The sequence below is a fragment of the Cherax quadricarinatus genome, chromosome 27 (genome assembly GCF_038502225.1).
Source record: "Cherax quadricarinatus isolate ZL_2023a chromosome 27, ASM3850222v1, whole genome shotgun sequence".
In the NCBI taxonomy this organism is placed as follows: Eukaryota; Metazoa; Arthropoda; class Malacostraca; order Decapoda; family Parastacidae; genus Cherax; species Cherax quadricarinatus.
Genome location: NC_091318.1, coordinates 16,947,375 through 17,019,463, shown reverse-complemented (window position 1 = coordinate 17,019,463; position 72,089 = coordinate 16,947,375). Strand labels below are relative to the sequence as shown.

Sequence of the window (72,089 nt, the reverse complement as noted above, 5' to 3'; positions counted from 1 at the left end):
CAGGACCTTAAATTCCAATATTAACCTTGACCTAAAACTCTTTCTTGATAGTTGCGACAGAACCCACAGGCACAACACCAGACACAAACATCTCTATGACATTCCCCGTGTCCGACTAAACCTTTACAAAAATTCAATGTATGTCAAAGGCCCTAAAATCTGGAACACCCTACCTGAAAATTCTAAAACTGCAGACACATTCATCACCTTCAAAACTACCATCAGAAAACATCTTATCTCCCTGATACACCCTGTCAACTAATTACAAGAATACCACCTGGTGGTTAACACTTACACTCACTCACCCATTTGACCATAAACAGAAATATCAATCTCAATCTCAAAATAATGAATCTTAACTAATCATAAGTTGGCCTGTGATACTCCAATACTGAAACTATGTATAGTGCCAAAACAAAAGCATTCACATTGCTAAACTCACAAACTAGTATTTAGTCACTTAGCCATAATACCAACTTATCTTATAATTTTGTAATATTTTAAACTTAAGATTTAATTTAAGTCTGCCTGAAATGCCTAGCCATGCTAGGTGTTCTAGTGGTACACTCTGTAATTATTATCTTACTACATGTAAACCACACAATAACCAAATTCTGTAGACTCAGCATTGTAATCCTTATAGAGAATAAACTTTGAATTGAATTTGAATGTAGCCTTACTTGACTGCAGTGGATAGCTCGCTCTCATGTATCAATGTGTCATCAGCTGATACATTGTTGCCACTCATTTTATATTTAATGCAGCTGACTGCTTGTCTAACTCTTTCAGTGTTGACACCCCACCCTAAACTGAATGTGCCTTCTGTGTCATGATTTAAAAAAATAATAATAATTTTATCTTAAAAAATGGTAGAGAATCATTTTCTAAAGGCAATGACACAAAAAATGCAAAATCTGATATACAGTAAAACTTATGGAATTACACAAGCGTGAAGTTAGATGTCAGAGAGAACTTTTCATAACAGCAATTTCACCCAATTTATGGCAGATTTTAGGCCAATTCTAGTGGTCTTTAGCTAGTACACTATGCCTTCTTTACTATCAACTGATAAGAAGCTGACCATTCAACCATAAGACCTACCCTATTAAGTACCTAGCAGTTGGTAGAAATTAAAATAAATAAATAAAGAAGTAAGAATTCTTGAATGTCAATTTGCTACACATGTAATTTAAGAATACAACTTACTTGCCACTCCATCTCAAACTGGTAAGATCCAAGCAATGTAAATCATTCATTCTTGTTTCCTTAAAACGCCCACCGAAAATGTACACTTTGTCACCGGTTATATCAGCTGTGTGTGCTGCTCGAGGAGATGGCTTAGGGCCACGCGTCTCAGGCCATACCCATTTATTATTTTCTGAAAGTGAAGAACAAGAATAACGGCTTCACTTGTGTCATAAGTCTCACTACTGTACATCATACTGCATATACTGATGTGATTATCTCTCAAATTAAATGTAAAATTTCTAAGCTGAGAAAGAAAATTGAAGCACAGCAGTTTAATCAAAATCTTGGCTAACATAATATGAAATGCAAAGACAATACTGATATTAAAATCACTAAACAAGATATGCACCTGCCTCTGCATGATGTATACATGTGTACTATTCCAAACTCATGAAGTGCCCTCTCTATTGTTTATGGTTGGAAGCCCCCACTGAAACATTTTGCCTTGTCACTGCAAGTTTTTCATTAATACGTACTTCTAATTGTATATTATAAAGTTCCTCATTTATTTTGTCAATTTTAATTTCTCAACTTGCAGTGTTTCTTCCACCAATATTGCAAGGTCTCCTCACTTGTTTCCTACTCTGTTTCTCTTCTACAGAACAGTATTTCTTAACCCTTAAACTGTCCAAACGTAGATCTACGTTTGCTCCCGTAGTGCTCCAAACATAGATCTACGTTTTTTTTATTCTTTCTTATGGAGAAAATCAAGGTCGGAGCGCTACACGTGCAAACGTAGATCTACGTTTGGACAGTTTAAGGGTTAAATGCTACATCACTGAAATTTTTTTCCACTTTGGTTTCATACATTCTATACCAGGTTTCCTTTCATTTATTGTCACTTAGCTATAGTCTTCATGTGAGTACTCCTACATTTCTATATATAATCTTTATAAATTTATCCATCACTCTGGTTTGTTGCATTTCATACAATTTTGTTTGGCTTCTCTTTATTCTCTTCTAAATGCTCTGATGAATCAACTGGTTTGTGAGTTTGGCTCTGTTGGCTGGTCTGATGAACTATTTCTTGGTGGGTTTTGTCTTTTTAATTACTCTGATGAAACATCTGCTGGGTGGGTCCAGCTGTTGTTACTCTGATGAATCACCTGATGGGTGGGTCCAGCTGTTGTTACTCTGATGAATCATCTGATGGGTGGGTCCAGCTGTTGTTACTCTGATGAATCATCTGATGGGTGGGTCCAGCTGTTGTTACTCTGATGAATCATCTGATGGGTGGGTCCAGCTGTTGTTGCTCTGATGAACCATCTATTGGGTAGGTTCAACCATACTACTCCATATAAGAAAAGCTAACTTTTTAAAACTTCTACTACACAAGGGTAAAAATTAAAGGATAGAAGGAACAACTAAGGAAACAAGAGAAACTGCAAGAAGAAAACAGACACTAAAAGATGGAAGAGTAAATTATGACATTATATCAGACCCCTAAAAAACAATGGTGTGGGTGTGGCCAAGCATTTTATTTCTCCTAATGATATATTTTCCTAGTAAGAATAAAAAAATAAATAAAACATGTTATATGTGCATCATAATAACTTACCAATATCATAATAAACCAGCTGATCTATCCAACCACTTGGAAAAACACTGTCACGCACAAAATTGACTTTGATACCAGACATTGTGTGCAATTCTCTGGATGGACCAAAACCTCCAAATACATAGAACCTGTGAATGTAATCAATGAAAATTAAATTTAATAATAGATTAATCTCTGGCTAGAAAGAAAAGTTTAACAATAATATTACATTAACTTTAATCTTCTTTTATCACTTCATGCTTTTTAACTTCTTTTGGGTACACAAACTATGTAAGAATTCTGAATGATTAGTCAAAACTGCTACAAATAAATTAGATCAAAAGAGATAATTGTAAATATCAACATCATTCTAAAATGCTTATTCAAAATTGTAAAAGCATATTTTTGTTTTAGTGTTTAGTTTAGAGGAAAAGAGCAGTTCTTAATCAAAATGATATCCAGAGGGAGTAAGTTAAACAAACTATATTCATTTAAGAACAATAACAAGTAAGACTGTTAGGTGCAGATTGTTATTCTATGTTTATACAATATATCCATGTTTAATTTAAGCACATTTCTGTTTTTTAAGCTTTTAAAGATACATTATGTACAAATACAGCAGATATTTTGCAGAATGCCCAGATTGTATTTATTCACTAAAAAGTGCTAAACTAGTTGAGGTCAAATGGTGCTAAAATTCAGATGAATGAGAAAATGTTGCTGCCATTTAACCCTTAAACTGTTCAAACAGATCTACATTCACATGCGTAGATCTACGTTTTTTTACACATTTTCAAGTATAAAAAAAAACATAAATCAAAGTTTTTTTTACACATTTTCAAATGTAAAAAAAAAGAAAAAGAAGCTCTACGTTTTTTTACATACTTTCAAATGTTGAAAAAACGTAGATCTACGTTTGGACAGTTTAAGGGTTAAACCAAACAAAATGCTGGCCACTTCCTTAGGGCACAGTGTGTTTTCGAGTGGGAAGTTTTAACTACATTTTTATGTGGTGTTCTTGAGTGTTCAACATACATTTACAATACACTCTTGTAGAATGCAGTAGTTACTGTACTAAAAGTCAATATTCAAATTATTTGTGATGACAAAATTGAAGAACATAAAAAAATTGGGCTACATTCAGGACTCAGACAAGTGAATTTCTAATACAGTATTATTAAATTTATGAGCATAGCAATATGCCTTACAAATAATGTATAGACCAACTTATTCTTCTCAGAAAATTTAATAGATCAAGAAATACGTATATATGAAAAGGCAGGTAGGGAGGGAAAGTGGCAATATTGTTGTACTAACATCTTACTGTCCTTTATGCATTTCTTTATCCATTTGTCAGCTCACAGCTTCTTCTACCTTGAGAACTTAGTGCTGAGAAACATAGCAGGGAACAAAAGCAGAGCAGAGAATGAGAAAAAAAGAGAGGAGATAATATAATACATGTAATAGAAACTGTGTAGAACATCACACTTTAGCATCTAGAGGCTCAGTATTTATTAATTAAGCAATACAGTGGAACCTCAGTTTTCGTGATTAATCCGTTCGAAAAAGTCTGACGAAAACTGAATCGTATGAAAACTGAAGCAATATTTCCCATAAGAAATAATGTAGATCCAATTATAATCCATTCCAGACACCCAAAAATATTAACAAAAAATACATTTTATAGAGAATAACTATAGTTTTACATACAAAAAACAATGAGAAATAAATATAAATGACTAATGAAATGGATAAATGAACATTTAACATCACTTTTACCTTTATTGAAGACTCTTGCTAGCGTATGGAAGACAGCAAGTTGGGGAGACGGAGGAGGAGGAGGAGAGGTTATTGTTTGGAAGGGGAATCCCTGTCCATAAGGAATTCAGGTACGTATCAAAGTCCTATCCAGGGTTACTTCCCTTCTTTGTCTTTTACTGACATTAGGACCAGCTTGAGAGTCACTGGATCCCTGTCGCACAAATTATCGCCTCCAAAACACTATCTCTCACTAACTGTTTTCCGTTGATCCACACCAACAACAACTTACCAACATCTTCGACTATTTGCGATCTCTGTTTCGTTAGCACATTTACCCCTTTCACAACATCCGCTTCCTTGATTTCTTTTTTCTTCGCCAGGATGGAACTGATCGTTGATGTGGACTTCCCGTACATCCTGGAGAGATCGGCCATGTGTACGCCACTTTCGTACTTTGCTACGAGTTCTTTCTTGAATTCTATCGTGTTTCTTGCCTTCTTTATCAAAGCACTGGCACTCGGAACTTTCTTTGGCCCCATGGTGGCTTATTTAGCAGTCGCACTCAATAAACAAGCACAAAAAACAATGGATTATTATGAAATATTTCGGATAAACACTCAACGAGAAACAAAGGCAGACTGAGTCACAAACACATGGGATGCTTTGTGTGGGTGCTCGATTTTGAGAATGAGTGGCCGAGTCACACAGGCAAGCGGATGAGTTTGGTACAGACCATTTTCAACTGTATGAAAACCGAGCAGATGTATGGAAACTGGGACAAAATTTCAACGAAAAAACTTGTCGAAAACCGAATCATACGAAAACTGGGGCATACAAAAACCAAGGTTTGACTGATCTCTTCTTCATTTTAACAAAAAAAGATGAGAATTAAAACTGAAATGCTGAATATTAGTAGGCCTAAAATGATGCAACGTGGGAGAGAGAGAGAAAGCTAGGAAAAGTAGTGAAAGTAGCTACTCTAGAAGCATACAGTATTATTATTATATTATAATAAAAAAGAAGCGCTAAGCCACAAGGGCTATACAGCAAGCATACAGTAAATCATCGATATAACGGACTTTTAAAATTATGGACAAAATCCACTAAGTAAATTGTACTTTTGTTCCTTCAATTTCAATATTTATTGCAGCATATCTATAAACTGTGTGTACAGTACTATATTAGATATACTGTAGAATACTTCAGTGCATTTTATTGCTTTTTTTAGCTTTCTGATTTAACAGACACTTGGACAATCCCCCTGTTAGTCTGTTATATCAAGGGCTTACTGAATCAGACACAGTCATCAGCCCTGCCAACATTCCCTAATATTCTTGTGTTTTCCTAAAAAGGTTTATCAAACTGGAATAGTTTCCAGCTTCATTTGGGATGGCAAGCAATGCTTCCATGGGTGAGGTGTGGTAGCTGGGCAGAAATTCCTTGTGAGCTGCTGTGGATATAGTCATGACATGTCAGACAACAAGGCTGGCTTAGAGTTATACCATATTTTATCAAGAAATTCCTGAAAGAATCATTTATGTAGTCTATTTTTAACATTCCTGTCAGACCCAAGCGGTTTAATGTGTAGTAAGCTTAACATTGAAGTCAGTGAAGACAATTTTGAATCTGAAATTTGTATGATGGGTATTCTGTAATAATGAAAATTCTAATACAATAACTGCAATCAATAACCATATCACTCCCCACCCTTCCAAGTATAGTATATATGTATTGTGCTTATTATATACAGTACTGTACTGTTTTTACAATTTCAGCTTGTACTGTATGGATTCTATTATGTGGATGATATAATTAAAGTCACACACAAGAATCCTGTACCATTTTATTTCTTGTCTTATTTGTTATTCATTAACTCTAAACAAATGAGCACTTCATAACAGAGTCCTTCAAGTTATCCTGTGGAAACCAAACTGAAAAGGGCAGGGAGGAAAAAAGTTGAATACTTCTGCAATGGTTAATATATATATGTCAGAAAATAATTCCCCAAATCTATTATTACGGTACACAGTGATACCTCGCATATCCGGCCTACCTACCTCGCCAATATCCAAACAGGTCCTAGGAAAAGAGAAAATTCTAAAATTATTACCGAAACATCCGAACAGCCGTTTGGATATGGCAAGAATTTTCAAGGATTGGTTTTTCAACTCTGCAGTGCCTGAGATCACCCATTACCAGACCAAGACTTTGAAAATAAGCCGAGACAGTGTTAAGGCCCTCTTGCTCCTTGACAATGCTCCTGCACATCCCCATGTCTCTAAACTGGTTGCTCATCATGGCCATATCAGAGTTATGTTCTTGCCACCGAATACCACATCACTCATCCAACCCACAGATCAGGGTGTGATTGTGATTTTTAAGAGGCTATACATGTATCGCCAAAGATTATTGGAGGACACGATGGTGATAATTGACAAAAAAGGCTGAGATGTGGGGAGCCTTGACCTTGGCCAACCTTACACAGTACAACTTTTGTGCCATCATTCATAACCTTGCCCGGGCCTGGAATAATGTCCCGCCATCAGCCCTCGCCAATGACTGGAATCGGCTCCTTCACGGGATCTATCTAGTTATTGATTTTGAGGGATTCGAGGTGAAAGATTTTCATCGCCAGTTACTCAAGGCTGGGAAAAAACTACAGAAGACAACGTGCAGAACTGGCTAGTGTGATAAAGACAACCCTGGTGTGCAATCTCTGACAGATGCAGAGATTGCAGAATCAGTGTTGCACCCAGAACATTCCATAAGTGACGACAACGACGACCCAATGCCTCCAAGACCAAAAACTTCAGCAGCAAGGGCAGGTATCAAAACACTTTTGGAGTACTATTTGGAGCATCTACTGTCCACAGCCCATTTGAAAAGTTATGATCCTGTGGTCCGTGAAATCTGGGAGGCTGTTATTAGAGCCCAGTGTGTCTGGTCCCACTGCCAGACAATGCTGACTCATTTTTTAAGCCTACAACGCCATCGCCGATGGCAATATGACAGTACGGATGCACATTTTTCCCCCCTCACGTGTCCAGAAACTCCATGTTTCTGAACTGGTCTTGGCCCATATAGTTCGGATATGAGAGGTATCACTGTACTTAATTGCTTATATTCAATACCTATTTTTGAAGACCCAGCAGGCAGCTTTATCACAGGGAAACGGTGGAATACCCTCTGGAAAGAGGAGCTCCCATGTTAATGTAGGTAGATGAAGTCGCCACAAGGAATTGGAACTATTTTCATATTCATCTGAGGTACTGCTGGTCCAACCTATAAGGACAAAACAAAAAAGTTCTTTGTGCTGAGTTCATAATTAATATTTTACAGTCTTGCAGATAATGGACAGTTAATGTAATTTTTGCACAGTACAGTTTTTTTTTTTTATTTAAAACATTACAATACAAGGTGGAAATTATATTAAAAGGTACACAAAGTAAGTTAAATCACAAATTCCCAATTTACCCTTACAAAAATGATTACACCAGACAACAGTATTTGTGAATTTGCAAACCAACAAAATGTTAAACTAAAGCTGTCTGGGTACAAGGGTTACAGGAGTTTAGAATTCCCTTTCCCCTTGTGTACCATGAAGATACAAAGCTCAATTACAAATGCTGAAAATGTACAATACAGCAGAGCACAGTACAGAGAAGCAGACATTCTTGCTACATATGTAAGCACTTCTTGCATAAATAATAACCTCTCTCCATACATGCCACACCTAAGAGGTATGCATGAAGAGTACAGTATATTGTACTTTACATAAAACCTCAGCATTTGATGTCTGTAAGGATCATCATTGATTAGGAAGGGTGTTGATAAGTGCAGCTCTCAGTCCAACACAGGCAATGTAGCAGTGTGAACATTATACAGAGAATTTGGAGTCTGGAGATGAGGAGGTGTGGAGTTACCAAAAGTATTATTCAGAAGGCTGAGAATGAGTTGGCTAGGTGGTTGGGACATTTAGAGAAGATGGAGAAAAAAATTAGGATGACAAGTAGGGTGTAAAATCTAGGGCTGAGGAAAAAGGGGGTAGGGGTCATCCTAGGGAAGGTTGGAGGGAATAAAGTAGGTTTTGAGTGTTAGGCAATGGATGTCTAACAGGTTTACCTGGAGTTTACCTGGAGAGGGTTTCGGGGGTCAACACTCCTGGGGCCCAGTCTGAGACCAAGCCTCATGGTGGATCAGGGTCTCATCAACCAGGCTGTTACTACTGGCCGCACGCAAGCTGATGTATGAACCACAGCCCAGTTGGTCAGGTACTGACTTACGGTGCCTGTCCAGTGCCTTCTTGAAGACAGCCAGGGGTCTATTGGTAATCCCCCTTATGTATGCTGGGAGGCAACTGAACAGTCTTGGGCCCCGGACACTTATTGTATTGTCTCTCAGTGTACTCGTGGTGCCCCTGCTTTTCATCGGGGTAATGTTGCATCTCCTGCTGAGTCTTTTGCTTTCATATGAAGTAATTTTCAAATGCAGGTTTGGTACCAATCCCTCCAGGACCTTCCAAGTGCATATTATCATGCATCTCTCTCGCCTGCATTCGAGGGAATACAGATCAAGGACCTTCAACCATTCCCAGTAGTTTAGGTGCCTTATCGCACTTGTGTGTGCCATGAAAGTTCTCTGTACACTCTCCAGGTCTGCAATGTCACCAGCCCTGAAGGGGGCCGTTAGTGTACAGCAGTATGCCAACCTAGAGAGCACCAGCAATTTGAAGAGAATCATCATCCTATCATTTTCCTAGCAGATGAGGTAGATACATTGTTGTGGTGTTTGAGGGTGAGATCCTCTGACATTATCACTCTCAGGTCCTTCACCTTACTTTTCCACTCTATTGTATTGTTAGAATTTGTGGTGTAACCTGATACATTTTTAATTTCCTCAGGTTTCCCATATCTGTGTAGTTGAAATTTCTCCTCGTTGAACTTCATATTGTTTTGAGTGGCCCATTCGAAGATTTGGTTGATGTCCGCTTCGAGTCTCACGGTGTCTTCGATGGAGGTCACTGCCATGGTGATCCAGGTGTCATCCGCAAAGGAAGACATGGAGCTATGGCTTACATCTCTGTCTGTCAGAAATGAGGATGAGGAATTACTGTGCCTTGTGGAGCAAAGCTTTTTATCATAGCTGCCTGGGACTTTACTCTGTTTACTATTACTCTTTATGTTCTACTTGTCAAGAAGTTGTAGATCCATCTACCAACCTTTCCCGTTATTACTTTATCCCGCATTTTGTGTGCTATTATACCATGGTCACTCTTGTCGAAAGCTTTTGCAAAGTCTGTGTATACTACAGCTGTATTTTGTTTATCTCTACAACATCCAGGACCTTGTCATAGGGGTCCAGTAGCAGTGACAGGCAGAAGCAACCTGCTCTAAACCTGTGTTGCCCTGGGTTGTGTAACTGATGGGTATCTATGTGGTTGGCTATCTTGCTTCTTAGAACCCTCTCAAAGATTTTTATGATATGGGATGTTAGTGCTATCGGTCTGTAGTTCTTTGCAATTGCTTTACTGCTACCTTTTGGAATAGGGCTATGTCTGTTGTTTTTAGTGTGTGTTGGATGACCCCTGTGTCCGTGCTCCTTCTCCATAAAATGCTGAAGGCACACGATAGGGGCTTCTTGCAATTCTTGATGAACACGGAGTTCCACGAGCAGAGTGCATGGGCATGTCATTAATTGCCTCTTCAAAGTCTTGTGGAGTTAGAATATTATCCAAGATTTTTGAGATGACCAAATTTTGGGTTTCGTTCATAGAATTCATTTGGATTGTCGACCCTTAGAGTGGGAAGTGGCTTGCTGAACACTGAGTCATATCGGGACTTTAGTATCTCACTCATTTCTTGGCTATCATCTGTGTATGTCCCATCCCACCTAAGCAGGGGCCCAATACTAGATGTTTCTCCCTTAGTGCCTCCCTTTGTATTTCAAATATACTGACCCCACTCAGCAGCTCTGTGACTCTTTGCCTTAGTCTGTATAGGGAACATCTCTCTCTTTCTAGTTTACATCTTCTCTTTCTTTTTCTTAATGGAGTGTCTTGAGCATATCTCAAGAACGACAGAATTCATTTTTTCAAGGCAAATGTTCGGATCCGTGGTGTTTAGGATATTTTCCCAGCTTGTTTCATTTAGGACATGGTTTACTTGATCCCATTATATATTTTTGTTATTGAAATTGAATTTCGCAAAGAGACCTTCATGACTGCTCACATTTTGCTGGTCCGGAGCCCTGTGCATACACGTCTGTAGTACCTCTATTATGTTGTGATCTGAGTGAATTGTCTTTGATACAGTTATATTACATATCAGATTGTCACCGTTGGTGAAGGCGAGATCCAGCATATTTTCTAGTCTTGTAGGCTCTACTATTTGCTGGTTTAAGGTGAATTTGTTGCAGAGATTTAATAGTTCGTGTGTGAATTTTCATCTGAGCTGCTTCCCGGGGTGATCTCTGCTAAAACACTGTTTGCTATACTCTTCATTTTAGGTGTATCAGGTTGAAATCTCCTAGTAGTAAGATGTTTGGGGCAGGAGTTGGGAGATTTTCCAGACAGTGGTCAATTTTCTCGAGTTGCTCCTGGAATTGCTGGGAAGTTGCATCTGGAGGCTTGTATACTACCACAATGACAAGGTTTTGGTTTTCAATCTTTACTGCCAAAATTTCAACTACATCATTTGAAGGGTTTAGTAATTCTATGCAAATGAGCGACTGTGACATACATGCCAATCCCCCCCTTGTTGCCTGTTTAGTCTGTCGCATTCCAATAGGATATAACCTGGGATCCACATTTCGTTCGTTGTCATAATGATCCTTTATGTGGGTCTGTGAATGCTGCAAACATTGCATTTGACTCAGTGAGCAGTCCCTTTATGTAAGGAATTTTGTTTTTTGACAGCTTTAGACCCTGTATGTTTGCATAGACAAATGTCATATTGGTGGAATTTAGGGGGGGTTTTATTTGCTGGCTCTAAAATCTGTTGTTCTCAGGTAGAGGCCAATGTCCGTGCCTCTGCTCCATGCTGCTTGTGCGAGTATGTAAGACAAGAGTGAGATATTGCAGTTATGAGGGTCATGTGAACCATGATGTTAGCATGCTTCTTGCAAGACAATGACTGAATGAATGATGAAACGTTTTCATCTTCAGGCCACCCTGCCTCGATGGGAGAAGGCTGGCGTGTTAAAAAATGTGATATACATCTATTTGCCTTGGGTTTTTCTTGCATGCTTCAGTTTTGGCTCTATACTTTAATTCATGAAGGCTGGTCTACGAATATTCTGAGAGGCACTGCTGCCCTCTCATGCAGGTGATCAAATGGACATATGCTTAATGTTTTGCTCTCTGATAACATTACTGGTTTTTGCTTTACTAAATAATATTGTCCATCTAATTTCTGAAAATATTCAAGTTTTGAAGAAATCTGTACCAAATTATCTTAGTGGAAATGAGAGTATCAGCAAACAGAATTTTATTTCTAATGACAATTCATGATGGAAAAAAAAGGAGACACTGATCATAGCTCCCTCCTACAAATATTCAAGCATTATCTTTATTATTACACTGCTTTAATAAATACAATGCCATAAATTTAACAGATAGTAGCCATAAAAATAGCATAATAAAACCATTATTACATTTCCGTAGCTACAACAAGAATAGACACACATCCCTTTATCCGAAATTCTGAAATTTGAAAAGTTTTGAAAACTGAAGTTTTTTCGTGGAGTGTGGAGCATCAGTCATTTCTACATAACTTCAACGCTGCCACGTGGTGGTGTGTTCACACGTGCATCTGCCGTTGGCTGATATTTTGTTTTTGCTTTTTATTTTGTGACTGTTTAATTTCACTGTGAAAATGTCAAAAAGAGCTGCAGATACCCTTATGGGTAAAAGTGAGAAAAAGAAAAGGAAGCATCTGACTTTATCAATAATGCAGAAAATAGAGTTATTGCAGAAGCTTGATCATGGTGTGTCAGTGTGGCGTCTTACTAAAGAATATGGTGTTGGAACTATCACTGTTTATGATTTAAAGAAATAGAAAGACAAGTTACTGAAATATTATAGTGACACTGACGACCAAAAACTAATGAAAAATAGGAAAACACTGCATAGGGCAAAAAACGAAGATCTTGACTGTGTGCTAATGGAGTGGATATGACAATGAAGAAGTGAACTTATGCCACTGACTGGTTTGTTGGTCATGAAACAAGCTAGAATATACCATGAAGAACTGAACACTGAAGGTGAATGTCAATATTCAGATGGTTGGCTGCAGATATTTAAGAAGCATAATGGTGGAAAATGTCTGAAAATCTGTGGTGAAAAAGCTTCTGCTGACCATGAAGCAGCTGAAAATTACATTGACAAATTTGCCAAGATAATATCTGACAAAAACCTTAGTCCTGAACAAATTTACAGTGCTGATGAAACAGCTCTCCATTGGTGCTATGTTCCGAGAAAAACAAACAACGGCTGATGAGAGAGCACCAACAGGCTTAAACCCTTTGACTGTTTTGGTCGTATATATACGTCTTACGAGGCACAGTTTTTTACATATATATACTCATAAATTCTAGCGGCTTCAAATCAAGCAGGAGAAAGCTGGTAGGCCTACATGTGAGAGAATGGGTCTGTGTGGTCAGTGTGCACCATGTAAAAAAAATCCTGCAGCACACAGTGCATAATAATAAAAAAAAAAATTGACCATTTTTTTTTTAATTAAAATGCCAACTTTGTGGTCTATTTTTGTAAAGTATTTATGGTTGTATTCTCGTTTTCTTGGTCTCATTTGATAGAATGGGAAACATATTATAGAAATAGAGGTGATTTTGATTGGTTTTACTATGAAAAGAACCTTGAAATGGACCTCAAAATACGGGAAATGTTTGATTTTTTGCTGATGTTCAAAAGTAAACAAATGATGTCATTTTCCAATAAATGTCCAAGTAGCCATTCTAATATGCAGTCATGAATGAGTTGACATTATTTATACAATTATTACAATATTGCAATAGACTGCATAACAGTAAATCTTCTATTTTTTGTTTGAATAAAAATTCAGAATAGAAAGCAAGAGTAGTATCAGAGGGGCCTGGAGATATGACTGATGAACAAAGAAAATGTTATTTTAGAGCCAGGAATGTCTGCATTGTTCATTCTGGACCCTATTTTGAAATTGTCATATTTTTTAATTTTCGTGAAATTGGCCAAATTGCAAATTTCTGACCACATTATTGGGTAGTTGAAATCGGTAAATAGGCAGTTTCTTGTACTCAATCAATAGAAAAAATGGAGTTCTAAAGAAATAGCTACGAGTTTGGTCGACTGGAACAATGGAATTAGCAGAAAATAGGGCTCAAAGTGGGCGAAATCGCCGATTCGTAAATATCGCCGGGGTTGCTAACTTCACGAGAGTGTAACTCCGTCATTTTCTATCAAATTTCGTTATTCTGGTGTCATTACAATTGGAAAAAGATTCTCTATCATTTCACAAGAAAAAATAATTTTTTTTTTTTTAAATTTTGCGACACCAGGAGACACCTCAGGATTTGGGGTTGCGACAGTCAAGGGGTTAAGGATGCTAAGGACAGGTTAACTATTCTTAGGTTTGCCAATGCTGCAGGCACACACACATGGTGAAGTTGGCAGTGATTGGAAAAGCAAACATCCGAGATGTCTGAAAGGTGTGTATACAATTTACCTGTGCATTATTATGCCAACAAGAAGGCACGGGTAGCCCGAGAAATGTTTTCTGAGTGGTTCAATAACCACTTCATACCAGCTGCACGAGCTCATTGCAGGCAAGTTGGACTAGAAGGAAACTAAAATTTTATTGTTCCTGGATAACTGCTCCGCACATCCCCATGCCGAACTTTTTGCGAAAAGTAATGTTTCGGCATCTACTTGCCCCCTAATGTGACATCTGTATTACAGCCTTGTGACCAAGGAATTTTACGCTCCCTGAAGAGCAAGTGCAGTGGTACCCTGAGTTTCGAACTGCTCCAAACTCAACTAATTATGTAAGTGTATTATTGTAAGTGCTTTTGTAAGTGTATTTTTGGGGGTCTGAAACAGACTAATCTAATTTACATTATTCCTTATGGGAACAAATTTGTTAGGTAACGGCACTCTAACAGCCTCCGGAATGAAGAAAGTTCGAAACTCGGGGTACCACTGTATAAAGACTATTTTTTAAACTGTATGCTTGCTGCAGTCAACAGAGGAGTAGGAATCCAAGACTTCCTGAAAGAGTTCAGTGTTAAGGATGCCATTTATACAGTTGTTAATGTTTGGAAGGATGCTGATATATCAACATTAACAAATGCTTGGCACAGACTTTGGCCTAAAACGAAGTTTGATGTAAATGAACCTACAGATGAAGACTTCGAAGGATTTCGTGTCACTGACGAGATGATGATATCAAACCTTGTAACTTACGCTAAAAGTTTATCAGACAAAAATGTAAATAAATTACAGGAAGCTGACATCGAAGAAATGCTGATCACTGACAATGATGCACCTGTCGTGGATTCCTTGAGTGATGGTGAAATTGCTGAAATGGTGTTAAATACAAATAAGCATGAGAATAGTAGAGCTGAAGATGATGACACTGAACACAGGTGAAAAAGTCCCCATAGACGATATGGTGAAAATGTGTGATCAGTTAATTGATGGCCTTGAATAATGTGCATTTATCAGCGAGCAAGAGATTATGGCCATTTACTCAGTTAAAGAGAGATTGCTTAGACAGAAACCTATGTTAACAAGACAGACGACACTTGAAGAAGTCTTTAAAAATGACATGTCAATCGTCTTGAGAATTATGTTCCTGGTCTATAATGATCCCATTATTTCATTTATAAATATATTACTCTATAAATAAACTGTAGTAGTATTTGTAGTCTTTATTAATCCCACTTAGTGTGAGTATTCGTACATTTTTGCTGGAGCGTTAATGTTTGATTATGGGGTGCTGCCCTAGACCCCACCTTCATTATGAAATTCGAAAATTTCTTAAGTTCGAAACTCTACTGGCCCCAAGGGTTTCGGATAAAGCGATGTAGACCTGTACTATGATCTGTTTCTATCTTTAATGTTAATGTAAATAACTGAATTTACTTTACCCCTAATATATCTCCCTTTATTATACATAGTTAAATTACTTACCTGCTTTAACTTTTAAATATAAATAATGCTTACCACAAGGACACCAATGGAAATAAGTCACTTGTCTGATTTTTGTGGGTTATCCTAGGTAATCTACACATATGGTGCTATGTATGATAATCTATGCAACTGTATTTGTGTGTACCTGAACTTGAATAAATTTACTTACTTAAACAAAGCACTAGGAGAGTAAAATATATTTATAATTATTTTAAAAATTATTAAATGTTTAAAAAATTTGGCTACTGTGTGGATTTTTTCTCTCTCAATACTGTCCACTGAGAATTTATTAAAATTAAAAAATTAAATGTAATTTGAAAATACATTATGACAAACATAACAGTACCCCCAAAGAGATACATGTGTTGCTTATGAACAGCTGCACAAGATCCTGAAAGCTGTAGAGGAATGTGCCCATTGCTCATCCGACGAGTCCTGAAAATAAAATATATATATGGTTATAAACAGAATACAATATACAGTGGACCCCCGGTTAACGATATTTTTTCACTCCAGAAGTATGTTCAGGTGCCAGTACTGACCGAATTTGTTCCCATAAGAAATATTGTGAAGTAGATTAGTCCATTTCAGACCCCCAAACATACACGTACAAACGCACTTACATAAATACACTTACATAATTGGTCACATTCGGAGGTAATCGTTATGCGGGGGTCCACTGTATTTAAAATCTTATTTTTTTAAGATTAAGCAATATATATTAACCTTAATCTGCTAAGAAGGCAATCTCCAAAAATTAACAATGGAAACCTTATTAGCATAGAAAATCCTAAGATCTAATCCACTATCATAGATATTTAATTATGAAACAATATGCTCCATAGGTATGTGTGGCATATAATATGTGAGAGTAGTATAAGTATGACTAAAGCTAATTTTTAATCATAATTTTTTTTCATAACTGTGTACATCCAAGATCAAAGATATTTTGTATGGAAATTTTTAGTGAAGAGTCACAGAGCTGCTGAGTGGGGCCAATATATCTGAAATACAAAGAGAGGCACTAGTCAATGAAATTGCAAATATCGAACTCAAGTTGAAGGAATATTACAGGAGACAAGAATCACAGGAAGAACTAAGTCATAAAGGAAATTAAAAAAAAAAAAAATACTTCTTCTCTCATGCCAAATCTAAGGGAAAAACAACATCCAGTGTTGGGCCCCTGCTTAGGCGGGATGGAACATACAAAGATGACAGCCAAGAAATGAGCGAGATACTAAAGTCGCAATATGACTCAGTGGGCCACTGCCCAGACTAAGGGTTGACAATCCAAATGAATTCTTTATGAACGAAACCCAAAATTTGGTCATCTGAAAAATCTCGGATATTATCCTAACTCCACAAGACTTTGAAGAGGCAATAAATGACTTGCCCATGTACTCTGCCCAGGCCCAGACTCATGGAACTCCGTGTTTATCAAGAATTGCAAGAAGCCCCTACCGCGTGCCTTCAGTATTTTATGGAGAGGGAGCATGGACACAGGGGTCATCCCACACACTAAAAACAATAAAGCCCCACTCTACAAAGGTGGCAGTAAAGCAATTGCAAAGAACTACAGACTGATAGCACTAACATCCCATATCATAAAAATCTTTGAGAGGGTTCTAAAAACAAGATCGCCAACCACCTAGATACCAATCAATTACACAACCCAGGGCAATAGGGGTTTAGAGCAGGTCGTTCCTGCCTGTCCCAGCCACTGGACCACTATGACAAGGTCCTCGATGCTGTAGAGGATAAACAAAATACAGATGTAGTATACACAGACTTGGGAAAGCTTTTGACAAGCGTGACCATGGTGTAATAGCACACAAAATGTGTGATAAAAAAATAACAGGAAAAGTTGGTAGATGGATCTATAACTTCCTAACAAATAGAACACAAAGAGTAATAGTAAACAGAGTAAAGTTCCAGGCAGCCACGGTAAAAAGCTCTGTTCCACAAGGCACAGTGCTCGCTCCCATTCTATTCCTCATCCTCATTTCTGACACAGATGTAAGCCATAGCTCCGTGTCTTCCTTTGCAGATGACACCCTGATTACCATGGCAGTAACCTGCATCGAAGACACTGCGAGACTCCAAGCAGACATCAAACAAATCTTTGAATGGGCCACTCAAAACAATATGAAGTTCAACGAGGAGAAATTTCAACTACTCAGATATGGGAAACTTGAGGAAATTAACCCTTAAACTGTCCAAACGTAGATCTATGTCCACGTGCGGGGGGCTCCTAACGTAGATCTATGTTATTTTTACATGCTTTCAAATGGGGAAAATCAAGGTCGGAGCACTGCGCACATGAACGTAGATCTACGTTTGGACAGTTTAAGGGTTAAAAATGTATCAGGGTATATGACAAATTCTAACCATACAATAGAGCGGAAAAGTAATGTGAAGGACCTGGGAGTGATAATGTCAAAGGATCTTGCCTTCAAAGACCACAAAAATGTATCTACCTCATTTGTAGGAAAATGATAATGGATAATGAGAACCTTCAAAAGTAGGGACGCCAAGCCCATGATGATTCTCTTCAAATCGCTTGTGTTCTCTAGGTTGGAATACTGCTGTACACTAACAGCCCTCTTCAAGGCTGGTGACATTGCAGACCTGGAAAGTGTACAAAGAACCTTCACGGCACACAAGTATGATAAGACACCTAAATTACTGGGAACGGTTGAAGGTCCTTGTTCTGTATTCCCTGGAATGCAGGCGAGAGAGATACTGTACATGATAATATACACTTGGAAGGTCCTGGAGGGATTGGTACCAAACCTGCACACAAAAATCACTCCCTATGAAAGCAAAAGACTCGGGAGGAGATGTAACATTACCCCGACGAAACGCTGGGGTAACTAACAAAAAAGGCACAATATCGTGACTGGAACGATACACAAATAACCTGCACATAAAAGAGAGAAGCTTACGACGACGTTTCGTCGTCATCGACGTCGTCGTAAGCTTCTCTCTTTTATGTGCGGGTTATTTGTGTAAAAGCTGGGGTGCCATGAGTACACTGAGAGACTAACACAATAAGTGTCCGGGGCCCAAGACTGTTCAACTGCCTCCCAGCATACATAAGGGGGATTACCAACAGACCCCTGGCTGTCTTTAAGAAGGTACTGGAGTTTACTCCAGGTAAACACCAGGCACCTAAAGCCAGTACCTGACCAACTGGGCTGTGGTTCGAATGTGAGCTTGCGTGCAACCAGCAGTAATAGCCTGGTTGACGAGACCCTGATCCACCATGAGGCCTTGTCTCAAACCGAGCTGCAGGGGCATTGACCCCAGAAACCCTCTCCAGGTAAACTCCAGGTAAACTATTACAAAATTATTTTTCACAATTCCAAGTTCATTCTTCAATAATAATGAAAGTTTAACTGAACAATATGCATGGGAAATGCTGAATTTAAGCAATTATAGTCTACTATATAAATTAACAGTTTCAAAAAATAATTATTAGTATTAGATTTACATACCATGTATCAAGAAGAGGATCATACATAAAAACATCTATGGCACTATGGTATAAGCACTTGCTTGGTGTCATAAGCGTGTAGGATTCCGAATGAGGCAGCTCCTGAAAAAAATAATAGAAAACCAAAATTTTCTCCAAGTATAAAATTCTTAGTATGTCTTGATTCTAATCTCGCAGTTACTACTTCAAAGATATTTATGAAAAAATTACTGTAAGTACCAGTACTTAAAAAGTACTTTCAATACTAATATTAAGAAAGCTAACATATAATGTATTTACCATAGTCGAAGGTAGCACATTATGACGACTTAACCTAGGATATCCTAACTTTTATCCAAGCTGCTAATATTGTACATGTCTGATGCCTTAACCTTAAATATCCTTACAATTCCTCCAATGTATTTAAATCCATGGTGTACTGTACTCCTTAGCTTCTGTCTTGAATTTGTTGATGCAACTATTGATTTTTTAGCTAGTTAGCTGCTTTATATTCGTTCTTTATTGCTTTTTTTTTTTTTCAAATAACTAATGATGCCTGGCTGCAGACACTGACTATTAAAAATTGTTTTTATATCTCAGTTTTTTATGCCTGACCTATAAAGTGGTAAATATTTTCTTAATACAAGGAAAAAAACGATCAATTCGTATGGGTCATTCAGCGCTGCCGAACTTACATAAATCTGAGGTATTGGATAATCAGAAATAAAGTGTAAATATGGAAAGTAATGATGGATTAAGTGTAGTGTGTCATTCTCAGCCTAAAGCTATAATTAGTATAACTACGTATTAAAACTCTTTACCATATAGCCACCCCACACGAATAATCTCTTGTCAAAGGCCACCATCACATGTCCAGCTCTCCGGTGAATAAACTGATACTCTACTGGCTCTGCACGTGGCATTGTTTTAATATGTTTCACTCTAGATATAATTCTATGGCCTGGACACACAATAATAATAATAATAACAATAATGAAGGGAGGAGAAACTGTGAGAGAGCAGAGCCACACTGGTGTCGTCATCTACTATCAACACTCACAATTATACTCTCAACAACAGAAAATGGTTATCCTTCTGACCTCTTGTAATAGATAACTAATTAGTATTATATATCTTGCTGCTAAATGGTAAAAGGATTTAGTCTATCGACTACAGTAGGGCCATTAAGGCTGCATGTTGCTGGTTTACAGCCAGACAAGTATAGTTTAATCACTAAGGTTGTAAATGGTCTGGTGGTACCGACAAACTGTGGGAAGGGATACTTAGGTATATTTCAGGACATTTATTAAAGGACACATTCCCCCACGATCGTCTTCATCAGTCCTAATAAAGAGTAAGCTATGTAAGGTTCGTCAGGAAACAGGACAAGTGTTGCCTGACACGGGTCTTAGTCATACGATGACCCGCAGCTGGAGTTTTTGGTCATCTGACCGAGGCCTTCCACTGGCTTACTCCTCCACCCTTTTAAAAATTAGGGTTAAAACTTCTATCGATAGAACTCTCCAAGACGTACAGGGTAAGCTAAAATAGATTTACAGTAGACAGTGCAAGTGACCTGAAGCAAAAGTAAGGCGAGGAGGAATTAGATTTTTAGATTTTACCACCGAAGTGGCTAGTTTATTGTGCACCCCATATCCATCCTGTGGACGGTAGCGCAAGAGCATATGGATACACAAAAGGCCTAGGAACTAGGCCCCAAAAAGGGTTAACAGGTGTACATATGAGTTTATATCTACATATCTATAGTTCACTTATCTGTTACAAGCAAATTTAGGAAATTTGCTTAGTATATCTGGTATCTCATTTTCATTAATGAGATATCTATTATTTAATAAGATATCTATTATTTAACTGCATTATCAACTTATGCCGCACTCTGCGACCGAAACACATCTAGTTATTATATTCTAGAAGAACGCTAAACTCGTAAGGGTCATACAGCGCCTAGGGGAATGAGGGACAGAGAGGATAAGATAAGATAAGATTTCGTTCGGATTTTTAACCCCGGAGGGTTAGCCACCCAGGATAACCCAAGAAAGTCAGTGCGTCATCGAGGACTGTCTAACTTATTTCCATTGGGGTCCTTAATCTTGTCCCCCAGGATGCGACCCACACCAGTCGACTAACACCCAGGTACCTATTTGCTGCTAGGTGAACAGGACAATAGGTGTAAGGAAACGTGTCGAAATGTTTCCACCCGCCGGGAATCGAACCCGGGCCCTCCGTGTGTGAAGCGGGAGCTTTAGCCACCAGGCCACCGGGCCTGGTGCAATTCCTGTATCAAGAGCCTCTAACTGGCATCAAGGTATCTCCTTGGAGGAGTCATTAAACATATATACCCTGACAGAGATAAGTAGGCGAGTTTATTCTGATGTATAACTCTGGGAAAATAAGCTGCTGTTGTTACTATTGGCTGTTTATCTGAGTCATTTAGAGGTCAGTTAAGCTCCCCCAGAACATTAATACCAGTGGTTGTATTTTCAATAACACGGTCGTGATGCAAAGGAATATTCCAGCACCGTGTCTTCCTTTGCAGATGACACCCGAATCTGCATGACAGTGTCTTCCATTGCAGACACTGCAAGGCTCCAGGCGGACAGCAACCAAATCTTTCAGTGGGCTGCAGAAAACAATATGAAGTTCAACGATGAAAAATTTCAATTACTCAGATATGGTAAACCCGAGGAAATTAAATCTTCATCAGAGTACATAACAAATTCTGGCCACAAAATAGAGCGAAACACCAACGTCAAAGACCTGGGAGTGATCATGTCGGAGGATCTCACCTTCAAGGACCATAACATTGTATCAATCGCATCTGCTAGAAAAATGACAGGATGGATAATGAGAACCTTCAAAACTAGGGAGGCCAAGCCCATGATGACACTCTTCAGGTCACTTGTTCTATCTAGGCTGGAATATTGCTGCACACTAACAGCACCTTTCAAGGCAGGTGAAATTGCTGACCTAGAAAATGTACAGAGAACCTTCACGGCACGCATAACGGAGATAAAACACCTCAATTACTGGGAGCACTTGAGGTTCCTAAACCTGTATTCCCCGGAATGCAGGCGGGAGAGATACATGATTATATACACCTGGAAAATCCTAGAGGGACTAGTACCGAACTTGCACACGAAAATCACTCACTACGAAAGCAAAAGACTTGGCAGACGATGCACCATCCCCCCAATGAAAAGCAGGGGTGTCACTAGCACGTTAAGAGACCATACAATAAGTGTCAGGGGCCCGAGACTGTTCAACTGCCTCCCAGCATACATAAGGGGGATTCCAACAGACCCCTGGCATTCTTCAAGCTGGCACTGGACAAGCACCTAAAGTCGGTTCCTGATCAGCTGGGCTGTGGCTCGTACGTTGGTTTGCATGCAGCCAGCAGCAACAGCCTGGTTGATCAGGCTCTGATCCACCAGGAGGCCTGGTCACAGACCGGGCCGCGGGGGCATTGACCCCCGGAACTCTCTCCAGGTAAACTCCAGGTAAAACCACTGCAGCATTATGTCAGGCACCCGAGTAGTAGTAGCACGTTCATGAGGGAGGCGCTAAACCCATAGGAGTCACACATTTTATATATATATATATATATATATATATATATATATATATATATATATATATATATATATATATATATATATATATATATATGCAAAACAACCACTGTGAAAGAACAGAGAAATTTCAAGCGCTTTCGTGACTACTCACATTATCAAGGAACTATGAAAGTAAAGAATCCAAGGAAGGTATATAAGGGGTCTGGACAACACCTCACTATGAGATCCCACAACAGTTAAACACCTGACGTGCGCTGGTCCAACTGGACAGGTCCTTCGCACAACCCACCAACAAACTATTCTACCCAAGAAAATTTTAAAAATTATTATTTGTCCAGTGTATTATTAAATTCTTCCCAAATTCTATTAAATATAAATGGATCTAATTTATATAAACCAAAGGAAATATTCATATTATTGTCAAAACTGCTTTTTATGAAACAAGATTCAATTATATTCCTGTCGACCATGGACTTGCTTGATACTACTTTCTCAACTTTTTGAAAATCATTTGGATTCAAATTCAAATTCAAAGTTTATTCTCTATAAAGATTACAATGTTGAATTTACAGAATTTGGTTGTTGTGTGGTTTACATGTAGTTAAATAATGATTACAGAGTGTACCACTAGAACGCCTAGCATGGCTAGGCATTTCGGGCAGACTTAGTTTAATTCTTTATTTTAAAATATTACAAATTATGAGGTAAGTTGGTATTATGGCTAAGTGACTAAATACTAGTTTGTGAGTTTAGCAATGTGAATGCTTTTGTTTTGGCACAGTACATAGTTTCAGTATTGGAGTATCATAGGATTCATTATTTTAAGATTGAGATTAATATTTCTGTTTATGGTCAAATAGGTGAGTGAGTGTAAGTGTGAACCACCAGGTGGTATTCGTGTAGTTAGTTGATGGGGTTTATCAGGGAGATAAGATGTTTTCTAATGGTAGTTTTAAAGGTGATGAATGTGTCTGCAGTTCTAGAGTTCTCAGGTAGGGTGTTCCAGATTTTAGGGCCTTTGACATACATTGAATTTTTGTAAAGGTTTAGTCGGACACGGGGAATGTCGTAGAGATGTTTGTGTCTGGTGTTATGCCTGTGGGTTCTGTCACAACTATCAAGAAAGCGTTTTAGGTCAAGGTTGATATTGGAGTTTAAGGTCCTGTAGATGTAGATTGCACAGTAGTAAGTGTGGATGTACTGAACAGGGAGTAAGTTTAGATCTATGAAGAGTGGGGGGGAGGGTGTTGCCAGGGATGGGATTTAGTGATTATTCTTACTGCAGCTTTTTGTTGGGTTATTATTGGCTTTAGGTGTGTTGCTGCAGTTGATCCCCAAGCACAAATAGCATAGGAGAGGTATGGATAAATGAGTGGTATAGTGTGAGAAGGGCATTTTGCGGCACGTAGTATCGTATCTTGGAGAGGATCCCAACTGTTTTGGATACTTTTTTGGTTATGTGTTGGATATGGGTGCAGAAATTCAGGTTGTTGTCAAGGTATAGGCCTAGGAATTTGCCCTCATTATGTCTGGTAATTAGAGTGTTGTCGATCTTAATGTTAATTTGTGCATGTCCTGCTCTGCTACCAAACATAATATAGTAGGTTTTGTCAGTGTTAAGCGCAAGTTTATTGGCTGTCATCCAAGTCGATATTTTGATCAGCTCCTCGTTAACAATGGTGTTGGATGGTTAAAATCTCTTACATGAATAAATAGAGCATTGGAATCTTGTCCAGTTCTAATGCTATATTTATGTTGTTTTAATCTTAGTTCGAGATTTTTACCAGTTTGACCGTAATAAACTTTATCGCAAATTTTACAAGGAATCTTATAGACACATCCATCAGCATTTTGGGGGGAATTCTTTATCAAAAGTTTTTTTACTGTATCAAGATTTTTGAATACAACTTTAATATTAAAAGTCTTAAGAAGAGAAGACATATCAACCAAGTTTTCATGGTAAGGGAGAACCAACATATTTTTAGTTGAATAAGGCTGGTTGTCCCTTTTTGGATTGTAAAAAGTGTTTCTAGCAACTTTAAAAGATTTATCAATTACATTTCTTTGGTATTTTAAATCATTACCTATTTCATAAATTTTGGATATTTCCTCATCTATTAACTCAGGACTACAAATTCGTAAAGCTCTCAAAAACGTTGATGAGAAAACAGACAGTTTGACTCTATTTTGATGCGAAGAATAATAGTGGACATAGGAACAGTTATTTGTAGGTTTTCCGTAAATTTTAAATTTGAGTTCATTATTACCCTTAATAATTAAAACATCTAGAAAAGGCAATGAGTTATTTTCTTCATACTCAACAGTAAAGTTTATAGAATGGACTAAGCTATTTAATTTTCCAAGGAAATGGTGTATATCTACATTTTTGGGCATAAGACACAAAATATCATCAACATATCTGAACCATTTAGCTCTATTAGGCAGGATTGTGTTAAGCAACCTTGTTTCAAAAAATTCCATGTATAGGGTACTAAGAACAGGTGAAAGAGGATTTCCCATTGCCATACCAAACTTCTGAGTGTAAAACTTATCATTAAATACAAATTTTGCATCAACAATGCAAAGTTTAATAAGTTTAATGATAATAGGAACTGGCAAATCATAGATAAGAAACTTAATAAATCATCAACAGGAACTTTCGTAAACAAGGAAGTAACATCAAAACTAACCATGTTAAAAATCATTTAAGTCAGTCAAGGAGCTTAATTTATCAACTAAGTCTATGTTGTTTTTAACATTAAAGTTAGAAATTTTGCCAACAATAGAAAGGACTTAATTTTAAATGAGTTCTTGCTAATTGGCCAGTTTTACATATTCGGCACGACATATATATATATATATATATATATATATATATATATATATATATATATATATATATATATATATATATAATATATATATATATATATATATATATATATGTATATATATATATATATATATATATATATATATATATATATATATATATATATATATATATATATATATATATATATATATATATATATATATATATGTGTATGTATGTATGTATGTATGTATGTATGCAAGACAAGTCACGGGGGAAAGATCTCCCCCTTCCCCCGTGGCTTGTCTGACATTGTTATGATGACAGTGCTCTGTTAGTGTCAGGTAAAGACCCACAAGATATTGCTAATGTTTTAACACTGGAACTGGAGTCCTGCAGCAAATGGTTAGTAGACAACAAACTATCATTACACCTAGGGAAAACTGAAGCCATTCTCTTTGGCACGAAACATAAACTGAGAAGGGTAAATAATTTTAATGTTCAATGTAATGGGGAGCCCATCACTTTGGTTTCATCAGTAAAATATTTGGGAATCCCCTTTGACCCATGCATGTCAGGAGAATTGATAGGGAACAGTGTAGTAAAGAAAGCGAATGCCAGACTGAAGTTCCTGTATAGACAAGCACAGTGTCTACCTACTGAGGCTCGCAGGACCCTATGTCTAGCCCTTATACAATGCCATATGGATTACGCTTGCTCTTCTTGGTACTCTGCCTTGACAAAAAAACTGAAAGATAGACTGCAAATCACCCAGAACAAAATCGTAAGATTCATCCTGGGGCTGGGACCAAGAGAACATGTAGGCCAGGATGAATTACAGCAGTTGGATATGCTGAATGTTGAAGACAGAGTAAAACAACTGAAGCTAAATCATGTTTATAAAATTGCTCACAAACAATGTCCAGAATATCTTGCTGTCAATTTTGTCAAGGTTGGGAACCAAAGCAATCATAGTACTAGGGGGAGAGAGCACAACTTTGTAGTACCCACAGTCAGTGGCCAGGCTTCAAACACCTTTTATTGTACAGCAATAAAGGAATGGAACAGACTACCCGCACATGTCAAAGCCAGTCATAGCGTGAACCAGTTCAAGAAGAGTGCCAAAAGGTGTGTGATGAATGTAGCTACAGAAAGGGAGGGGAATGATTTTCTATTTTTTAGCTAACATACGTGTAAATTTTACCTTATTCCTTGTAATGACCCTCGTATTGTAGATAGTCTTAATGACCTTGGTGTAGCAGATAGTCTTTTTAGTATGATAATAAGATGTTATCTTCATTGTAGAATAATAAGAAAATATTATAACCTTTATACTATAATAATAAGGTAAAAGGACCCCAATGGAAATAAGTCACTCTGTCTGACTTTTTTGGGTTATCCTAGGTTCTCTACACATATGCTGCTATGTATGATAATTCTATGTAACTGTATTTGTGTATACCTGAATAAACTTACTTACTTACTTACTTACTTACTTATGATCGCCTGTCTGCAACTGTTTCGCATATACAGTAGACCCTTGAATTTCGTGAAAAATCCGTTCCAGAGAGTCCGCCGAAATTCAGAATTCACGATTTTCAAAACCATTTTCCCCATAAGAAATAATGTAAATCAAATTAATCCGTTCCAGACATCCAAAAGTATTAAAAAAATATTTTTTTTACATTAAATGTACATTTATCTACACAGAAATCAATGAGACATGAAGAATAAAACAATAATAACTTGACTTATATTTATTGAAGAGTTTTTGATGTGTGGAAGACGAGAGGAGGGAGAGGATGGAAGAGTTAATATTGTTTGGAAGGGGAATCCCCTTCCATAAAGACTTCATGTACCAAGTACTTTACTGTGGTTACTTACCTTCTTTGTTTTTTAATGCCACTAGGACCAGCTTGAGAGTCACTGGACCCGTCGCTCAAAAAATTGTCCCGGAAAGGTCTGTTTCTGGCGTTTCTTTAAAATTTGCCTAAAATGAGACAAGACATTGTCATTGAACATGCCGCATACACGGCCTGCAACAGCTTTGTCAGGGTGATGTTCCTCCACAAATCTTTCCATCCTAGTCCACATTGCACACATCTCTTTAATCTCTGAAGAAAGCAACTTCTTCCCTCTCTTCCTCCTCCTCTGAAGCAATTTCCTGAGCTGTGGTCTGCTGCTGTTGCAGATTAAGGTCTAGCAGCATCTTCAGTGATTAGCTATTCATTGTGGTCCTCCACCAACTCTTCCACGTCCTCGCCACTAACCTCCAACCCAATGAGTTCCCCAATGCCACAATAGATTCCACAACTGGCATAGGGTTGTCAGGGTCAGCCTCAAACTCTTCAAAATCTTTGTCGAGGACACATTTTGGCCACAATTTTCTCCATGCAGAGTTCATCGTCCTGGAAGTCACTCCCTGCCAAGCCTTACCTATAAGGTTTATGCAATGGAGGATACTGAAGCGATTTTTCCAGAACTCTTTTAGGGTCAATTCAGTGTCCGATGTTATGTTAAAGCACCTTTGAAACATTGCTTTAGTGTAGAGTTTTTTGAAGTTTGAAATGATCTGCTGGTCCATGGGCTGGAGGAGAGGAATGGTATTAGGGGGCAAGAACTTCACTGTGATGAAAACTCCTTCACCATTTGCTCTTCCAAGTCTGGAGGATGAGCAGGAGCAATGTCCATTACCCAGTGATTACCCCGGTGGGTAATCACCCACCGGGGTGGGATGCTGCCCAGATATATTACCAAACAGTTGTCATGGAAAGAAGCATAACTGAATCTTCCCTCTTGAAACATGAAAGGAATACAGTATACAACTCAAATTATGGGTTATACAATTCGATAATTATTTAGTAGAGTCCATTGTACACGATCTTAAACAATAGTTCTATACAAAATCACAGGATTGTTCATTATGCCAGGTGGGTTGATGGATTGGTGACGCCCGACCAGTGTCTACATACCAAAACTTCAAACCACGTCAGTTATGATGGTTATATAGCGCCTGTAGCTGTTAATGTACCATACAGTGACAAGCACACGAGATAACGTAAGGAGAGGTTAAAGGGTATTAGTAGAGTTTAGATCATAGAAATATTATAGGATAGGCATAGAAGATCCCCCATGTATGGCATATTAACCGACACTGAAAAAAACAGTAGACAATATTTAGGAAGAGATACTTCTAAGTACATCGGTAGAACATTCGAGTACCTCAGAGCAGGTCATTTAAACGGACAAAGAGCACATTGTATTCCTTTCATTATTTGAAAAGGTCACACAGAATAATAGCTATCCATGTCTACAGTATCAGACGAGAAACTTATTTTCTCAAACCACATGACCTGTTATAAACGATTAAGAAAAGCTTGGGGCTGGCTTTTTATATCTTGTAATTTCCTACTTGACATCTCAGAAACCCTCCTACCGCATATGGGTAGTGGGGGGGATGATGGTAGGTGGGGTTGGAACCGACCAGTAACCCAGTCTAAGGGTAACCATGGCCGGTGATACCTACGCTACTCTGAGACCTCTCTCCCTACTTTGGTTGCTCCTTTGCAACATTGCACAGCTTCGTGGTAACAATAATATAAGATATTGCTCGTTGTACTAGTACAGCAAACAGGGATTAGAATGAAATTAGCTTAGAGTCATCCACACCATCGTGTGTCGTTGGGTAGCGAGTACAACATCCAGTTCCGCTGGATGCGCTACTCTTAAGGATCGTATGGTCCTGTGGATTAGATTATTATTATTATTATAATCAAGGGGGAAGCGCTAAACCCGGAGGATTATACAGCGCCTGGGGGGGGGGATGTGGAAGGCATTCAGGCTTAATACTGGGAACTGGAGCACAGATCCAATTCCCTAAATCAAGAGCCCCTCACCAACATCAAGGAACCTTCCTTGAGGGGCCAGTGGATTAGAGCGTCATGTGTTTTCGCCCACCATGAGGCAGGCCAAAGCAGCATGGGTTCAAGTCCTTGGCTAGTGCAGTGTTGTTATTGATATGTATACGTACATAAGTCTGACATTTGTCACTACACTCTACATACTTCTATATTCCCTAACTCTCGACAACTTGCTATTACACTCAATAATCACTCACAAAAATGTTAATATATTCTACAACCCTCTACAACATGCTACTATATTTCATAAATCTCTACATGCCACAGCACTCTACAACCATCAACAACATGCCACCGCACTGTACAACCATCAAGAACATGCTACAGCACTCTACAACCATCTACAACATCAACAACATGCTACCGCACTGTACATCAACAACATACCACCGCACTGTACAACCATCAACAACATGCTACCGCACTGTACATCAACAACATACCACCGCACTGTACAACCATCAACAACATGCTACCGCACTGTACATCAACAACATACCACCGCACTGTACAACCATCAACAACATGCTACCGCACTGTACATCAACAACATACCACCGCACTGTACAACCATCAACAACATGCTACCGCACTGTACATCAACAACATACCACCGCACTGTACAACCATCAACAACATACCACCGCACTGTACAACCATCAACAACATGCTACCGCACTGTACATCAACAACATACCACCGCACTGTACAACCATCAACAACATGCTACCGCACTGTACATCAACAACATACCACCGCACTGTACAACCATCAACAACATGCTACCGCACTGTACAACATCAACAACATGCTACCGCACTGTACAACCATCAACAACATACCACCGCACTGTACAGCCATCAACAACATACCACCGCACTGTACAACCATCAACAACATACCACCGCACTGTACAACCATCAACAACATGCTACCGCACTGTATAACCATCAACAACATGCTACCGCACTGTACAACCATCAACAACATGCTACCGCACTGTACAACATCAACAACATGCTACCGCACTGTACAACCATCAACAACATACCACCGCACTGTACAGCCATCAACAACATACCACCGCACTGTACAACCATCAACAACATACCACCGCACTGTACAACCATCAACAACATACCACCGCACTGTACAACCATCAACAACATACCACCACACTGTACAACCATCAACAACATACCACCGCACTGTATAACCATCAACAACATGCTACCGCACTCAACATCAACAACATGCTACCGCACTCTACAACATCAACAACATGCTACCGCACTCTACAACCATCAACAACATGCTACCGCACTCTACAACGTCAACAACATGCTAACGCACTGTACAACATCAACAACATGCTACCGCACTCTACAACCATCAACAACATGCTAACGCACTGTACAACATCAACAACATGCTACTGCACTCTACAACCATCAACAACATGCTACCGCACTCTACAACATCAACAACATGCTACCGCACTCTACAACATCAACAACAGGCTACCGCACTGTACAACCATCAACAACATGCTACCGCACTGTACAACAACAACATGCTACCACACTCTACAACCATCAACAACATGCTACCGCACTGTACAACATCAACAACATGCTACCACACTCTACAACATCAACAAGCTACCGCACTGTACAACATCAACAACATGCTACCACACTCTACAACATCAACAAGCTACCGCACTGTACAACATCAACAACATGCTACCGCACTCTACAACATCAACAACATGCTACTGCACTGTACAACCATCAACAACATGCTACTGCACTCTACAATATCAACAGTTAGTTTAATATGTTTATTATGCACCCCATACCCATCCTGTGGGCGGTAGTCAAAAGATTACAGAGGTACATAATTGGTCCAGGGACTGGACTCCAAAGTTTTGATAGCTGAGCAAGTTACAGAGGTAATGAACTCACAATTTACAAAGGTAATGAACTCACAATTTACAAAGGTAATGAACTCCAGGTAGGTCTGGTCACAATCATGACAAGTTACAAAGGTATTTACAGATTACAGAGGTACGTAATGGGTCCAGGGACTGGGCCCCCAAAATTTTGATAGCTGAACTAGGTACAAAGGTAATGAGCTCACAAGTTACAAAGGTAATGAATTCTGTAGAATGGTTACTTACGTTTATACATGGCTACAATCATGAACAAATTATAGAGTAATGAGCAATTCACACTTCCACACCCGGTCACAACTGTAGTGAGTTATTGGTGCAAATATTGATTGTTGAGTCACACACACCACACACACACACACACACACACACACACACACACACACACACACACACACACACACACACACACACACACACACGGGCATCCAAGAGTCTGCTTATCTTGTTGGATGCACCATATTATTATTATTATAATCAAGGGGGAAGCGCTAAACCCGGAGGATTATACAGCGTCTGGGGGGGGGGATGTGGAAGGCATTCAGGCTTAATTCGGGGAACTGGAGCACAGATCCAATTCCCTAAATCAAGAGCCCCTCACCAACATCAAGGAACCTTCCTTGAGGGGGGATGCACCATAGACATGTGGCTCCTCCTGCATGATGGAATGATGATAGATGGACTGACTTGTGTCAATCTCCTTAAGTCTTAAGTCAATAAAGTTCATTTGAAGTTCTTTTCGTATTATTGTTCTCAAACTGCTAACTGACAACCCAAGATTGTAATCTACTCCCTCTTTGAAAGCATACAGCTTAGCCAATTTATCAGTTCTATCATGCATCTGAAGACCAATGTGAGATGGAATCCACAGCATGTGCACTCTGACTCCACTGTCCACAATCTTACCATATCTATGTCTGGCTTCTGACACAAGCATGCCACAATTTATACTTAATGAGTTGAGAGCATTTATGGATGACAGAGAATCAGTTACAATTAAAGTGTCAACCTTAGATACATGGACACATTTGAGTGCAAGGAGTATGGCAAACAGTTCTGTTTGAAGGGTAGAGGCCCAGTTATTGATGCGTGCTCCAATTTCTTTATGAGAGCCATCACTCTGTGTGACAACAGCAGCACTACCAGCTGCACCAGTGGACTGGTGAACAGAACCATCGACGTAAATAATTTGTGAAAGAGTGTTCTGTGTGACTAAGTTATCAATACAGCTTAAGGCATCATGTTTGGCTTCAAGACGAAGCTTTGGTTGTGATTTAAGAAGAGTTTTGGGGGGAAATGGAGGAATGGTAGTTTGAAATGGGGTAATATCACATGGAGCAGGGAAATGTCTCTGTTGTCTAACTTGATATAGATCATGTAGCTGGTTCATGCGGAGGTCGGTTCCAGTTTTTTCGATCCATCTGGAAGGATGTTCACCAGTGCTGAGGAAAGTTTGGAGGGCTTCTGTGCAGGGGTTTGAATGGGCTAGCCTAAGCATATTGACCCCAATAAGGATATTTCTTTCAGTAACACGATCTCTAATGCTTGGAATATTAAGTTCTTTCCGCATATTTAAAATTTTGGCAGTACGAGGGCATCCTAGGATGATCCTCATTGCTTCGTTTTGCAGTTTTTCCAGCCCTCCAAGCTTCCAGTCAGACACGAGTGCAAGTAGTGGCGCCGCATAATCAACCAATGATCTAATATAAGCAAGATACATCATTTTCACAATTTTAACATTAGCACCATACCTGGGATGAAAACCTGCCACAACTCTAAGTGCTCTCAGCCTTTCTTTGTATTGGCGACAAAGTCTCGTTACAACAGGTCCAAGTAGTGGAACCTCAAAGCCTTACATATTCTAGAAGAGACCCATCATGCAACTGGATCTGACGAACTGTGCCTCTCTGCCGAGGAGGACGCCTGTTGAGTATCTTTGTTTTATCCCCTGAGATTATTAACCCCAGGTCCTGACACGAGGCTAGTACATGATTAAGAATGTTTTGGGTGTTGGAGAATCCGGTAGTGTGAATCATTATGTCATCAGCAAAACTAACCATATAATGATGGGGCTGGCTAGGCATGGCATTAAGTAAGGCATTAATCAAAATGTTGAAAAGGGTGGGACTAAGCACACCTCCCTGTGGGGTTCCTAATTCAAAATCTTTAGTTACACTTCTATGTCCCTGGAACAACACAGACGACTTTCTGTTGGACAGGTAACCTTTAATCCAGCGGAGAAGCCATCCTCCAACATCCATTCTGGCAAGTTCACTAATGATTACATGTCGGTTGGCTACATCAAAAGCGGATTTAAGGTCAAGGAACGTAGTGTATGAGCTGTCAGTGTGCAGAGTGAGAAAGGTGGTAATGCAATGATGCACACTCCTTCCATGCATGAAGCCATGCAACCGGGGTGACAAGAATTCCTTAATTCTGTGCATAAGACGATTAAGAATCATCCTTTCGAATGTTTTACACAAGCAGCTAGTAAGGGATATTGGGCGAAATGAGTTTTGTTGATTGGGCTTCGGAATGGGAATAATGAGGCTATTGGTCCATGATTTAGGGAGCTCCCCAGTGACATAACTCATGTTATATAATTCAAGTAAAGGATTACCTGGTACTAGACACAGCAATCTGAGTATGTTGTAAGTAATACCATCCTCACCAGGCGACGTGGAGTTGCCCTTAGTTAGTGCTGCATCAAGTTCATAATTAGTGAAAGGAATGTTGCAGTCATCTGCCTTGCTAAGCATAAAGCAAACAAGTCTCTCCCTTGCATCATATTTGTCCATTAATTTCGCCTGTGTGGTACTGGGAAGACTGTCATAGCTAGATGTAGCAGCCCAAGCACTGACTAATTCATTCGCCCTATGTAAGGGATGAGGGTGCGCGATCTGTCCAGTTCTGTTACCCTTAATTCTATTTATGTCCCTCCATGCCCGGCTAAGTGGGGTGTGAGCATTGAGACCGTTGACAAATTGTTCCCAGTCTGTTTGCCGCAGCTCTGTCATACGCTCTCTGGCAGCAGCAAGGGCAGTTTGGAAGAGGCTCAGCATTTCAGGGGTACGATGGTTTCTATAGGCTAGGCCTAGTCTGCGAGCAGTACGTTTCAATGTTCGAAGTTTAGAATCATTGTAATAGGTATGATTTTTATAAGACTTATGATTATTATGGAAGTCATTTGGATTTAGAGTAGTAGGAGGTTTCAGAGGCGGCTCTAAGAAGTTCTGAATACTGCTCACAAGGTCATTGTTAAAAGTCTCGACAGAGGTACACTCATAGGAATTATACCAGTCAGTCACATGTGCAACAAAGTCATCATGTTGATCATGGGAAACATTAAGACGTTTCCGTTTGAATATCCCACCAGGAAGGATAGTATTACCAATATCTAGAGAGGTTAGCCTTGGGAAATGATCAGACGCTATATCTGTTACAATGGAAGACTCACAGCTGGCAGAAGTAATGTTGAAGCCCAGGCACAGATCAAGGACGCCTCCATAGATATGTGTGGGTTCAAGATCACCTACAATTTGCACATTATCATGACTGTTTAAGAGTGACAACAGTTGATTGCCATTACGATTACCAAACTGTGAGTTTCCAATGCTTTTGTGTCTCGCATTGTAATCGCCAATAATAAGAGTAGGCTCAGAATGAGCACAAGTTGGGAGCTCCAAGTAATTAAAATTATCAGCAGGAGCATACAAGTTAAATATGTTGAGAGCAGAGTTCCCTATATAAATCCTAACACCGTGATATTGTAGCCCCTCTGTTTTCTTGTGTGCAAGAAGTTGATGGGGAAGTGATTTTTTACAATATGCTACCGCACTCTACAACCATCAACAACATGCTACCGCACTGTACAACCATCAACAACATGCTACCGCACTGTACAACCATCAACAACATGCTACCGCACTCTACAACCATCAACAACATGCTACCGCACTGTACAACCATCAACAACATGCTACCGCACTCTACAACCATCAACAACATGCTACCGCACTGTACAACCATTAACAACATGCTACCGCACTCTACAACCATCAACAACATGCTACCGCACTGTACAACCATCAACAACATGCTACCGCACTGTACAACCATCAACAACATGCTACCGCACTGTACAACCATCAACAACATGCTACCGCACTCTAAAACCATCAACAACATGCTACTGCACTGTACAACCATCAACAACATGCTACCGCACTGTACAACCATCAACAACATGCTACTGCACTGTACAACCATCAACAACATGCTACCGCACTGTACAACCATCAACAACATGCTACCGCACTGTACAACCATCAACAACATGCTACCGCACTCTAAAACCATCAACAACATGCTACTGCACTGTACAACCATCAACAACATGCTACCGCACTGTACAACCATCAACAAGCTACAGCACTCTACAACCATCAATAACATGCTACCGCACTGTACAACCATCAACAACATGCTACCGCACTGTACAACCATCAACAAGCTACCGCACTCTACAACCATCAACAACATGCTACCGCACTCTACAACCATCAACAACATGCTACCGCACTCTACAACCATCAACAACATGCTACCGCACTGTACAACCATCAACAACATGCTACCGCACTCTACAACCATCAACAACATGCTACCGCACTCTACAACCATCAACAACATGCTACCGCACTCTACAACCATCAACAATATGCTACCGCACTGTACAACCATCAACAACATGCTACCGCACTGTACAACCATCAACAACATGCTACCGCACTGTACAACCATCAACAACATGCTACCGCACTCTACAACCATCAACAACATGCTACCGCACTGTACAACCATCAACAACATGCTACAGCACTCTACAACCATCAACAATATGCTACCGCACTGTACAACCATCAACAACATGCTACCGCACTGTACAACCATCAACAACATGCTACCGCACTCTACAACCATCAACAACATGCTACCGCACTGTACAACCATCAACAACATGCTACCGCACTCTACAACCATCAACAACATGCTACCGCACTGTACAACCATCAACAACATGCTACCGCACTGTACAACCATCAACAACATGCTACCGCACTGTACAACCATCAACAACATGCTACCGCACTGTACAACCATCAACAACATGCTACCGCACTGTACAACCATCAACAACATGCTACCGCACTGTACAACCATCAACAACATGCTACCGCACTCTACAACCATCAACAACATGCTACCGCACTGTACAACCATCAACAACATGCTACCGCACTCTACAACCATCAACAATATGCTACCGCACTGTACAACCATCAACAACATGCTACCGCACTGTACAACCATCAACAACATGCTACCGCACTGTACAACCATCAACAACATGCTACCGCACTGTACAACCATCAACAACATGCTACCACACTCTACAACCATCAACAACATGCTACCGCACTGTACAACCATCAACAACATGCTACCGCACTCTACAACCATCAACAATATGCTACCGCACTGTACAACCATCAACAACATGCTACCGCACTGTACAACCATCAACAACATGCTACCGCACTCTACAACCATCAACAACATGCTACCGCACTCTACAACCATCAACAACATGCTACCGCACTCTACAACCATCAACAACATGCTACCGCACTGTACAACCATCAACAACATGCTACCGCACTGTACAACCATCAACAACATGCTACCGCACTCTACAACCATCAACAACATGCTACCGCACTGTACAACCATCAACAACATGCTACCGCACTCTACAACCATCAACAACATGCTACCGCACTCTACAACCATCAACAACATGCTACCGCACTCTACAACCATCAACAACATGCTACCGCACTCTACAACCATCAACAACATGCTACCGCACTGTACAACCATCAACAACATGCTACCGCACTCTACAACCATCAACAACATGCTACCGCACTCTACAACCATCAACAACATGCTACCGCACTCTACAACCATCAACAACATGCTACCGCACTGTACAACCATCAACAACATGCTACCGCACTGTACAACCATCAACAACATGCTACCGCACTCTACAACCATCAACAACATGCTACCGCACTGTACAACCATCAACAACATGCTACCGCACTGTACAACCATCAACAACATACCACCACACTGTACAACCATCAACAACATACCACCGCACTGTACAACCATCAACAACATACCACCCCACTGTACAACCATCAACAACATGCTACCGCACTCTACAACCATCAACAACATGCTACCGCACTGTACAACCATCAACAACATGCTACCGCACTGTACAACCATGAACAACATACCACCGCACTGTACAACCATCAACAACATACCACCGCACTGTACAACCATCAACAACATACCACCGCACTGTACAACCATCAACAACATGCTACCGCACTGAACAACCATCAACAACATGCTACCACACTCTACAACCATCAACAACATGCTACCGCACTCTACAACCATCAACAACATGCTACCGCACTCTACAACCATCAACAACATGCTACCGCACTCTACAACCATCAACAACATGCTACCGCACTGTACAACCATCAACAACAGGCTACCGCACTGTACAACCATCAACAACAGGCTACCACACTGTACAACCATCAACAACAGGCTACCGCACTGTACAACCATCAACAACAGGCTACCGCACTGTACAACCATCAACAACAGGCTACCGCACTGTACAACCATCAACAACATGCTACCGCACTGTACAACCATCAACAACAGGCTACCGCACTGTACAACCATCAACAACAGGCTACCGCACTGTACAAGCATCAACAACAGGCTACCGCACTGTACAACCATCAACAACATGCTACCGCACTCTAAAACCATCAACAACATGCTAACGCACTGTACAACCATCAACAACATGCTACTGCACTGTACAACCATCAACAACATACCACAGCACTGTACAACCATCAACAACATACCACCGCACTGTACAACCATCAACAACATACCACCGCACTGTACAACCATCAACAACATACCACCGCACTGTACAACCATCAACAACATACCACCGCACTGTACAACCATCAACAACAGGCTACCGCACTGTACAACCATCAACAACAGGCTACTGCACTGTACAACCATCAACAACATACCACCGCACTGTACAACCATCAACAACATGCTACCGCACTGTACAACCATCAACAACATACCACCGCACTGTACAACCATCATCAACATGCTACTGCACTGTACAACCATCAACAACTTGCTACCGCACTGTACAACCATGAACAACATGCTACCGCACTGTACAACCATCAACAACATGCTACCGCACTGTACAACCATCAACAACATACCACCGCACTGTACAACCATCAACAACATACCACCGCACTGTACAACCATCAACAACATACCACCGCACTGTACAACCATCAACAACATACCACCGCACTGTACAACCATCAACAACATACCACCCTACTCTACAACCATCAACAACATACCACCGCACTGTACAACCATCAACAACATACCACCGCACTGTACAACCATCAACAACATACCACCCTACTCTACAACCATCAACAACATACCACCGCACTGTACAACCATCAACAACAGGCTACCGCACTGTACAACCATCAACAACATACCACCGCACTGTACAATCATCAACAACATACCACCGCACTGTACAACCATCAACAACATACCACCGCACTGTACAACCATCAACAACAGGCTACCGCACTGTACAACCATCAACAACAGGCTACCGCACAGTACAACCATCAACAACATACCACCACACTGTACAACATCAACAACATACCACCGCCCTGTACAACCATCAACAACATGCTACCGCACTGTACAACCATCAACATGCTACCACACTGTACAACCATCAACAACATACCACCGCACTGTACAACCATCAACAACATACCACCGCACTGTACAACCATCAACAACATACCACCGCACTGTACAACCATCAACAACAGGCTACCGCACTGTACAACCGTCAACAACATACCACCGCACTGTACAACCATCAACAACATACCACCGCACTGTACAACCATCAACAACATACCACCGCACTGTACAACCATCAACAACATGCTACCGCACTGTACAACCATCAACATGCTACCGCACTGTAGAACCATCAACAACATGCTACCGCACTGTACAACCATCAACATACCACCGCACTGTACAACCATCAACATGCTACCGCACTGTACAACCATCAACAACATGCTACCGCACTCTACAACCATCAACAGCATACCACCGCACTGTACAACCATCAACAACATACCACCACACTGTACAACCATCAAGAACAGGCTACCGCACTGTACAACCATCAACAACATACCACTGCACTGTACAACCATCAACAACATACCACCGCACTGTACAACCATCAACAACATACCACCGCACTGTACAACCATCAACAACATACCACCGCACTGTACAACCATCAACAACATACCACCGCATTGTACAACCATCAACAACATACCACCACACTGTACAACCATAAACAACATACCACTGCACTGTACAACCATCAACAACAGGCTACCGCACTGTACAACCATCAACAACATACCACCTCACTGTACAACCATCAACAACATACCACCGCATTGTACAACCATAAACAACATACCACCGCACTGTACAACCATCAACAACATACCACCGCACTGTACAACCATCAACAACATACCACCGCACTGTACAACCATCAACAACATGCCACCGCACTGTACAACCATCAACAACATACCACCGCACTGTACAACCATCAACAACATACCACCGCACTGTACAACCATCAACAACATGCCACCGCACTGTACAACCATCAACAACATACCACCGCACTGTACAACCATCAACAACATACCACCGCACTGTACAACCATCAACAACATGCCACCGCACTGTACAACCATCAACAACATACCACCGCACTGTACAACCATCAACAACATACCACCGCACTGTACAACCATCAACAACAGGCTACCGCACTGTACAACCATCAACAACATACCACCACACTGTACAACCATCAACAACAGGCTACCGCACTGTACAACCATCAACAACAGGCTACCGCACTGTACAACCATCAACAACATACCACCGCACTGTACAACCATCAACAACATACCACCGCACTGTACAACCATCAACAACATGCCACCGCACTGTACAACCATCAACAACATACCACCGCACTGTACAACCATCAACAACATACCACCGCACTGTACAACCATCAACAACAGGCTACCGCACTGTACAACCATCAACAACATACCACCGCACTGTACAACCATCAACAACATGCCACCGCACTGTACAACCATCAACAACATACCACCGCACTGTACAACCATCAACAACATACCACCGCACTGTACAACCATCAACAACAGGCTACTGCACTGTACAACCATCAACAACATACCACCACACTGTACAACCATCAACAACAGGCTACCGCACTGTACAACCATCAACAACAGGCTACCGCACTGTACAACCATCAACAACATACCACCCTACTCTACAACCATCAACAACATACCACCGCACTGTACAACCATCAACAACATACCACCGCACTGTACAACCATCAACAACATACCACCCTACTCTACAACCATCAACAACATACCACCGCACTGTACAACCATCAACAACAGGCTACCGCACTGTACAACCATCAACAACATACCACCGCACTGTACAATCAACAACATACCACCGCACTGTACAACCATCAACAACATACCACCGCACTGTACAACCATCAACAACAGGCTACCGCACTGTACAACCATCAACAACAGGCTACCGCACAGTACAACCATCAACAACATACCACCACACTGTACAACATCAACAACATACCACCGCACTGTACAACCATCAACAACATGCTACCGCACTGTACAACCATCAACATGCTACCACACTGTACAACCATCAACAACATACCACCGCACTGTACAACCATCAACAACATACCACCGCACTGTACAACCATCAACAACATACCACCGCACTGTACAACCATCAACAACATGCTACCGCACTGTAAAACCATCAACATGCTACCACACTGTACAACCATCAACAACATACCACCGCACTGTACAACCATCAACAACAGGCTACCGCACTGTACAACCGTCAACAACATACCACCGCACTGTACAACCATCAACAACATACCACCGCACTGTACAACCATCAACAACATACCACCGCACTGTACAACCATCAACAACATGCTACCGCACTGTACAACCATCAACATGCTACCGCACTGTAGAACCATCAACAACATGCTACCGCACTGTACAACCATCAACATACCACCGCACTGTACAACCATCAACATGCTACCGCACTGTACAACCATCAACAACATGCTACCGCACTCTACAACCATCAACAGCATACCACCGCACTGTACAACCATCAACAACATACCACCACACTGTACAACCATCAAGAACAGGCTACCGCATTGTACAACCATCAACAACATACCACTGCACTGTACAACCATCAACAACATACCACCGCACTGTACAACCATCAACAGCATACCACCGCACTGTACAACCATCAACAACATACCACCGCACTGTACAACCATCAACAACAGGCTACCGCACTGTACAACCATCAACAACATACCACCGCACTGTACAACCATCAACAACATGCCACCGCACTGTACAACCATCAACAACATACCACCGCACTGTACAACCATCAACAACATACCACCGCACTGTACAACCATCAACAACAGGCTACTGCACTGTACAACCATCAACAACATACCACCACACTGTACAACCATCAACAACAGGCTACCGCACTGTACAACCATCAACAACAGGCTACCGCACTGTACAACCATCAACAACATACCACCCTACTCTACAACCATCAACAACATACCACCGCACTGTACAACCATCAACAACATACCACCGCACTGTACAACCATCAACAACATACCACCCTACTCTACAACCATCAACAACATACCACCGCACTGTACAACCATCAACAACAGGCTACCGCACTGTACAACCATCAACAACATACCACCGCACTGTACAATCATCAACAACATACCACCGCACTGTACAACCATCAACAACATACCACCGCACTGTACAACCATCAACAACAGGCTACCGCACTGTACAACCATCAACAACAGGCTACCGCACAGTACAACCATCAACAACATACCACCACACTGTACAACATCAACAACATACCACCGCACTGTACAACCATCAACAACATGCTACCGCACTGTACAACCATCAACATGCTACCACACTGTACAACCATCAACAACATACCACCGCACTGTACAACCATCAACAACATACCACCGCACTGTACAACCATCAACAACATACCACCGCACTGTACAACCATCAACAACATGCTACCGCACTGTAAAACCATCAACATGCTACCACACTGTACAACCATCAACAACATACCACCGCACTGTACAACCATCAACAACAGGCTACCGCACTGTACAACCGTCAACAACATACCACCGCACTGTACAACCATCAACAACATACCACCGCACTGTACAACCATCAACAACATACCACCGCACTGTACAACCATCAACAACATGCTACCGCACTGTACAACCATCAACATGCTACCGCACTGTAGAACCATCAACAACATGCTACCGCACTGTACAACCATCAACATACCACCGCACTGTACAACCATCAACATGCTACCGCACTGTACAACCATCAACAACATGCTACCGCACTCTACAACCATCAACAGCATACCACCGCACTGTACAACCATCAACAACATACCACCACACTGTACAACCATCAAGAACAGGCTACCGCATTGTACAACCATCAACAACATACCACTGCACTGTACAACCATCAACAACATACCACCGCACTGTACAACCATCAACAGCATACCACCGCACTGTACAACCATCAACAACATACCACCGCACTGTACAACCATCAACAACATACCACCGCACTGTACAACCATCAACAACATACCACCACACTGTACAACCATAAACAACATACCACTGCACTGTACAACCATCAACAACAGGCTACCGCACTGTACAACCATCAACAACATACCACCTCACTGTACAACCATCAACAACATACCACCGCATTGTACAACCATAAACAACATACCACCGCACTGTACAACCATCAACAACATACCACCGCACTGTACAACCATCAACAACATACCACCGCACTGTACAACCATCAACAACATGCCACCGCACTGTACAACCATCAACAACATACCACCGCACTGTACAACCATCAACAACATACCACCGCACTGTACAACCATCAACAACATGCCACCGCACTGTACAACCATCAACAACATACCACCTTACTGTACAACCATCAACAACATACCACCGCACTGTACAACCATCAACAACATGCCACCGCACTGTACAACCATCAACAACATACCACCGCACTGTACAACCATCAACAACATACCACCGCACTGTACAACCATCAACAACAGGCTACCGCACTGTACAACCATCAACAACATACCACCACACTGTACAACCATCAACAACAGGCTACCGCACTGTACAACCATCAACAACAGGCTACCGCACTGTACAACCATCAACAACATACCACCGCACTGTACAACCATCAACAACATACCACCGCACTGTACAACCATCAACAACATGCCACCGCACTGTACAACCATCAACAACATACCACCGCACTGTACAACCATCAACAACATACCACCGCACTGTACAACCATCAACAACAGGCTACCGCACTGTACAACCATCAACAACATACCACCGCACTGTACAACCATCAACAACATGCCACCGCACTGTACAACCATCAACAACATACCACCGCACTGTACAACCATCAACAACATACCACCGCACTGTACAACCATCAACAACAGGCTACCGCACTGTACAACCATCAACAACATACCACCACACTGTACAACCATCAACAACAGGCTACCGCACTGTACAACCATCAACAACAGGCTACCGCACTGTACAACCATCAACAACATACCACAGCCCGGTAGCCTGGTGGCTAAAGCTCCCGCTTCACACACGGAGGGCCCGGGTTCAATTCCCGGCGGGTGGAAATATTTCGACACGTTTCCTTACACCTGTTGTCCTGTTCACCTAGCAGCAAATAGGTACCTGGGTGTTAGTCGACTGGTGTGGGTCGCATCCTGGGGGACAAGATTAAGGACCCCAATGGAAATAAGTTAAGAGATAAGATAAGATTTCGTTCGGATTTTTAACCCCGGAGGGTTAGCCACCCAGGATAACCCAAGAAAGTCAGTGCGTCATCGAGGACTGTAACTTATTTCCATTGGGGTCCTTAATCTTGTCCCCCAGGATGCGACCCACACCAGTCGAATAACACCCAGGTACCTATTTGCTGCTAGGTGAACAGGACAACAGGTGTAAGGAAACGTGTCGAATGTTTCCACCCGCCGGGAATCGAACCCGGGCCCTCCGTGTGTGAAGCGGGAGCTTTAGCCACCAGGCCACCGGGCCTGGCACTGACTTTCTTGGGTTATCCTGGGTGGCTAACCCTCCGGGGTTAAAAATCCGAACGAAATCTTATCTTATCTTATCTTACAACCATCAACAACATACCACCGCACTGTACAACCATCAACAACAGGCTACCACACTGTACAACCATCAACAACAGGCTACCGCACTGTACAACCATCAACAACAGGCCACCGCACTGTACAACCATCAACAACAGGCTACCGCACTGTACAACCATCAACAACAGGCTACCGCACTGTACAACCATCAACAACAGGCCACCGCACTGTACAACCATCAACAACAGGCCACCGCACTGTACAACCATCAACAACAGGCTACCGCACTGTACAACCATCAACAACAGGCTACCGCACTGTACAACCATCAACAACAGGCTACCGCACTGTACAACCATCAACAACATACCACCGCACTGTACAACCATCAACAACATACCACCGCACTGTACAACCATCAACAACATACCACCGCACTGTACAACCATCAACAACAGGCTACCGCACTGTACAACCATCAACAACATACCACCACACTGTACAACCATCAACAACATGCTACCGCACTGTACAACCATCAACAACATACCACCGCACTGTACAACCATCAACAACATACCACCGCACTGTACAACCATCAACAACATACCACCGCACTGTACAACCATCAACAACAGGCTACCGCACTGTACAACCATCAACAACATACCACCGCACTGTACAACCATCAACAACAGGCTACCGCACTGTACAACCATCAACAACATACCACCACACTGTACAACCATCAACAACAGGCTACCGCACTGTACAACCATCAACAACATACCACCGCACTGTACAACCATCAACAACATACCACTGCACTGTAGAACCATCAACAACATACCACCGCACTGTACAACCATCAACAACAGGCCACCGCACTGTAGAACCATCAACAACAGGCTACCGCACTGTACAACCATCAACAACAGGCTACCGCACTGTACAACCATCAACAACATGCTACCGCACTGTACAACCATCAACAACATGCTACCGCACTGTACAACCATCAACAACAGGCTACCGCACTGTACAACCATCAACAACATACCACCGCACTGTACAACCATCAACAACATACCACCGCACTGTACAACCATCAACAACATACCACCGCACTGTACAACCATCAACAACATACCACCGCACTGTACAACCATCAACAACATACCACCGCACTGTACAACCATCAACAACATACCACCGCACTGTACAACCATCAACAATATGTCACCGCACTGTACAACCATCAACAACATGCTACCGCACTGTACAACCATCAACAACAGGCTACCGCACTGTACAACCATCAACAACATACCACCGCACTGTACAACCATCAACAACATACCACCGCACTGTACAACCATCAACAACATGTCACCGCACTGTACAACCATCAACAACATGCTACCGCACTGTACAACCATCAACAACATGCTACTGCACTGTACAACCATCAACAACATGTCACCGCACTGTACAACCATCAACAACATGCTACCGCACTGTACAACCATCAACAACATACCACCGCACTGTACAACCATCAACAACATACCACCGCACTGTACAACCATCAACAACATGTCACCGCACTGTACAACCATCAACAACATGCTACCGCACTGTACAACCATCAACAACATGCTACTGCACTGTACAACCATCAACAACATGTCACCGCACTGTACAACCATCAACAACATGCTACCGCACTGTACAACCATCAACAACATACCACCGCACTGTACAACCATCAACAACATGCTACCGCACTGTACAACCATCAACAACATGCTACTGCACTGTACAACCATCAACAACATGCTACCGCACTGTACAACCATCAACAACATGCTACCGCACTGTACAACCATCAACAACATGCTACTGCACTGTACAACCATCAACAACATACCACCGCACTGTACAACCATCAACAACATGCTACCGCACTGTACAACCATCAACAACATACCACCGCACTGTACAACCATCAACAACATACCACCGCACTGTACAACCATCAACAACATACCACCGCACTGTACAACCATCAACAACATGCTGCCGCACTGTACAACCATCAACAACATACCACCGCACTGTACAACCATCAACAACAGGCTACCGCACTGTACAATCATCAACAACATGCTACCGCACTGTACAACCATCAACAACATACCACCGCACTGTACAACCATCAACAACATGCTACCGCACTGTACAACCATCAACAACATACCACCGCACTGTACATCCATCAACAACATACCACCGCACTGTACAACCATCAACAACATACCACCGCACTGTACAACCATCAACAACATACCACCGCACTGTACAACCATCAACAACATACCACCGCACTGTACAACCATCAACAACATACCACCGCACTGTACAACCATCAACAACATGCTACTGCACTGTACAACCATCAACAACATGCTACCGAACTCAACAACCATCAACATGCTACCATATTCTAGAACATGCTGCCATTACCTCTACCACTCTTCACAACACACTACCACACTCTACAGCACACTACTAGAATTTACAACACAGTACCACATTCTACAACACTACTACACTTTACAACCAGCCACAACTTACCATCACTACAGCCCTTCACAACACCAGTAGGTCAGTTTCAGACATCTGAAGGAAATTCTTAAAGATTAACACGATCAGATTTATTTGATCATTATACATCGTACGGTTTAGTATTGAGATAAGTGCACAAATCAGTGTAGTAGCAAAAACTATATGCATATAATCTGCTTCTGTATTTTCTCTACCAGTATGCATGCATTATTGGTAATTACGCTAATCACATATAATAGTGAAGAGAGTGCAGTTTAACTGAGCTAGTTTTGTCACGTTCTATTAGAGAAGCGTGCCATGTGTTTATCAACATAATAAGATTAATAAAGTATATGTAAACCATTAAGTGTAGTAAATAAAACAAGGTTACCTATCTCCCATTTTATGAAAATTCCAGTGTTATAAACCTGTCTACACCAATGACTAGACTACACTACACCATACTACTAGCTTTGTGTGGTGCTACACACTACCAGCAGCTACTGTTAAGATGATCCCAAGTGTGACAGGTGCAGGAAGAGAACGTCAGTTTGGCCTGATCATCATGATGAGGGAGGAGAGGTAGGTGTGGTAACCCTGCCACTTTCTCCATTCCAGCAGGTGGTCCACCTTGGTGTTGTCTGGCAGGTCAGCAGGTGGGTAGATACCAGTGGGGTTGCTGTAGTAGCAGTAGTTGAACCACCAACCGCCGCCTCCTGACCATTCCGAGCAGCTTCCACCTATAATCATAGTTTAAAAACAATTATTTTATGTATCAGCGACTATTACATTTTTACTGTCTCAGGTTTTGTCTTTGGTTAGGTAAGGTTGTCAGGAAACAGGACAAGTGTTTCCTGACGTGGATCTTAGTCATATTGATATCCCGCCACTGGAGCTTTTGGTCATCCGACCGAGGCCTTCCACCCCTTTAAAAATTAGTTATAAGTACTTTTGTTATTTTTGATGCACACAGTTATTATGAGTTTATTTTGAAAACAAATCTTATGTTAGGATCTTCATATGCTGAACATTATTTATAGTCTAAAAATCGTAACATATTCTTATAACATAAGCTTCATCATTTAAGCACTGCTAAACGTTTAATGACTTTGTAACTGGCAAAGGCTTTGTTACATGCGTATGGCACCCACTCACCTGTGGCACTATCATTGTCTCCATCGTATGTGCTGAAGTCCATACCATTGTGGTATTCCATGGCATCACCAGCAGTGCTGGACTCGTTGTAGCCGCCCACATTTAGCTCATAACCATGTTTGTAATAATTGGATGGGCCCACACTGTTGTAGATAAGGTTTTTACTTAATCTGAGTAATTCAGTAAAATTTTTCCTCATCTCATTGATTAAATCAGATTCTGTCACTTGTAAATACACTAAAGTACTTACAGTGGTCAGCACTTTTGGCTACCATCTCAAACAGCCTTCAAGTGGATAAGCCCATGGTTTGCACTGAATCATAATACTGTATAGTCTTGACTTTACCAGCTAGTAAGCTGTTCTGTATTCTCTTGAGGCTAAAAGAATAAATATTATTGTATGTTCTACAAATTTAAAGTTATTGCTTCTTGCATGTTAGGTTAGCAGAAGGTTTCTTGAAGACATAGTCTTTGTTTACATTTTATTTATTTATTTATTTTATGTCTTTGCAAACAGTACATTGAGATTTTATATTTAGAATAGTGGGTTGCAATGCAAAGAGAGCCTCTATTATGCCTAGACATTATGGGCCAACTTAACATTATTGACTTACAGTCTACTTAACACTAAGGAGTATATCATAGTTGTACAGTAGGATAGTAATTATTTCATAGTTGAACAGTAGATTATTAATTATAAGTGAATTAAATTTGTATAAGACAAAGGATATATTCATATAGTCTAAAATGTTTTTGTGAAAACAATGATTCAATTATATTCCTGTCAACAATGGATAGAAGGTTCAAAGTGATTGTTGAAGTTATGATGTGGGAGTACATAGGTGAGTAAATGTGTACTGAGTATTTAGCATTTAGTCTTGGGTGATTAAGTGGCTTTTGAGAAGATTCTTAAATTGATTTTCAGACTGGTTTACTTTAATATCTTCTGGTAATGAATTCCATATTTTAGGGCCCTTTATGTGCATAGTTTTTACACAGTGTGATATGGACACGAGGTATATCAAAAAGAAATCTGTCTTGTGTTGTGGTCATGTGTTCTGTTTAGGTTGGTGAGGAGAAGTTTGAGTGGAGGGTTTATATTTGCGTGTATTGTTCTGTGTATGAAGTAGGCACATGAATAAGTATGGATATTCTTAATGGTGAGCAGATTCAGATTTTTGAAAATTGGTGGAGTATGTTGGCGGGAGTAGGAATTCGTTATCATTCTTACTGCTGCCTTTTGCTAGGTTATGAGGGGTTTTAGGTGATTGGGTGTTGTTGATCCCCATGCACAAATTCCATATGTAAGATAAGGGTATATGAGTGTATGGTACAGTGCCAGGAGAGCTGATTGTGGAACGTAGTACCTTATCTTTGATAGTATGCCTACAGTCTTGGAGATTTTCTTGGTGATTTGTTGTATGTGTGTCCGGAACTTAAGGCTACTGTCAAGGTGGATACCTAGGAATTTTCCCTCTGAGTCTTGTGACTGATGATCCATTTAGCGTTATGTTAATCGAATCATTTGCAGCTTTGTTTCCAAACTGAATGAAATAGATTTTATCAGTATTCAGGGTAAGTTTATTAGTCATATTCCAGGCAGATATTTTCTGTAATTCAGCATTGACTGTGTTTGCTAGTATGACTGCGTTTGGGTGGGAAAAGACAAATGTAGTGTCATCTGCAAATAATATGGGTTTGAGTAGCTGTGATGCATTCGGTAGATCATTGATGTAGATGAGAAAGAGGAGTGGTCCAAGGACGCTTCCTTGTGGGACTCCTACTGTGATTGGTTGAGTGGAAGAGTTTGCATCATTTGCATACACATATTGAGTTGTTACTAAGGTATGATTTTAGGTAGTTGAGGGAGTGGCCTCTGATACCATAGTGCGTTAATTTGGAGTACAGCAGTTCATGGTCGACTGTATCGAAAACTTTACGCAAATCAATGAAAATGCCCAGCGGGACTTCTTTCTTTTCGAGTGGGGTATATATTAGTTCCAGCATGTGTATGATAGCATCATTTGTGCTTTTATTATTCCTGAATCCAAACTGACAAGGGTTTAATATGTTGTCTTTAATATGTTCTGTGTCCTAATGAAATGACTATTGTATTAGCTATGTCAGTTTTCATTTGAAATTTTATTAGTCTTGCAGCCTTCATTTACGTATCCTGGTATGTAATCTAACACATACTGTAGTCCCCAAAATTAGTGTGGAAAATACTGTATATATTTTCCAGAAATTCAGTATTTATATGTATATAGATGGCCATACTGTATTTAATAACATTTATGTCATAGAAAATGGGAAACAGAGCCTGGGGAGAAGGGACAGTCGCCATTTTGTTTGAATTTGGACTAGAAGCGTTAGTGTAATGGGAAGAATTTTTCGTGCTCTAGAGGTTAAAATTGGGTTGACACCTCTCAAATAGGAGACGAAATTGTTGGATGTGCATTCCTGCATAGTTTGAGAATCAGGCGACAGGACAGGACAACTCCAGGAACCTCAGATAAGCTGTCTAATTTATGTTTAAATTCTGGCCAGTAAATTTTTCATAAATGTAGGCAAAAGGGGGGGGTCCTGTACATGACACATTAATCTCCAGTCAAATTAGTGAGTGTTATGATTAAGATATATTCTCCTTCTGCTATATAAATGTGTGTATATACTATAATCCTTTTTTAATTTTAATATACAGTCCACAAATTTTTATATTTACCAGCATTCCTGGTGATGTATATTTCATTTAATTAATAGGTCCAGAGCAACTTGTGGATATGACAGTGGTAGGTATCGAAGGGGGACATTTTTTGCGACCTAGGTGTCCCAAATTCCTACTTGTCTAACTGATAAATAATAATTATCTATGTTCATTTCCTGTTATGTACATAATGATACATTCAGATAAATGCAATTTTCCACATTTAATTTGCCCGTTGGTCCTTCTTGAACCGGAGGTAATTAGTGAAGTCATTAATTAGTTAATTACTTAATAATTATATGTGAAATGACAGAAGGAGGTGGATGTTAAGTTCACAAATTTACTTAATGTGTAGTGAATTATAATTATTACAATATTAATTTGGATAAGCTAAAGTCAAGTGTGGCTAAACATTATATTAATGTGTATAAGTGTATGTGTAATTGATAAGCCAAGTGTAGCTAATTATATTAATGTGTATATTAATTTTGCAAAGCCAAAGTGGCTAGGATTTATATTAATGTATTTGTATAATATTAATTTGATAAGATAATTCTGGCCAAGATTTATATCAGTGTATGTGTAATTGATAAGCCAAGTGTAACTAATATTAATGTGTATAATATTAATTTTGCTATGCCAAATTCTGGCAAGGATTTATTAATTTGTATAATATTAATTTTGATAAGCCAAGGCTGGCTAAAGGTTTGTATTAATGTACATTTAAAATTTATATAATTTTCTTACATGTAATTGCTAAGCTCAAGTAGCTAGGATTTATTCAAAGGTAAGTTGTACTATTTACCTTTATAAAGTGCATAATTTAGTACATAATCAGTGTTATTAAGTTGAATTTAATACATTGCATCATGGCTGAAAATGAGGAAATTAATATAGAAGACAAACATATGGAATATAGAGCAAAGAAAGCATAAATGCAAGCTAGAAAATGTCATGTAACCAAGGCATATAATAAGTGCTTGGAATTAATGAATCAAGAAATTGTGAATACTGATGATTTAAAATTGTATTTAGATGCTTTATGGAATAGATATGATTCATACAAATTATATTACAACAAATATGAAGGAGATTTGTTAGTAAACTGTGTAGATGAGACTGAAGGAGATCTTATACAACAAATTAGATCAGTATTATGAATTGGAGGAAAAGATTCTTTCTTGTAAAAGTCAGGCCTTGAATAAATTAAAATGTGTAAACCAGGCAGTTGGTCAGTCTGCTCCAACAAATAATATGTCTTTGCCAAAACTCCCAGAATTATGTTTACCTGTATTTAATCCTGGAGAAAACTGGGAGGAGTTTTGGTCAATTTTTAAAGCAGCTGTGCATGACAGGAGTGACCTAGCCTGTGTAACTAAATTATTTTACCTCAAAGGACAGGTAAGAGGAGATGCTCACATACTCATACAAGCCTTTCCCAATGTAGATGACTCTTACAAGGAAGCAGTTGACTTGTTGAAAGTCACTTATGGTAATATAGAACAAAGTAGGTTGGATCTAGTGAATATCATTGTTAATTTAAAATCTCCAGATCACACTTACAAAGGTTTACAGCAGTTTAGAGTTAAACTGGAGAGCACTCTCAAAACTTTAAGTAATAAATATAATCTGAAGGAATCAGACTGGTTATTGAGTGTCATGGTACAGAATAAATTAAGCTATAAAACACTTGAATGGTTCTCGAACAAATATCACAAGGGTTATTTTGGTCTGGAGGAAATAAGACTAGGTCTACAAGAATTAATTGTGCAGTTGCAGCCCAGCCAGCTAACTCATTTTAAAGATGCAACACATAATAACTCTGAGGTATCTGTCAAGTTTCACAAAGGGAAAAATTATCCCAATGGTAATAATCAAAATTCATTTCCTAAAAAGAGTTGCATAGGTGCATATCAAGTAGCAGGAATCAGAAATAATGATTCTCCACAAGGTAAGAAGAATAAGTACCCTCCTAAGAGTAGCCCAGTTAATAAGAAACCAGTCAAAGAAAAGAGAGATTGTCTTTTCTGCAAGGGTACTCATTTTTCTAAGAATTGCAATGCATACAATTCATGGAATGATAAAGTTGAAAGATTGGAGGAACTTGACAGATGTATCAGATGTTTAGGTAATCACAATGTAAAGGATTGCTATGCCAAATTAAACAACTGTTATCAATGTCACAAAGGAAGACACCATATAGTCATGTGTAAGGGTCTATATGATAATGTTGATAATAATGATAATGTTGACAATCCTGACACAACAGTAGCTAATGTAAAAATTGCTGCTAATGTTAATAATGATGGTTTTGCTGAAGTAGCCTTACCTGTGTTACAGGTAAAAATTGATGATAAAAGGCATAAATCAAAAAATGTAACTGCATTATTAGACCAGGGATCCCAACGTACTTTCATTAAACGTAAATGTCTTGATGGTATGAAAATACAGATGGGAGATCCCAGAACTTTAAAATTATCTGGTTTTCTCTCAGATAAAAGGGCTCAATTGTATGACACTGTTTATGTAACTGTCAGGTTGGGCAATGAGAAAAAACGTGTTAATGCAGTAATTGTAGATAGACTTCCAGAGAAAATATCTACAGTAGGGCTTAGTAAAGCTACAGAAAGACTTTCACATAATGTAAATTTAGCACCTTCTGGTGTAAGTGATGATTCTGTAGGCCCAATAAATATTTTGATAGGTAGTGACTATTATGCCTCCTTTGTAAAGGGTATGGTAAAGAAATGTGGTGTCACCCTTTTGAAGACTGCAGGAGGCCATGTAATGTATGGTAGGATTCCTCGTAATAATAATTCATGACTAGAGGAAACTACAAATACCATAACTGTGTGTCTTACTCATGAAATCGTACCCCAGTATAATTCTTCCATAGAGGATGGTGTTGAGCCAGTGCATAAATTGTGGGAATTAGACAGCATTGGAATAAATGTAAATGAAGAAAGTCCAGACGATTCTTTTACTCAGGAGCAATACCTGAGAGATGTAAAATTTGAATCTGGACAATACTGGGTACGACTTCCGTGGAGACTGAACCATCCAGAATTGCCCACTAATTACAGAATGGCATATGGACAATTAAAGGCTCAGCTCCGCGAACTGAGTAAGACACCAGAATTGTTAACTGCCTATAATGATATAATTGCTGAGCAGTTAATTAATAAATTTATAGAAGAGGTACCTCCTGAGCAAGCCAAAATTTATGGTCACTATTTGCCACATCACGGAGTGAAGAAGGATTCTAAGACCACTCCTTTGAGGATTGTGTTTAATTGTAGTGCCAGGAGTAACAAAAATGTACCTAGTTTAAATGACTGTTTGATGACAGGTCCGTCGTTGACGGAAAAATTAGGAGATATCTTATTAAATTTCAGAGTGAAGCATTATGCCTTTACGGCTGACATAAGTAAAGCTTTCCTAAGAGTGGGTTTACAAGAGGCTGACCGGGATTGTACCCGCTTCTTATGGCCTGAGAATCCTAGTGACCCACTTAGCCCTCTGAAAACCTTTCGCTTTAGGAGCGTATTATTTGGTGCTACATCCAGTCCGTTCCTACTTCAAGCGACGATAAATGCACACCTTAAACGTATGGAAAGTCCATTGAGTAAAGTAATGAGCAAACAATTTTATGTGGACAATTTCCTGGGTGTGACGTCAACTGAAGAGGAACTGTTAATGACTTATGGAGAGGCTAATAAAATAATGCAAAGTGCAAATATGCCTCTGAGGGAATGGAATAGTAATTCGTCCAAATTAAAGGACAAAATAAGTAAAGATTACCCTGGAGATGAAGTGCCAAAATGTAGTAATGTATTGGGTTTAACTTGGGATACTGAGAGAGATTTGTTAATGTTAAAACCTAATAATTACAGTATGCCCAATAAATTAACTAAGAGAGTTTTGCTTGCTGAAGTTTCCAAATGTTTTGATCCACTAGGTTTAGTGTCACCCCTTACTATAAGAGGGAAATTATTAATACAGGAAGCATGGAAACTTAAATGTGCTTGGGATGAAATTCTACCTGAGGAATTCATTAACAGGTGGGATGAATTAATTGGTGATTATGAGAAAATTCCAATGTTGGAGTTCCCACGCCAGGTGGCCAATCCAAATGGGAAAAATGTACTCCACATTTTTTGTGATGCTTCAAAATTGGCATATGGAGCAGTTGCTTACCTTCAATGTAATAGTGTTATTTCTCTTGTTATGTCTAAGGCTAAAGTGTCTCCAATTAAATCACGTACCTTGCCTCAGTTGGAATTAACAGCCATTTATGTAGGTGTCAAATTAGCTAATTATATAAGAAATAAGTTGCAGGAGATAAATATTAGCGACACTGTAATTTGGTCTGATAATGAGGTATCCTTACAATGGATTCGTAATGGAAACAGTAAAATTGTGTACGTACAAAACAGAGTCGCTGAAATTAATCAGATGCAAGAGAAGTATAATAGTTTGGGTCAGCATATGTTAACATTTAATCATATACCTGGTGAGGAGAATCCAGCTGATTTCTTGTCTCGAGGTTTACCTTATGCTAAATTTGTAAATGCTGTATCATGGTTTAAAGGACCGAGCTGGTTGGTAAATAAAGCTAATTGGCCTGTACAAAAGGCGTATATTGCTCCTGTTGAAATTACTGTGACCACCGCTCCAATAGTTTGTCCTCCCTTAGCCATTGATATAAATAGGTATTCTTCTTTACCCAAACTAATCAATGTAACTAAGTTGGTGTTTAAATTTCTAAACAAGATGAATATATCATATAAGTTTTCACATCCTCTTGAATATTGGATAAAGAGGGTACAGGAGGAAATCTATGGAAATGAGATTAAATTGATGATGGAAAGAAAAATTGTGAAAGGTTCCATAATAGAGAAATTGGGGCTGTATTTAGAGAACAGTGTAATTAGGTGCAGAGGTAGGTTACAAAATGCTGAATTGGGTGATTATGCTAAACACCCTATCTTACTGCCCAAAACTCATCATCTAACAAATTTAATTGTTCTAAATGCCCATAAAAATGTAATGCATGGTGGGGTACAAGATACCTTAAATTGTATTAGGGAAACTTTCTGGATTCCACAAGGACGGCAAAGTGTAAAAAGGGTGATTAAATCTTGTGTAATATGTCGCCGTGTGGATGCCAGATCCTATATGTACCCAGGTCCTCCACCATTGCCAAATGAGCAATTTGAGTCGTTTAGCAACGAACTCCGCCCGGCCGCAGTGTGGAAAATACTGTATATATTTTCCAGAAATTCAGTATTTATATGTATATAGATGGCCATACTGTATTTAATAACATTTATGTCATAGAAAATGGAAAACTGAGCCTGTGGAGAAGGGACAGTCGCCATTTTGTTTGAATTTGGACTAGAAGCGTTAGTGTAATGGGAAGAATTTTTCGTGCTCTAGAGGTTAAAATTGGGTTGACACCTCTCAAATAGGAGACGAAATTGTTGGATGTGCATTCCTGCATAACTTGAGATATCAGGCGACAGGACAGGACAACTCCAGGAACCTCAGATAAGCTGTCTAATTTATGTTTAAATTCTGGCCAGTAAATTTTTCATAAATGTAGGCAAAAGGGGGGGTCCTGTACATGACACATTAATCTCCAGTCAAATTAGTGAGTGTTATGATTAAGATATATTCTCCTTCTGCTATATAAATGTGTGTATATACTATAATCCTTTTTTAATTTTAATATACAGTCCACAAATTTATATATTTACCAGCATTCCTGGTGATGTATATTTCATTTAGTTAATAGGTCCAGAGCAACTTGTGGTTATGACAGTGGTAGGTATCGAAGGGGGACATTTTTTGCGACCTAGGTGTCCCAAATTCCTACTTGTCTAACTGATAAATAATAATTATCTTTGATGGGATATTCATTTCCAGCACTGTTATGTATATAATGATACATTCAGATAAATGTAATTTTCCACAACACACACACACACACACACACACACACACACACACACACACACACACACACACACACACACACACACACACATATATATATATATATATATATATATATATATATATATATATATATATATATATATATATATATTATTTACAAATATTATCTTTCAGTCCACAGCAGAATTCGAAGCTGCAAACCCGGCATCAGAGTACACAGCACTTTATCCATACAGCCAGACTCTGGAGTTTTGGCAAATATTTTTTTTTAACTGGGGAATACATTTTTTATTGAAAAAAGAATATACATACATGGGTTATCGTTATTAATCAGCTCAAAAAATACTGCTTCTATTTTACCACCATGGTAAAGGATGAACAGGAGCCAGAGGAAGACTCACCTATCCAGTACTCTCCATTAGGGTCACCAAAGCCAGTCGAGTAAGACTCCCAGGAGCGCCTGAAGTCCAGTTGTGTAGGTTGGTGCCACCTTCGTAGCATTACCGTCCACCCGCCACCATCTAACTCTTGCTCGCACCACACTTTCTGTCCTCGCCACACAAGAAGTCACCCACATGAAATATTTGTCATAGGAATGCCAAGACAAACATTGTAAACTAATGAATCTGTTAATGGGGCACTCAGTTCACATGCCGAGTGTCCGTGGTTCGATCACCAGCACGGGTTGAAACGTTGGGCATGTTGCCTTACACTTGCTGCCCCTGTTCACCTAGCAGTAAGTACCTGGGTGTGGTAGGTTGCACTCTGGCAGACAAGATTAAGGAACCACAATGGAAATAAGCCAGACAGTCCTCGATAACGCACTGACTTTATTGGGTTATCCTGGGCAGCTAACTCTCCCCTGGGTTAAATTATTATTATAATAAAAAAGAAGCGCTAAACCACAAGGGCTATACAGCGCTGCTCCCCTGGGTTAAAAATCGCAAAAAAATTTTATTCTTTCAGTCAGTTCTCCACGCGGCGCTATATTATTATTATTATTACTATTACAAAGAGCGAAGCTTGATGAAGGGAGAGAGGACTGGTGGATGGTAAGATTATTGGGTTGGAATTTAATTATATGTAGTATATATCACTCTACACCAAAATAATGAGAAAAATACAGTGAGGTGGATGAAACAAGGCTAGAGAAAAGCCTGGACAGACTTCATGGGAAGAAAACACCCAACAATCGTTAAAAAAAGAAAAAAATTGGAATAATCATTACTTTACAGCACATGTAAACAGAACATCAACGACAACACAGGTAAATCTTTTAAACATTCAGTTAGTTTTCAGGAACTTAAAATAGCTCCTTCAAAACACAGTTCATAATCATTTAAACCTGACTAAAATATTGGGTATTATAAATAACTCGCAACCACATATAAAGTATATTATAAATGTTTTGACTAGATTCTTGCCTACATAAACATTTCGTTACAAATGTTACCAGACTCGGACCCAGTCAATGGACTTATTATGTGCCTCTGTAATCATTTAACTACCGACCACTGGATGAGTATGGGGTGCACAGTAAAGTTATTAAACTAAATAACTTCACGTGCAAAACATTCATGAGTACATAGCGTCGATATGAAACCCTCACCTAATAAAATACAAATAAAACTTGAGAGAGTACGAAGGAGCGGGACAAGACTGGCACCTCATATTAGGGAAATGAGGTACAAAAAAAATGAAAGAGTTAAGTCTTATGTCACTTGAGGAACGAAGAACAAGAGGGAATATCATCACCACAAAAATCATTACAAGGAACACACAAGATAAACAGGGTCAGGCTATTTGCCAGGGATGTAACAAGATCAAGAAAGCATTGATGGAAACTGCATATCCAATGAACCACAGGAATATCAGGAAGAAGTTCTTCAAGGTAAATGGCAAAGACATAGTGGACTCCACACGGGGCTGACAGAATACACACGATACAGTAAGTCTCAGTCACGCCACTCAGCTTAAAGACGCGGGACTGCAAGTTGTAAACTCATATATTAGTAATTCCACACTGACACCCACCTTGGGTTCCATGTCAGCTGCTGGTCGTATTCTAGTGACGCCCGACTGCTGGCCGCCCTTAAGCGCATCTTCACAGTCACGGGGAAACACCTTTTCCTGCAGCATCCACTATGATACATTACTTTTATATCAACACATTTCACTATGTCAATACAATACATATTATTTATGTGCGAATAAATGCTTCCGTAAAATTGTGCATTTGTAAAAGTATGTAACCTTTTCCCTCCCAAATGAATTTAGAGACAACTCACTCATAAATGTTCAAGATATGGCGAAGTATTTTATCTACAGTGGTACATTACAGACCATTCTGAAGAAATACCCTGACTGCTACCTGTAAATAAAGCATTACCACGTATGTGTGTGTGTGTGTGTGTGTGTGTGTGTGTGTGTGTGTGTGTGTGTGTGTGTGTGTGTGTGTGTGTGCATTCACCTAGTTGTGGTTGCGAGCGTCGATTCACAGCTCCTGGCCCAGCGCGCGCGTGTGTATGTGACCCAAAAATTAACATTTGCACCAATAATTCATTACAGTTGTGACCGGGTGTGGACGTGTGAATTGCTCATTACTCTATAATTCGTTCATGATTATAGCCATGTATAAACTTAAGTAAATTTACTTACATGATTCATTACCTTTGTAAATTGTGAGTTCATTACCACTGTATCTTGTTCAGCTATCAAAACTTTGGGGCCCAGTCCATGGACCCATTATGTACCTCTGTAATCTGTAAATACCTTTGTAACTTGTCATGATTTTGACCATATCTACCTGGAGTTCGTTACCTTTGTTACTTGCTCAGCTATCAAAACTTTGGTGCCAAGTCCCTGGACCCATTATGTACCTCTGTACTCTTTTGACTACCGCCCACACCATGGGTATGGGGTGACTACCGCCCACACCATGGGTATGGGGTGACTACCGCTCACACCATGGGTATGGAGTGACTACCGCCCACACCATGGGTATGGGGTGACTACCGCCCACACCATGGGTATGGGGTTCATAATAAACATATTAAACCCCCAATTTTCAATAAAAATATATAAAATTAATTAAAACAACGCCAGTTCTTATTATTTTAATACAGCTTACTGACACAGGTTGATATTATTAGTACTTTGTATATAAAAAAAAGTGATAAACTGGTATAGGTCACGCAACGTTCCTTAGAGATGCAGAATTTTATCAATATTTATATATCTGAATTATTATTTAGAAGCGATGAACCAGTAGATCATAGAGCACCTGAGGGAATGGAAGACAATTTAGGTTCGAATCAAGGAAGGGGAGGAGAGATTCAATTCCTTTTATCAAAGAACTGATGTCCGAACATTTTAAGAAAGACAACTATTGAATGAGTAATAATGAATGTATTTCCTCTGGGTTACATAACTCGGTAGGATACAGTCGATGTCATTAAAACAAAAAAACATTCAATTTTATTCCAAAAAGACTTATCTGGAGCGATCGCGTACAGTTGAAATAGACAAAAGGAGAACAAGTCTTTTAGCCAGACGACGTTTAGCTTGTTTAGTAGGATCTTTTAAGTCAATACAAAATACTAAGCAACAACCATATTTACACAAGCATCAAGCCAGACGCGAGCAGGTGACTGGTTCTGGAAATGAGACCATAGCGAGGGTGGTGGACTATCATGGAACTCTGTCACCTACCAAGGCTGACGGACTGAACATATTAATTAAAACTACCACTGCTACCTCCAGTACTGTATTTACCTGTTTTCGACTGAAGAAGCCTATAGTACAGGCGAAACGCTTATGTAATACACACAAGTGTTGCAAATGTGTCTTATCAGTGAACTCTTTAATTTTGCAATATGTGTATTAATATGTGTTGTGCACGGAAAATGTTGTTCTTGCACTCTGGTTGCTAAACTGCGATATGTTTCGCCTACATATTTCTTGTCGTAGTTTCGCCATGGTGTGGCAGGCACCTGTCTTACCGTGGTGCGCGCTGTTGCATTTGTCTGTTGAGGTCATTAATGGCGCCTGAAATCATGGTCATGATGCCTATGCTGCTTTTCCAGACGGTTGTGATATATTCTTCGGTGTGACCTACAGGAAAGCTGAGTCTACGGTCAGTGATATTTCGGGATGCAGATCCTGTAAGCTCTGAGGGGGTGGGATGGGGTGGGGGGAAGCCAACAAGTGTCCCGTTTAATTCCTTGACCATGGTATGATTAGTAATGTACCAGGTCGATTTCCTGGTGGGTTTGCACCCCTCAAGGAAGGTTCCTTGATGTTGGTGAGGGGCTCTTGATTTAGGGAATTGGATCTGTGCTCCAGTTCCCCGAATTAAGCCTGAATGCCTTCCACATCCCCCCCCCCCAGGCGCTGTATAATCCTCCGGGTTTAGCGCTTCCCCCTTGATTATAATAATAATAATAATGGTGGGTTTGCAGTGTATTTTGAATTTGAGGTGGCAGTCTTTTGTAATGAGCAGGACGTCGAGGGAAAGAAAGGCTAGCGTCTGTTTCTTTCTCAAGAGTAAACTGTAAAGATGGTTCAACCCACGATGTTCCGTGGCCTGGTAGTCAACACTCGCCTCACACGCTGAGTGTCCGTGGTTCGATTCCCGGCAAGGGTGAAAACATTGGGTATATTTCCTTACACTTGTTGTCCCGTTCATCTAGCAAGCAAGTAGGTACCTGGGTGTTAGTTGACTGGTGTGGGTCGCATCCTGGGGGACAAGATTTAAAGATCCCGATGAAAATAAGACAGCCTTCGATGACGCACTGACTTTCTTGGCTTATCCTGGGTTGCTAACAGAGCAAGATCTTATTTCTCTTAACTGCGCTGAGGCTAGTTCTGAGGCTATTATAAGAAGGATCATATAACACATGGGGAATGAGAGGCATTCCCCGGGTGCTTGTCCTGGACTCCCACAAGTTGCTTGTCCTGGGCACCCCCAAGTTGCTTGTCCTGGGCCCGCAAAAGCTGCTTGTCCTGGGCCCCCACGTTGCTTATCCTGGGCACCCCCAAATTGCTTGTCCTGGGCCTCACAAGTTGCTTTTCCTGGGATCTTGAGAACTGTAACTGCTACCCTGACTAATGATTCACTGTCTACTTGGCACAAATTACTTGCCTCTCTCTCCAGATATCATTCCCAGGTCTCTAACTTGTTTTTATCAGATTTATGGTGCCCGTAAATGAACTTGCCCATAACTATCATCATATTCACAGGGATGCGTTAGACTTTTATCAGTCACATAGTGCTTATCAGTCGCATAGTGCTTATCAGTCGCATAGTGCTTGAAGAATGGGAGGCAATCAGTTTTGATTATTAGTGTTATAATCAAGTTAAGCGCTAAACCCATAAGGGTCATACAACACTGGGGAGGGATATGTAAAAGTAGGAATGTGCGAAGGTTAAGTGTGAGCGATGGGTATAAGTATGTAAATTTAGGGGTTAATGGAAATGGGGGGTTTAGTGCAAGAGTAAGTTTAAATTAAAGTTAGTACAATAAGTTAGTTCCAGTTGAAAAGTCAAATAGAGAATGTGTGTTAAAGGTGGGACTTTTAGCGAGGAAGTTAGCAAGTGTGTTGCGACGATTTAGATGTTGGAAATGGATACTGCGTGCACTCTGAGGACAATCTATTAAGATATATTGAATTGGCAGGGCGACCTGACAGTTCACACAGTAGTGACTATCGTTTCTCGACGCGAGTCGTGTGTCAGCACGTAAGCAAGAGATGATCTCTCAAACCCGATAACAGTGGAAAGATGATGGCCAGAATCCTAAACGTTGTTTGACAGAAAACAACAACCAACGTTGTTCCCAGCGGTTGCGGAGATGTTGAGAGAGCATCGAAAAAATAGTGGGAGTACAAATATCTTTATGGGGAAATCGGGAGGTCTTGAATAACTGAACGATCGGCTGAATCTGCATGTTCACTGTCTTGAACATCGGCATGTCCAGGGACCCAGCAAATTACTTCTTTGCGTTTATATGAAATGTGACATAACAAGAGCTGTATATGAAGGATGATGGGAGACAAATTTCTAGATTACCTGTAACGCACTTTGTAAGTCGGAAACAACTACCAATAACGAAGGTTTTCCTACAGTCCAAGAATATATAACCAACCCACAACTTTTTTCCCCTTGCTTGATATCCGCGATTCTCCTAAATCCAACAGCCTGATTGAGACCAGGCCGCAGTTAACGGATAGAGGATAGAGACTCCAATATGTCTTGCGGTGGAGGGTAATGGGTTTGTGAGGCAGGATTTGTCTTCCCTGAATCCATTGTAATGTCCTTCTGTTGTGGAACCTTTTTCTTCTGATGATCCTCAACCGGTACGTCTCTGCTAATCTTTTACAACACATGGACGCGCAACTGGATACACGTAAGAGCAAGAGTCCAGAACAAAGATGAGAGACTTCGAAAATGGAAGAGAATGGCAAATTTTGACCACATGGATTTAAACCTTCAGTATTCTCATATTTTCTTTTCTTATGACAAAACAAATCTAATGAATATTTCGCTTACCTCAGTTGATGTGGATGTGGCAGTGCTAGTGGTAGGTGGGATGGTAGATGTGGTTAGAATTGGTGTTTCTGTGGTGGTTCGGGTTTGTGCAGTGGTGGGGGTTTGTGTCATAGTAGGGGACTGCGTAGTTGTGGTCTGTGTAGAGACTGGCATCTCTGTGGAAGTAGAGGTCTGTGTGGTGGTGACAGTGGGGGCCTGTGTGGTGGTGGCAGTGGGGGCCTGTGTGGTGGAGAACTGTGGGGTGGTAATGGTGGGGATTTGTGTGGTGGAGGTCTGCGTGGTGGTGACAGTGGGGGTCTGTGTGATGGTAGGGGTCTGTACGGTGGTGGTGGTGGTAGTATCTATTATAGTGTGAGTGAATGACTCTGCTTCAGCCTTGGTCCGTTCTGGTTCTTCTTGAAGAGCTGTAGTAATGTTGCCTAGTTGAGACTGAATCATCGCCATCTGGTTCCGCGTGAGGAAGAACACCTTCTTCAGCATAGTTGTGCTCTCGTCTGCTTTTGCAGTAAACTCCTCTTGAAGGCGTTCAGCCATATTTTCTGTAGAATTTTGAACTTGTTGCTTGAGGTGGTCAAGGTTGGAGCGAAGTTCTTCCCTTAATTTGCTTACTTGTTCATTTAGGGTACGAGTAAGGTCGGCACTCAGACGCCGTAGCTCCGCCATTGCAAGGTTATGGCGGATGGAAGCGGCGTTCGTATGGGAAGAGCTGAAGCGAGCCTCGCTCACCTCGCCTAAGCTGCTGGTGTCCTCATATCCAATGCTGCTCGGAGCGTCTCTCTGCATTCTGTCAAGTTTGTTGTCCATGTAATGCTTAAGTGAGTCGAAATGATGAGTTATATCATTTCTCATGACGTTCAACTCCGCCCGCAGATTGTTACTCAAGGCTGGAACATGGCGACTAAATTCACTGGCGATAACTTCACCTATAATATGGGAGGGATCTTGGCTTTGTGGTTCAGATTCATCATAGATGTGAAATGGCAACATCACAGGGGTCATGGCTCCTGCGATGCTGACGGAAGCCTGAGCCAGCAGGAGTATAATGAAAGAGGTTCCAACCCTCATAGTGGCGACGAGACACTGACTGCTAGTGCAGTTAGGAGCCATCACTCTCGCTTCTCCCTGCGACCTTGGGAGGGACACCATGATAATAGACCATGTCATCATTACTAATGGTTGTGAAAAGTCAATGGTTAATAATCAATAACACTTCACATAGTTCCATAAACAAAAATACACAGGCAGATAACCTTCTCGTCAATAAGTTGGTTCACTTACTAGGTACATGGGTCTCAGTATTATCATACTGACACTCGGGTACCAAATACACATATTCTGGACATTCTTTAATTTAAAAAATGCATTAAATACTGTAAATAAGGAAGTAATTTTTACGAACTGGCTACATGGGACATAAGTGGCTGTTTCACTGGCTGCTTCTTCAATTCAGGCGCCTCGATGCTGGTGAAGTGCTCTTGATCCAAAGAACTGGTGTTACCCTACCTTTCCATGGATCAAACCTAATTATCTCCCATTTCCTAGGCACTGTATAACCTTGTCATGTACAGAGTTTCCACATGAATACAAAAATGCAATGGCTCTCTGGGTGAGTATTTCTAGTCTGTTTCATTGTTTCAGTGAAACGATAATAAAATTCAAGAATTGTAACTTGGTACCCACTGTGATACAAGAGTTATAACTTGGTACTCACTGTGATACAAGAATTGTAACTTGGTACCCACTTTGATACAAGAGCTATAACTTGGTACTCAATGAAAGTTAAGACACATATGCAACATCTGAATATTTTTATTGTAGACGTTTCGCCATCCAGTAGCTTTATCATTACAGATTCTAGGACATAATTGGAAGACAGTAGAACCATATACAAAAGATGAGGTAATCAGTCCCTCAGCCTTGGAGTTAGTGTTCACAGCATCGTGGTGGAGGAGAATCTGGAGCAAAGGCAAGAAGACTGGCGGTTATATTGGCGTCAGTGGATAAGGACGTGTAGCAGACGAGGGCATAGTCACTGGTAGGCGGGATTCCTCAGTGGTAGTAGGTCCTTCCCAAAGAGATGGGTTAGTTGTAGCAGCCGTGAAGAAGGTCTTGTAGATGTCCTCCGAACCAAGATTCCATGATGTTGCAGTGTCTGACAAGTTGTGCAAGAAAGGTATAAAATACCGACAATATGAAAGTTAAGACACATGTGCAACATCTTAACTTTCATATTGTCGGTATTTTATACCGACAATTGTTCTCCGTTGCCCATTGGAAACTTGGTTTATATCTTCTTGGAGATTTGCCGTGTCCTCAATGGATGACACTCTCATGCAGATCCTAGTATCGTCTGCAAAGGACCTCCCCTAACCCACGATGTCAGCGATGGCACTGCAGGGAGTGCCGGGCTCACAGGAACTTCCACTACAGGGACAGCATCGTGGAGTTCGACCGCGAGGCAGCTGTCAGGTGTGCCACAGGCAGTGTGTACTCAGTTCCTCAAGCTTCAACATCCGTGCACACGAGGGCCTGGGATCTTCAGTCAACTTGGCGTCCACCAGGACGTTGCCATGTCCCTAGGACAGCTCTCCATCGGGCTGCTAACGGAGCCACTGGCTTCTTTGACCTCTTGGGGAGGGTCGATGGTGCTCGTGCAAGCAGCAGATCCCGGGGCAACTTGCTGCTGTTTGCAATGGCTGTCTGCCGAGGAGAGACAGGCACCTAGCAACATCTGTTGTTGGGGCAATGGATGAATTCCCTGCTATGTTTGTTAACTGCTCATTACTCTGTAATTTGTCTATGATTGTAATCATGTGATAACGTGTTTATCATTCATTACCTTTGAAACTTGTCATGATTTTGACCAGCTCTACCTGGAGCTCATTACCTTTGTAAATTCTCATGATTAATGTGTTTATGATTCATTACCTTTGCAATTATTCACGAGTGTGACCAGCTCTACCTGGAGCTCATTACCTTTGTAACTTGGTCATGATTATGACCAGATCTAGTTCATTACCTTTGTAACTTGCTCAGCTATCAAAACTTTGGAGTCCAGTCCCTGGACCAATTATGTACCTCTGTAATCTTTTGACTACCGCCCACAGGATGGGTATGGGGTGCATAATAAACATATTAAACTGAAACTGTCTGCAAAGGATGATATGGTACTATGGTTTACATCTCTATGTCTAATATGGGGATGAGGAACAAGATAGGGGCGAGTACTGTGCCTTGTGGAACAGAGCTCTTCACTATGGCAGCTTCCGATTTAACTCTGTTTACCACTACTCTTTGTGTTCGATTGCTTAGAAAGTTGAAGATCCATCTACCTACTTTGCCGGTTATCCTTTTAGCACCCATTTTGTGTGCTATTACACCATGATCACACTTTGTCAAAAGCTTTTGCAAAATCTGTGTACACTACACCTGCATTCTGTTTGTTTCCCAGTGCATCCAAGACCATATCATAGTGGTCCAGTAGTTGCGAGAGGCAGGAGCGACCTGCTCTGAACCGTGTTGCCCTGGGTTGTGCAACTTTTGGGAGTCCAAGTGGTTTACAATTCTGCTTCTTAGAACTCTTTCAAAGGTTTTTATGATGTGGGACGTTAAAGCTATTGGTCTATAGTTCTTAGCTATTGCTTTGTTGACACCTTTATGGAGTGGGGCTATATCCATTGTTTATAGTGACTGTGAAATCTCACCTGTGTCTATGCTCCTTCTCCATAGCATACTTAGGGCACGCGAGAGGGGTTTCTTGAACTTCTTAATGAACACAGAGTTCCACGAGTCTGGGCCTGGGGTTGAGTGCATGGGCATGTTGTCAATGGCTTTCTCAAAGTCTAGTGGAGTTAGGGTTATGTCAGAAATCTGGCATACATTGGCAGGGTTTTGAGGCTCATTCATGAAAAAATTATTTGGACTGTATCTTTAGACTGATTAGTGGTTCACTGAACAGAGTTATATTGAAATTTCAGTATCTCACTGATTTCTTTATTGTCATCTGTGTAGGATCCGTCTTGTTTGAGCAGGGGCCCTATACTAGATGTGGTTTTTGCCTTGTTTTTGGCATATGAAAAGAAATATTTCTAATTTCTTTCAATTCCACTAATCGCTTTTAGCTCTTCTTGTCTTTCCTGGATCCTGTATGACTCCTTTAACTTTAGCTCAATATTTTCCACTTCCCTCGTTAGCGGCTTCCTTTTGTGTTTCAGATAACCTAGCTTTCTTCAGGAGCTCAGTGATTCTACGTCTTCTCCTGTAGAGGGAGCGTCTCTCTCCAGTTTACTTCTTCTCTTTTTTCTTAGGGGAATATGCCTTGACCTTTTTACGCCCGCAACTTATCCTGGGCAACTATGGGCCATGGAGCAACAAAAGAAGAGCGATAAGCAGGAAACACAGAAACAAAGGTCAAAGTTAAAGCTGCTGTGGTCATGATGTCTGCTTCTTGCTGCTGCTGTGGTCATGATGGCTGCTTCTTGCTGCTGCTGTTACTGCTTCCGAGGGTAACAAGAATGGTGAATAGACGAGGGGAGGGAGATTGAGAGAGAGAGAGAGAGAGAGAGAGAGAGAGAGAGAGAGAGAGAGAGAGAGAGAGAGAGAGAGAGAGAGAGAGAGAGAGAGAGAGAGAGAGAGGCTGTAGGCCCAGATAAGTTGTGTCCAAGATTGCTGAGTAAATGTGCAGACCAGCTAGCAGCACCTCTAACTCGCATGTATCACCACTGCCTAGCAGTGTAAAGGACCTTCTCTGTTTAAAGAGGCAAATGTAGTCCCTGTTCACAAATAGAAGAGCAGAACGGAAATCAGCAACTAAAGACCAGTATCACTCCTGTCAATCACTGGCAAAATTCTTAAACAATAATCTCAAGGCAGATAACAGCTCTTTTCGACTACCACTCTGTGACCTTCAATATGGCTTCATTTAAGGTCACTCTGCTTCTGATCTGCTGTTGAACCTCTCCACTAGGTGGTACTAGTCACTGGATGAATCCAAAAACAGCTGTGTAGTAGCACTGTACATTGCCTGTACTTTCGACCGAGTATGGCACTGGAGACTCTTGGCAAAACTACAAGCAATAGGAGTCGCCGGCTCTGCACTACGTCTCCTCAGTGATTACCTTCAAGGTAGATCTCTAAAGTAGTTTTTAATGGGACAGGGTCAACAAGACACACTATTGGTACAAGTGCTCCACAAGGAAGTGTGCTTAAGCCATTGTTATGGAATGTCTACTTCAATTACCTTTTTCAACTCATCCCAGAATCTCATGCATATGCAGACGACTGTATTCGGACATTTACTTACCCAAGAGAGGAAATGCTGATCTAAGTTACACCAATTACCAGCTTACAGCTGTGATAGCCTGGGGAAAACGATGGCAGGTCACATTTGCTCCTGAGAAAACACAATTGATGACGGTCTCTAGGCACTATGATGGTAATGCTGGAACAGTGGTAAGAATGAATGGAAGTGTGTTGGTACCCGGGGATGAAGTTGATATCTTTGGGGTGAAATTTAACTCCATATTGACTATGAGGAACCACGTTGTAAATCTTGCGAACAAAGCAGCCAGGAAGCTTACAGCACTTAGACGTATCTCGCATCTGCTTGACAGCAGAGGTTGCAAGATTCTGTAGGAGACAAAAGTATGCTCACACCTTAACTAAGCTCCACTTTCTTGGTTTGCCTGCCCCCCATCTCATCTGCGACTTCTTGGCAGAATAGGGAACAGAGCAAGACGACTCGTCTCTCACCTGGACGAATCTGTCATTCCAGCAGAGTCTTCAACACAGGAGGCATGGGTTGGCCTTACTGTTATGTACAAGACCAACATTGTCAAGGTACCACTACACTTTACTCCAATCCGAGGACAGGGAAAAGTGAGCTATACAAGTCGGGCAACGAAACAACATCCACACTCCAAAACATCGCTTCATCTGAGATCATCTATTCCTAGGATGACTCGTGTCTGGAACATGTTCGTATAGCATAACGACATCAATCCGAATAGCTATTATATGTTTCACTGCAGCAATTAATTCAAGTTTTCTCGACATACAACGCCAACTCATCCCTCTTCCCGTTATTTATATATATGTGAAACAACTTAAACCCTTGAATGTGGTATCTGACAGAGGTACATCCCAACTCTTCAGTATGGCAATGAGGATATCGTCAAGTATTTCAGCCAGGGATCATCAGCTACTGGAGGAAGTGGTGGGAGGGGAAAGTAGTGGCAGTGGAGGGGCGGGGAGTAATGGCGGAGGTAGTGGGGGTATCGAGTGGTGAGTAGTGTTGGAGATAGGGGAGGAGAATAGAGGTAGTAGTGGTGGGAGGGGCAGGGAACAATAGTGGTGATGAGAGAGGCGGGAAATGGTGGAGGGAAGAACAGGAGAGCAGTGATGGCGGGAGGGGGTTAGTGGTTGTGATGGTGGGAGAGGTAAGTAGTAGTGGTGGGAGGGGTACGCAGCGGTGGTGGGAGGGGCGGTTAGTAACCCAGGAAAGCCCAATAAAGTCAGGAAAGCATCAGACTGTCTGGCTTATGTCCATTGCAAATAAGTCAGACTGGTGTAAGTGCGCACCACACCGTTCAGCTAATATCCAGGTACCTACTTACTGCTAGGTGAACAAGGGCTGCAGGTGTAAGGAAACATACCCAATGCTTCCACTCTTCCGAGGTTCGAACCCCGGTCCTTCAGCGTGTGAGCTGAAGCCGCTACGATGTGAGCCACGCAGAGAAAATAGTGATGGTGGGAATAGAAGTGATGGTGGGAATAGAGGTGGTGGTGTGAGGGGCAGGGATAGTGGCTGTGGTGTGAGGAGCAGGGACAGTGGTTGTGGTGTGAGGGACAGGGATAGTGGTTGTGGTGTGAGGGACAGGGATAGTGGTTGTGGTGTGAGGGGGCAGGGACAGTGGTTGTGGTGTGAGGGACAGGGATAGTGGTTGTGGTGTGAGGGACAGGGATAGTGGTTGTGGTGTGAGGGACAGGGATAGTGGTTGTGGTGTGAGGGACAGGGATAGTGGTTGTGGTGTGAGGGGGCAGGGATAGTGGTTGTGGTGTGAGGGGGCAGGGACAGTGGTTGTGGTGTGAGGGACAGGGATAGTGGTTGTGGTGTGAGGGGGCAGGGATAGTGGTTGTGGTGTGAGGGACAGGGATAGTGGTTGTGGTGTGAGGGGGCAGGGATAGTGGTTGTGGTGTGAGGGGGCAGGGACAGTGGTTGTGGTGTGAGGGACAGGGATAGTGGTTGTGGTGTGAGGAGCAGGGATAGTGGTTGTGGTGTGAGGGACAGGGATAGTGGTTGTGGTGTGAGGGACAGGGATAGTGGTTGTGGTGTGAGGGACAGGGATAGTGGTTGTGGTGTGAGGGACAGGGATAGTGGTTGTGGTGTGAGGGACAGGGATAGTGGTTGTGGTGTGAGGGACAGGGATAGTGGTTGTGGTGTGAGGGACAGGGATAGTAGTTGTGGTGTGAGGGACAGGGATAGTGGTTGTGGTGTGAGGGGGCAGGGATAGTGGTTGTGGTGTGAGGGGGCAGGGATAGTAGTTGTGGTGTGAGGGACAGGGATAGTGGTTGTGGTGTGAGGGGGCAGGGATAGTGGTTGTGGTGTGAGGGACAGGGATAGTGGTTGTGGTGTGAGGGACAGGGATAGTGGTTGTGGTGTGAGGGACAGGGATAGTGGTTGTGGTGTGAGGAGCAGGGATAGTGGTTGTGGTGTGAGGAGCAGGGACAGTGGTTGTGGTGTGAGGGGGCAGGGATAGTGGTTGTGGTGTGAGGGACAGGGATAGTGGTTGTGGTGTGAGGGGGCAGGGATAG

The 72,089-nt window shown here is 40.9% G+C and overlaps 2 protein-coding genes across 5 annotated transcripts in view; both read right to left on the bottom strand.

Moving 5' to 3' along the window:
* The window catches only part of LOC128691203 (kelch domain-containing protein 2), an 88,951-nt gene extending 68,677 nt beyond the window's left edge, over positions 1–20,274 (bottom strand). The window contains exons 1-6 of one of the 4 annotated variants that reach the window (XM_070089046.1): positions 20,025–20,274; positions 19,226–19,326; positions 16,075–16,163; positions 7,678–7,828; positions 2,807–2,934; positions 1,207–1,378 (exon numbers count right to left, since the gene is read on the bottom strand). In XM_070089046.1, coding sequence (XP_069945147.1) covers positions 1,207–1,378; positions 2,807–2,934; positions 7,678–7,828; positions 16,075–16,163; positions 19,226–19,326; positions 20,025–20,246 — 863 coding nt within the window. In that variant the 5' untranslated portion in view covers positions 20,247–20,274. Of the gene's footprint in view, positions 1–1,206; positions 1,379–2,806; positions 2,935–7,677; positions 7,829–16,074; positions 16,164–19,225; positions 19,327–19,610; positions 19,817–20,024 lie in introns of those variants that run through there. The other 3 variants (XM_070089048.1, XM_070089047.1, XM_070089049.1) reach the window with 3 other exon arrangements.
* A 27,727-nt stretch (positions 20,275–48,001) lies between these two features.
* LOC128691060 (angiopoietin-2) lies at positions 48,002–65,353 on the bottom strand. The gene is made up of 5 exons (XM_070089257.1): positions 64,278–65,353; positions 59,762–59,857; positions 58,088–58,273; positions 49,063–49,330; positions 48,002–48,647 (listed from the first exon to the last, which is right to left on the bottom strand). The coding sequence occupies exons 1-5, from the start codon at positions 65,340–65,342 to the stop codon at positions 48,454–48,456; spliced, it is 1,809 nt and encodes a 602-aa protein (XP_069945358.1). The 5' UTR covers positions 65,343–65,353; the 3' UTR covers positions 48,002–48,453.
* Positions 65,354–72,089: the final 6,736 nt, after the last annotated feature.

What these genes read in the sequence shown, in the direction of transcription:
- LOC128691060 (XM_070089257.1), bottom strand. Translation starts at nt 65,342, where the DNA reads ATGAGGGTTGGAACCTCTTTCATTATACTCCTGCTGGCTCAGGCTTCC. An exon ending in CAGCTGACATGGAACCCAAG is followed by an intron (nt 58,274 to 59,761) that starts GTGGGTGTCAGT and finishes TGGCGAGGACAG; the next exon opens with AAAGTGTGGTGCGAGCAAGA. An exon ending in GTTCATCCTTTACCATGGTG is followed by an intron (nt 49,331 to 58,087) that starts GTAAAATAGAAG and finishes TTGAGATGGTAG; the next exon opens with CCAAAAGTGCTGACCACTGT.